This window comes from Anolis sagrei, chromosome 1 (genome assembly GCF_037176765.1).
Source record: "Anolis sagrei isolate rAnoSag1 chromosome 1, rAnoSag1.mat, whole genome shotgun sequence".
Taxonomy (NCBI): domain Eukaryota; kingdom Metazoa; phylum Chordata; class Lepidosauria; order Squamata; family Dactyloidae; genus Anolis; species Anolis sagrei.
The window spans coordinates 306,483,451-306,547,671 of NC_090021.1; the positions used below are offsets into that span (position 1 = coordinate 306,483,451).

The 64,221-nt window shown below is 43.8% G+C and overlaps 1 protein-coding gene across 1 annotated transcript; it reads right to left on the reverse strand.

Moving 5' to 3' along the window:
• Nucleotides 1–49,920: 49,920 nt before the first annotated feature.
• Nucleotides 49,921–56,854, reverse strand: IRF2BPL (interferon regulatory factor 2 binding protein like). Its single transcript, XM_060758010.2, has one exon. The coding sequence runs from the start codon at nt 56,239–56,241 to the stop codon at nt 54,040–54,042; it is 2,202 nt and encodes a 733-aa protein (XP_060613993.2). The 5' UTR covers nt 56,242–56,854; the 3' UTR covers nt 49,921–54,039.
• Between the last annotated feature and the right edge of the window lie 7,367 nt (nt 56,855–64,221).

Consider the following 64,221-nt stretch of genomic DNA (forward strand, 5'->3'; position numbering starts at 1 on the left):
ATATGTTGTACACTGCCGTGAGTCGCCCTAGGGCTGAGAACGGCGGTCAACAAATGCAGCAAATAAAATAAATAAATAAATAAATAAATCTCCCCTAAATCACTGTCAATTCATCCCAAATCCCTCCAGTTTTTTCTGTTGGTCATGGGGGTTCCGTGTGGGAAATTTAGCCCAATTTTATCATTGGTAGGGTTCAGGATTCTCTTTGATTGTAGGTGAACTATAAATCCCAGCAACTCCCAAATAAGAAAAACAACCCCAACCCCACCAGTATTCAAATTTGGGTGTATCGGGTATTTGTGTCAAATTTGGTACATCCTGAATATCAGATATTTACATTATGATTCATAACAGTAGCAAAATCACAGTTGCAAAGTAGCAACTAAAATAAATTTATGGTTGGGGGTCACCACAACATGGGGAACTGTATTAAGAGGTCATGGCATTAGGAAGGTTGAGAACACTGGTTTAACCCATGACACCACCACAATCATAGCACTATAATTGTGCGAAGGGTCCCCAAATATTTACTTTGTAATGTATTGTTAGTTATCTCCCCCTCCACACAAAAAATCCTCAGGAGGTCAGCTCTCCAGTGACCAAGGCCACAGAGATTTTGCTTCTTATCCCAATCTCTTCTGAGAATTGCCCAGGTCAAATATTGCTCTTTGCTTCTTCTTATTTATTTTTTTTTTGAAGCGAAACTGCCAGGCCCATTTTCCTCTCCCGCAGGCAATATCTGCATTTATGTGAAGCCAGGAATCTTGAGCTGCAGGTGTGAAAGGGGGTAAGCTCAGGACTAAAGGGGTGGAGGCTCAGAAATCACACCTGTCCCAATGAGTCAGTTATCATTAAAGCTAAGGCTTTTGAAGGCTTCCGACACCTGAGAGAAAAACAACAAAAGGCTTTCCGCTGGTGGTAAGCAGAGACCGCAGGAGGAAAAGAAGAATAATCATCAAGGAGGATCTCAAGTACCTAGTTTCCTGTAGATGTTGACTATGTCAAATGTGTCTGTCCAAGATCTCCCCCGACTCAAATATGTTCTGGTCATCCTGATGATGCCACCTTCCAAAAGACGTGACATGACTATGGAAGTCATTAAAAGAGATTCGATGCCAGCAATTTACTGATGATACAGCCTATACAGCATGGGCAAACTTGGGCCCTCTGGGTGTTTTGGACTTCCATTCCCACAATTCCTAACAGCTAGTAGGCTGGTGGGAATTGGAGTCCAAAACACCTGAAGGGCCATATATACTTGGCCTATACACTGTGGAAAGATCAACACACACTTTATTCGGCCCGGATCCAGACAGACCTTTATCCCAGAAGTATCTGCATTAAAAAAGTGGATGTTTCTGGGAGGCTGGCCACACCCACCCCAGAAACCATGTGCTTTCTGTGTTGGGTGTCCAGACCTTCTCCCAAGACTAGCCTGAAAGAACACGTGGAGGCCCTACTCCCCTCCCCACTAGCCCCCAGACTCCTTAGAAAATGAATAAAAACTTATGTGCCCTCCATTAGAAGCCTCAGCCAGCTCTCTCGGCGTGTAGAAGTCTGGGGGCTTGGGGGGAGGGGGTGGGTATTCCCACAATTTAACGGCTATTGCGTCCAGTAAACCGTGGGAATACTGTCTGCAGTCCAGACCTGGAAATAGTGGATTTATCCCACATCTTCCAAGAATAAACCCACTATCAAATTAATTAACTACAAACCAAGGTTTTCCTGATTTTGTAGCAAATTAATTTGGGACTGTCCAGAACATTTTCTGGACAGCCCCTCCTTTCTTGCGGGAGTTCCCACAATAAGGTTCCTGTTTGGATGGGCCCTCACACAAGTGTCCGTGGACATAACAGTCGTTCTGTTAAAAATTGTACTATTCATATTTTAAATATTTCATTATTATTTTTTCTTTCCATTTTTTAAAAAGATAGTGCTGAATAATAGATAATAGATATTCACTCCATATAGCCATGGCTTTTACAACTGAATGATCCGCAGCAATTAGCAGCTGATTGCATTCATCGGCATGCTGTGAAAAGCGATCACTGTAAATTTTTTCAGCTCAAGCTAATCTGGTGGAATTAATACTTTCCTGATCAGCTGGCAAACTTGAGTGAAGCTGGGTAAGAAATTAGAATGAATCATTATTTCATTTATTATTTAATTAAACGATGATATCTCACCTTTCTCCCTGTTGAAGCAATGGATAGTAAAAAGGATTTTTTGAAAAATTAAATGAATGATCATATTAAAACATTAATTTAAAATTGTATTTAAAGGGCAGTTAAAGTCTAATAATGATGAAAAATGAAATACAAATACACACACTACAATTGAAAGTCTTTCTGTGAAGGCTTGAGCAAGACAGAAAAGTGCTCACCTGCCAATGGAAAGAGAACAAATGAGGATCAGCACCTGTATTTGTCCAGGGAAGAGAAGGCTGTTGTCTCTTTGCATTCTTCAAAACATGCCAGAATTCAACAAGAGAAGCTTTTCCCAACAATGTTTTTTCAGTAAAGTTACCATATTACCCAGTTGTCGTTGTCGAGGTTTTATACAGATTCTAGGCATGTAATTTAACGGCATCTAATTATAATCGTATAATCACCAGTTTTATCCACAGGTACAACTGCATTTTATAATTTTAACAATTTTATTATTATGTGATGTTATGTGTGCTTATTGTGGTTGCTGCTATAATTTTATATTGTTATTGTTTTTATGCTTATGTATTGCTTATTTTATCTGCAGCACTCTGGAGTGCTTTGGTGAGCCGCCCTGTTGTTGTTATTATTATTATTATTATTATTATTATTATTCTGACACAAAAACACAGTATGACATAGCAAACAAGATATATATGCTGGATTTCATGTCACAAAATCACAAGTCGAACACTTCCCAAGTGTTTAGGATTGTGTAATGTATTTTTGAATGATGCGTGCAGATCCAATGAGGTGGCCTTTTGCACTTGACAGATCGTGATTTTGTCAATGTTATTATTATTATTATTATTATTATTATTATTATTATTATTAACTATCCCAAATTTCCAGTCTTTCTTGCTTCCTTTTTTCTTTCTTTTTTCTTTTTTCTTTTTCTAAGTTTTCATTTCTTCTAGAAGCTGAAATATTAGGTGAAATATTCAGTTGAAATTCAACTAGTTTGGTAAGAAATGATCCTACTACTTCCTTTGAGTTTTCAAGCCAATGTATAAAGCCATTGACATTTTTAGATTAATACATTGATTTCTGAGCAGCAAATATGCCCTGGCCTAGTGCAGACAATCCCACCAGTATTCAAATTTGGACGTATTGGATATTTGTGCCAAATTTGGTCCAGTGAATGAAAATATATCCTGCATATTGGATATTTACATTACAATTCATAAAAGTAGCAAAATTACAGTTATGAAGTAGCAATGAAAATAATTTTGTGGTTGGGGATCACCACAACATGAGAAACTGTATTAAGGAGTCGCGGCATTAGGAAGGTTGAGAAACACTGTGTTAAGGGAATGTATCCTAAGAGGCACAGAAAACACCTTGGTGAGAAGATAAGTGTTGCCAATGGGCCCTAGCTTGAGCATCTCTACCTTACATACGAGGGTTGAATGAAAAGTAATGCCTCCACCTTCGTAACTCCTCAACAGATGGCAGTACTGGTATGTGGCAGGTACTGGCTTGTTCAGTAGTCTCTCCTCTACAGTTCCATTTTGGTGGGAAGTTTTAGCATTGAATGGTTGTGTTGTTAAAGTGCAAAGTATGGAACTCTACGCAGATGGTCGGTCAATGCGACTTAAGCAACGTGCAGTCATTGAATTCTTGACAGCAGAAGGTGTCACCCCAAAGGAGATTCATCAGAGAATGCAAGCTGTTTATGGTGATTGTGTTGATGTTAGTACTGTGCGTCGTTGGGCGATGTCGAGGCTGGAACATCTGACTTGCATGACAAACAAAGAATTCATAGCAACCACCGAGTTTCACAAGCAAAAGGTTGACAGATTGCTTCAGGATGATCGTTGTATCACTCAGAGAGAAATTTCAAGCACAATTGGCATTTCACAAGAACGTGCAGTTCACATTATTGCTTTGCTTGGTTATCAGAAGATCTGTGCACAATGGGTACCCAGGATGCTGACGCCAGAAATGAAAGCGCACAGACTTGAAACTTCAGAGACTGAGTCTCACCACTATACAACATCCTCAATACAGCCCAGATTTAGCACCATCTGACTTTCATCTGTTCCTGATAATGAAAGAAGATCTGTGGGGACATCATTATGCTTCTGATGAAGATGTTGAGAGAACTGTGAGACGCTGGTTGTGGAAACAGAGTGTTGACTTCTTCCATGACAGCTTCAGAAAACTTGTTTGTTGGCAGAAATGTATCCAATTATCTGGTGATTATGTGGGAAAGTGAATAGTGGTAATTAAAGAGCACATTCTAAGGATTATTTCTGTTTGATTTATTAAAATATTCCTATCCAAACCCAAGTAATGAAGGTGGAGGCATTACGTTTCATTCAACCCTCGTATAACGATATGCCCACTTTCTGTTTCCTATTTATGAAGCAATATGGAAATAGATAATTCTGAGGTGGAAGAAATGAGGTGGGCTGTATGCTTAATGAGGCTACCTGGATGGGGATGCTGGTGCTAGGATGTGTCAAGAAAGCAGATGAATACGGCCAGGAAAAGAATAGCAGGTCGGCTTTGTTCTTCCCAGGAACACTGCTGCATCACCGTGATTCTGTTTTGCTAGGAAGGGGTTAACCGCAATGCCCTTGCTGAGCACCACATCTCCTTGCATTCCTGAGTAAATAGTGTTTTGCAGAAGGCTGGTTACCTATGGCAACAGCTATGGGGAATACTGCAGGCAAAATTTCTGAATCACAGGCTTTACAGCCCATATGTTTGTTCTGCAAAGAAAACACTTCCACCTCCCCACCTCTGATGCAAGAGGCTGTTTGCTTTGCTTTTCTTTTTTTCTTTTTTGACCTCAGAAGTCATCAAGAGTTGCAAGCAAGAGTTTTTAAAGCAGAAACATTAAAGAAGGGTGGGGGCATAGAAATTACAGTCGAACAGCTGAATCTACCCATACTATGCCTTTGTGAACAATATGGACATTGTATGCACAAATCAGCTAAATGACGGAAAAACTGCGATCTGTGCCTTAGCCTCAAACACCCACAATGACTACTGAATTCTGGGAACTTTAGTTCCAAAAGCCAGCTTTTGCAGTACTGCCAATGTAGTAATAATAATAATAATAATAATAGTAATAATAATTTGAAACATATACAAACTATATATAAAACCCTATATGGTTCTGGCCCAGCATACCTGTCCGAAGGTATCTCCTTCTACGTCGCACCTTGGAGTTTAAGATCTTCTGGAGAGGCCCTGTTCTCGGCCCCGCCTCTGTCGCAAACGCGCTTGGCGGGGACAGGGCCATCTCGGTGGTGGCCCCCCACCTGTGGAACTTGCTCCCCAGCGAAATTAGGTCAACTACATCCCTCTTTTCCTTTAGGAAGAAGTTAAAAATGTGAATGTGGGACCAGGCCTTCGGGTAATCTTGCTGACAATGACAGTGACAATGATGACAATCGCTATGGAAATGGACTATGTACATGCTTGATGGATTCTCTAACTACAGAATTCGGCTCAGATAAGGCCACCAGGCTGTTATTGAAACAGAAACAGATTTTAATTAATGTGATCTAATGTTTTAATTGAATGTAATTATTGGATTTTCTTATATATTTTATTATGTGTACATTGGAGGCATTAAATTGTTGCCAGCTGGAAGTCACCCTGAGTTGTCCCCCCCCCCCCGGGTGGGGGGGTTGGGTTGAGAAGGGTGGGGTACAAATATCTGAAATAAAAATAAATAAGGTCACTATGCTGGCTGTTGTATTGGGTCACATGTCGGACACTTCCCAAGTGTCTAGGACTGTGTGATGTATTGGCATATAATGCGTGCAGATCCCAGTAGGGTGGCCTTTTGCAGCTGGCAGATGGTAATTTTGTCAGCGCCGATTGTGTTTAAGTGCAGGCCAAAGTCTTTAGGCACTGCACCCAGTGTGCTGATCACCACTCGGACCACCTTGACTGGCTTCTGCCAGAATTTTGCTGTTTGATCTTTAAATCCTTGTATCATGTCAGCTTTTCCAGTTCTTTCTCTTTAATACTGCTGCTGCTGATGATGATGATGATGATGATTATTATTATTATTATTATTATTATTATATCTTTTCTGCCTCTCCTTGTGGCTCAAGGTAGATTACATATTAATTAAAATGCATAAACATTGTAAAAATACCAGAAATATTAAAATGCATTTCTAGAACATATACATACTAAAACATATTTCTATAAAATACATATTAAAATACACAAAATAGAGATTTAAAAAAGGACACGAGTTTAAAATTCATGCTTGTCACGAAATTATTCTGAAGATGCATCATAAGCAAAGCTATGAATTATTGCCAGGCTCTGGAAGCGCGGGCCATCTATCTACATAAAAAGGTGTTATAAACATCCTGCATTCTGCGTTGCCATGAATTGTATTATACAGCATTGAGATTCTCATAGCTCTCTGTCTTTCAGTTCAGTGAAGCTTTCATCGGCAAAGCCCTTGATGGGTCAGGCGACAAGTGTGTGGGCGGATGAATACAGAGCATACAGATGTACACAGCAAAGTTCTCTTCTTCAGAAAAGGAAGCTGCTTACTTTCAATTTAAATCCAATTTAGTGAAATAGTCTATTTCTCCAAACAGATTTTAAGATATATTGTTGAAGGCTTTCATGGCCAGAATCACGGGGTTGTGTTGAGTTTTCCAGGCTGTATGGCCATGTTCCAAAAGCATTATCTCCTGACATTTCACCCACATCTATGGCAGGCATCTTCAGAGGTTGAGGGGTCTATTGGAAACTAGGCAAATGAGGTTTATATATCTGTGGAAAGTCCAGGGTGGGAGAAAGAACTCTTGTCTACTTGAGGTAAGCGTGAATATTGGCCACCTTGATTAGCATTTAATGGCCTTGCAGCTTCAAAGCCTGGCTGGTTGCTGCCTGGGGGAATCCTTTATTGGAAGGTGTTAGCTGGTTTTTAGAGGGTTTTTAAAAAAAAAATACTGGTAGCCAGATTTTGTTCATTTTCATAGTTCCCTCCTTTCTGTTGAATTTGTGCACATGCTGCTGGACTTCAATGGCTTCTCTGTGTTGTCTGACATGGTAGTTGTTAGAGTGGCCCAGCATTTCTGTGTTCTCAAATAATATGCCGTGTCTAGGTTGGTTCATCAGGTGCTTTGCTATGGCTCAGGTTGAAATACTCTGCAGTGATATGAGCAAAAGAATAAACTACATTTGAGAAGGCTACACAGTCCTTTATTGGATTTACTATGTTCTCTCCTGGAAATGAGTGCCTACACCTTTAAATTTTCCAAGGTACAAGGCAATAGTGCATTCATTGTATTCCCTCTCCTGCCTATTCACTGTCAAAAAGATAAGAATTTTTCTGGCCACAGCAAATAGGGAAAACCAGATAACAAAAAAAAAACATTTTTAAAAAGGGCATGTTGGAGAACTAGAAGAAGGGAGGCAAGGAATAGGGTCAGAGGTAATACTGTAACATATTTTCTTCTGGTCTCAAGACAAAAATATAACCGGACATGGATAAATCTCTTCCCTGTGAGAGAAAGAAATTAATACTGGAGTGATCACGATTTTGATACAGAATGCATTATGAAAAGGTCGATTACTTCTAGGCGTCAGTTCAAATTCATATAGAAAGCGAAACATAATTTATGGTAAAAGCAAGGGCAAACTGCATTGGCCATAAGCAAGATTCCAAAAATCCATATTGTGTGGTAAGACCTTTATTACCCCAACCAGAAAGGTACAAAATTTATGGTGATCTCTAAGGAAAGACATTTAACCTTACATCCTGCATTTGAATGAATAGTACTTTGTGCTATCCAGCAACCTTACACATCTCAACGCTTGGAGTAAATGCTTCCCTAGCAGGATAAGGAGTAAGGTATTCCTCGACAAATTCATTAATTTTATCTACTCGGATTCACTGTCCAGGTTATAAGAAAACTGTATTTGTTGAAATAGTGGGAATGTAACCTGTAAGTAAATATATAAAATGGTGGCAAAGAGCTGCTCTGTAATACGGTTTTCAGAAGCCCTTTGAAAGATGCCATTGTTCACGGCTGCAGATAGAAAGATATATGGTAGGAAAAAGAAACCAAGCACAGAAAAGACTAAAATGCAGCATTTAGTATTATGGCATAGATATATGCATATAAAAAAACCTGACCAGTTTTTTCTCAGCATACTTCTTCAGAGCTGCTATGGAAATTATGCATTGAATTATTTTCTTTATTAGCCTCCTTTGCAGACTGAAAAAGAGCTTGAAAGTATTGATCAGACTATGACAGATTTGTGATTTTTTTTAATTCTCCTGGAACTGCAAATGGAGGTTAATGGGTTAGAATATAGTTCCACAAATTACCTTATATGCCAAAAAGAAGCTGATCCCTTGGCAGAGAAGGGAACAGACTGGCAGGATGCAGAGTTCGTCAGCCTAAAATCAAAATGGGAAAAAAGTCTCCATATTTTAAAGGGTCGTCATTGAGCTAACATTTACACCCTCATTATACAATTAAGTCCAAAGTTTAATGTTATTTGAGTGTATAGTGCTTCTAAGATAGCACTTCCCATATCCATTTCTTAAATCAGTACTTCTTAATGGTGCTGGAGGATGTATTGTCTAAGGCTTTCATGACCGGAATCACTGGGTTGTTGTGAGTTTTCTGGGCTATATGGCCGTGTTCCAGAAGCATTCTCTCCTGACATTTCACCTGCATCTATGGCAGGCATCCTCAGAGGTTGTGAGGTTCACAACCTCTGAGGATGCCCTGCCATAGTTGTAGGCAAAACGTCAGGAGCGAATCCTTCTGGAACATGGCCATACAACCTGAAAAACTCACAACAACCCGGTGCTGGAGGAGGTTCTATAGATACCATGGAAGGTCTTAAAAATCTTAAATGTGTGCAAGATAAAATTATTACTATTATTATTATTATTAATATACTTTATTTATATTCCGCTCTATCTCCCCAAGGGGACTCAGGGTGGATTACAAAACACATATACGGCAATCATTCATAGAGTCATAGAGGAGAGGCAGGTGCACGCACTTTCTCTCAACAGCACCAGCAACACACCACAAAGCTTACCAAGGCATTTTAAGCAGGCCCAGGAAAGGAAGAGTGGTGACCTGGAGCTCAGTGGAGCTATCCTCCATGGACTACCTTAAAAATCCCCTCTGTTTTCTCTACTGCCTTTCTGCAATCTCCTTTCTGCTTGCCCATTTTGCTTCCTTAAAGCTGTTACTACTTTCTACTTTGGAAGAGAGGTAAACTTCTCTTTTTGTTTGGTATGATTACTATTATTAATTATTATTATTACCTTTTAGAAGGAGAGGAAGAGAAGGAGAAAAAGAAGCTAAAAGAGTGATTCTCCAACCCCCAAATGTGTACAAGCACCCCAGCCACTATCCCTCAGGGGATCCCCAACTTTCAGTCAGTCCCACTAAATAAAAAGAATCAGGAAAATAAAGGAAAATCAAAAATATTCAACTGTGATGCCAAATAGGGGAGGAGGAGCCAAGATCAGCTCCCTCTGGCTTTTGTGTTTGATGGGTTTTTGTACCGGGAGGGCCCTTACCTTTTTGAGCACCTATAATAAAACAGATAAGCCAAATGGCCAAAGGGACTGGTTACAAATGGATCTGTTCTCATGTCTATCGCAGACCAATAATAACAATGGGGGGGAGGACAGGACACTTTGCATACCACTTAGTTAGACTTTCTCAGTCTGGAGAAACAATGTGGTGGCAGCAAAACAAGTGCTGACATTTTATAGACATGGTGAGGGACATTCTTTTCAGGATGATTATGGGATTTTTGCCCAGAGACTGCCCCAGGGCTTTAAAGCAGGGATGGGGGAAAGCAGCCTTCCAAATGTTGCTCATCCTGTACCACAAGATCTACTAGATAGAATGAATGGTAGTTGGAACCTGCTAATGTTTGTAGGTTCACATGTTTTCTAGCCCAGCTAAGTCAATCCAAGGCTGAGGTCCAACATGACCACCAATAGAGTGCAAAACTCTGCCTGCATACTGGCACCTTGATTTCCTTTTCCTCAGCTGCACAACAACATGGTAGTGCACCCCCCATAGACCGCCAGTGGCTGAGAGGGCATTATAACAGTCTAATTCCACTTTAATTGCTATGGCTACAGTCTATAGAATCCTAGGATTTATACTTTGATGAGGTACTAGAGAAAATTTAATATATTCCTCCCTAAATTGCCATTTCTATGATTTCATAGGATGCTACCATGGCAGTTAAAATAGAATTGTAGTACTGTACTATAATAATGTAGGATGAAAGCATCCTAGTATTCTGTTTTTGTTCTGTTTTTGTTTCAGAAACTGTAATGAAGTTGCCCTTGAACAGTCTGAGAGAGGCGCTTGGCTTATCTGATGCAACTTGATGATCCATGAAATAGCCAGAAAGCTGAACATTTTGTCTGCTAGAGTGGTCTATAGACCGATAAAGTGGTCTAGAAGCTTTAAAAGGAGTGTGGGTGATGGGAACGAATCCTGATTGATTCGATTCGATTTATAACCTGCCTTTTCCTCTAAACTGGGACTGGAGGTGGCACAAAAGATTAACTTTCAGAAGGTGCAAGTAAAAGCACACAAAAATGCAATATCAAAACATAATTGAACAAGTATGTATAGTATACCACTCATACCCTCAGGACCAGGACCCACAGTTTCCCCTACCCACTTTCAACAAAATATGCCCTCTCGAGGAATTTTCTAGCTCTTCCAGGTGATTCTATGGTATGCTTCCACAGAGTCACCAAAGAGGCCCCTTCTACACTGCTGCCATATAAGACAGATTATCAAATTATATAATCCACATAATTTGCTTTGAACTGGATTATATGAGTCTACACAGCAATACAATCCGGTTCAAAGCAAATAATCTGGATTTTATATGGCAGTGTAGAAGGGAGGCTGAGTCATGTTGGAGAACCAAACAAGTTCCTAGACAGGATAAATCTCCAGGACTTTTTCTAGGTCCTCCAGAGCAATGGTCTTCACTATTATCCACAGTTTCCTGTTAACTGTGGAAAGTTCATTAATGTATATCCTAATATTGAAGCACACTTGTATTAAAAGCTGTTAAAAGCAAAGCAAAAAAGGAAAAAACACACCTATCTATTGAAATCCCCTTTTTCAGCAACCCACCAGTTGCCCAAGGCCAGCTGGAATAAAATAATAAAAAATAATATACTTTATTTATATTCTACCCTTTCTCCCCGAGGGGACGCAAGGTAGATTACAGTACACATATAGGGCAAACGTTCAGTGTTCTTATACAGTTAAAAAAGACAAACAGTGTATTAACAGAAGTGGAATCATAGAATCAAAGAGTTGGAAGAGACCTCATGGGCCATCCAGTCCAACCCTCTGCCAAGAAGCAGGAACATTGCATTCAAATCACCCCTGACAGCCTCTGTTTAAGGGCTTCCAAAGAAGGTAAAAGCTTCCCATCTTTTTCCATCTCCAACATCTGGAGGATTTGCTCAACTCTGACCTCGGGAGGTGTTGTTGCTCCATCTTCCACACCAAGGAGCTTTTGTTGTCCTTAGACACTCTCCTGATCAAATCACTGGCATGTCCACATGGGCGTCTCTTTTAAAAATTACCTCCCTGCCAAAGCAGTACCTATTTATCTACTCACATTGCTGTTTTCGAACTGCTAGGAGGGCAGAAGCTGGGCTGACGGTTGGGAGCTCACCCCAACCTGGGCTTGAACTGTCGACCTTTCGATCAGCAAGATTTTCCGCTGACTGTAGACCAGGGGTCCTCAAGCTAAGGCCCAAGGGCCAGATGTGACCCTCCAAGGTCATTTACCTAGCCCTCGCTCAGAGTCAACCTAAGTCTGAAATGACTTGAAAGCACACGATGACAACAACAATCCTATCTCATCAGTCAAAAGCAAGCCCACACTTCCCATTGAAATACTAATAAATTTATATTCGTTAAAATTGTTCTTCATTTTAATTATTGTACTGTTTTTAAGTATTTTTACACTACAAATAAGATATATGCAATGTGCATAGGAATTCATTCATGCTTTTTTCAAATTATAATCCAGCCTTCCAACAGTTTGAAGAACTGTGACCTGGCCCTCTGTTTAAAAAGTGTACCCCTGCTGTACACAATGACTATTGTCTACTGATAGACGAATAATAAGAAGGGACTCGGTTTACCCCCTCCTCGAAGGGAGTTTTACAGTCTGGGAGCAACAGTTAGTATGTTCCAAATCCTGCTAGATGCTGTTCCCACTTGACAACGTACTGTGATAACCAACAGGTTACAACTGTGATCCACAATATTCTGCCATAATTCTTCCCTGTCATCCTCATTCATCCAAGCTTTTTTGCCCCATGCACCCTATACAGCCATAGGAAAGAGCATTATTTCCTCCATGCGCCTGTCTATTATCTCATCCATCTATCTAACTGTTTGGCCCATTTCCATAGTATGTGAAATTCCATGACAAAAACTCTGGAGTAGATTTGTCTATACATGGCCATGCCTCTCACGAACCCTGGGCATCATTCATGACATCATGTTGAATTTGCTGAAATGCTAGGAGATACCCTGCGGAAAATGTGCTAATAGAAACCTTGAGCTCTTAATTTGTTCCTTTTCAGTGAGACAGCTGCTTTGTTCGCCTGCATTTTTGATCCTGCAAGAATGTAAAGTTGCCGGAAGCCAGGTGGAAAGAGGAGGAAAAGCCATACAGATTTCCTGGTTGGGGCCTAAGAGAGGCAGGGGAGTAATGCAGGTTTCATCCAGCCATGTAGGTTGGCCTCTCCTTTCCCACCATTTCCTGCAAACAAGGCTTAGGGGGAAGAGAATTTGCCAAGACACATAACATTTTCCCATTAGCAGAGCAAGCGGGGAGAAATAATGGGCTGGGGGCTGGGGGGGGGAGGGGGTAGTAATCAGAGATCTGCTTAGTCTTCAGAGAAAGGAAAACGCTTGGGCGCCTGCTCTGCCATAAATTGCATCTGGTGGTTGGGGCTACGGCAAGTTATTAAAGTGACTGCATTAAAGTCATAATTCAGCAGGTCGGCAGTGAACAGACTCTGCAGTCTCTCCTCCATCATCCCTCCCAAACACATTCTCTGAGAGGACTAAACCCCAGTGGCCTGATTCAGCTCTTACTACAGCACTTAATGACATTTTTCCTCCCCCTCCCCAGCTCAGACTCAAAGGGGTTGGCGAGGGAGGAGGGAAGAGCGAGCCGGTCTTCTAGAAGTGACATCATCTGCGTTCTCTCACAAAGGGATGGAGGGATACTGCTGTTGTTGCCTCTGCTTCTCCTTCCCATTCAGATCCAACCTGGAAGGAATTGCCTTCTATTCCATTTTAGTTTTTCTTCCTTTCCAAGGCAAGAAGCCACTGGCACACCATTCTCTACAACAGTAGTTCTCAACCTGTGGATCCCCAGATGTTTTGACCTTCAACTTGGCCATGGTAGTTCACGCTCTTGTTACATCCTGAATAGACTACTGCAACACACTCTATGTGGGGCTGCCTTTGAGGACTGCCCAGAAGCTTCAACCAGTCAATCAGTCCATAGCCAGGTTGTTCACCAGAGCGGTGTATAGGGAGCATACAACTCCTCTGTTAGGCCAGCTTCACTGGCTGCCGATGTGCTACCGAGCACAATTCAAAGTGCTGGTCTTAACCTTTAAAGCCCTAAACAGTTCTGGCCCAGACTACCTGTCTGAACATATCTCCTCTTTAAAAGCATCACGAAGTTTAAGATCATCTGGAGAGGCCCTGCTCTCGATCCCACCGCCGTCACAAATGCGATTGCTGGGTATGAGGGACAGGGCCTTCTCAGCAGTGGCCCCCCGTCTGTGGAATTCCCTCCCCAGGGATATCAAATTGGCCACCTCCCTCCTGTCCTTTAGAAGGAAACTCAAGACTTGGTTGTGGGACAAAGCATTTGATCATTGAATAGCGTCAAGTGAGAAGAAGATATAAGCAATTTGAAGTGACAATGAACTGACCCAGACTTTGTTTTTAACGGGTGTGTTTTGAACAACTGTTATTTAATGTTTGTTTTAATGAATTTGTGTAATGTTTTAATGATTGTGATGGCACTGAATGGTGCTTGCTGTGAGCCCCCCCTCGGGGTGAGAAGGGTGGGGTACAAGTGTATGAAATAAATAAATAAATAAATAAATAAATAAATAAATAAACTCCCAGAAATCCTAACAACTGAGAAACTGGCTGGTATTTCTGGGAGTTGTATGCCAAAACACCTAGGGACCCACAGGTTGAGAACCATTGCTACAACAGTGGTGCCCATGATTTGGTCTCCAAGTGTTTGGGCCTTCAACTCCCAAAAACCCCAACCAGCTTGATTAACTGTCAGGAATTATGGAAAGGAAGGTCCAAGACTTCTGAAGGACTACATTTGGTGACCATTGCTTTCTGATCCATTCTTGGCCCTCCATTTGGTAATTGGCCAAACTGAAGCTGAAAAACAGGGAAAGAGGAAGATTTCCTTCAAGATGGATGGACTTGAATGAAGAAGCCACAGGCCTGGATCTGCAAGACTTGATGAAAGGGTGACTTGGAGGCCTTTAATTTATGGGGTCACCATAAGTCAAGGTGAACTTGACAGCAGCTAAAAACAACAAAAGTTGGAAAGTTAGCAGGGGCATGATATGTTGACAAGTGGCTCAAGTGAGCATCTTCTTGCATTATGTGATTCTAAGAAGAGATGTGTGTCAAATTATTTTTACTTTTAGAAGTTCATGGTGTTATCAGATGCCTATGGGTCTCCTTCTCCTTTTCTTATGTCTGAAATCCACCCTCAAAGTTGTGGTGAATCCTAGCAGGATCTTTTTCAAGGATGGGGAAAGTATGACCCTCCAGATACAATTTGACAACACCGAGGGACACGTGTTTCTCACTCATTAACTATTTGGTTTCAACCAAGGTTTGTGGCTTATAAAGTAGCTGCATTTTCCTCCACTTCAATTTTACTGTTAGGTGTGTATGCACATGTTTGTGCATGTGTCTTTTAAAAATATTATTATTTATTATGTGAAGAGGCATTACATATTCAATCAAAGGATCAAAAACAGGAACCAAATCTAGGCTGAGACTCTTCCATATGAAGATGCCAGACAGGCAAGTGATCCAAGGTATTCAATAGGTGTGTACAAAACATAAGCAGCTGCAGTAGAGGATGTCAGATTCTTGGCCTATGTAGGCCAATACTGAGTGACAGTGGCTTGCCAGAGTTTTCCAGCCTATCATTTTCACAGGTATGTTTAGTATTGTTGGAAACTGAACTTGGATCTTCTACATGCAACATATGTGCTCTTACCTTTGTTTAATAATTTCATGCATGAAATGTTTGTGTGCTCTGAACCATCAGAATGCAAAGATGTGACTATCCCAGCCATCCACATGGGCACCTTTGGCTTTTGGAGGATTCCAGATTTTGGAATTCCTGACCAGGGAGGCTTTATCTGTATAATCATGGCAGTTGAAGAGGAATTATAGTGTAATGCATGTGCCAGAACTTTGAATGATAAGTAGCACTGCACTTATCTTTCAAAGTAGCACTACACTTTCTAATTTGCTTCTTGCATTGTTGGTTCCCACTGAAATGCACAGAGAGCCTTATGAGATTCTGTAAGTTACAGAATCTTCAAGATGGATTCCAGAAACCAAAACCCAAGGCAGTGAACACGCCAAAGCAACAATGACAAAGGAATCCTCACTGTTAGGAGAAAATGCAAATCATACACCTTTAATGCAGCAATATATCTATATAGTAGACTTTTAAAGGGGGAAAACCCCTAGAAACAGGTCCCTGCTTGAGCAATTTATGATGCAAACTGACGAGACAGAGAAAGGGAAGGGAGAGGATGTAAGAACTAAGAATATGTGCTCAGGCAAGAACAATGATGCCTTTTAAAACCACAATATTATATTGAGGACCACAACTAATCCAAATTCATGGTGCTCATTCCCAGTAATGTGTTCAGAATGCATCCTAAAACCCATATCCATTTAGGCACCTTTTAAAACAAAATTCAAGAATGAATAATATAAATTCTGGCCTTCACAAAACAGTCTTCAAGTTTTTGCAGGAAAAGATTACAGAGTTTGATGTTTGAGGCAGATAAATGTGCAGCATCATACATCAAACAGTAGGTGAATATCACTACTTTATTAATAGATCCTTTTCTTCACTCTCCTCTTTCTTTCCAGTGTATTGTTGCAACAGAGCTGATTAAATGTTCGATGAACAGGAGGTGTATGAATATTGTGGAAAGCTGAATGTTTTCTAAGACCATTTTATTGCAAATCCCATTTTCTTATTGTTTTTGGTTTGTACTCAGCCTCTTCATTTTCTTTGTTTTCTATTGAACATTGTAGAGGTATCAAGGATAGGAGAGAGAGAGATTCTATTTACAGTGCCTCACAAGATTCCCATAAATTACTACACATTTCCCTTGCAGTATAAAAATCACTTTCTCCCTTGTGCTCTGAGAACCAACAAAGTGTTTTGCTATCTGCTGGGGTTTATTTCTTGCTAATAATTGAATGCGGACCCTGATGTCACAAAAGAAAGAAATTCACTTCACCGTGTCTGAAATCTGAAAAAAATAATATCCAATGCAGATTACCTCTAAAGTACCTTCCCACTCAGGATGTATCTACACTGCAGAATGAATGCAGTTGAACACCACCTTACCTGCCATGGCTTGATGCTATGGTTTAGTGAGGCACCAGCATACTTTGGCAAAGGAGTCTCAAGACCTTGTGAAACTACAACTCCCAGGATTCAATAGCACTGAGCCATGGCAGTTATAGTGAAGTCAAACTACATTAATTCTATAGTGTAGACCTCTACATTGTGTGTGTGGCTTTGAACGCTAGCTGAACTGGTTTGTAAGGGAGAATATATTTTATGAATAAGGAATATAAGGGGGCATCTTCACTATAGAATTAATGCAGTTTGGCACCACTTTAACTGCCGTGGCTCATTGGTATAGAACCATTGGAACTGTAGTTTTATAAAGTCATTATTTATCTATTTATTTACTACATTTCTAGGCTGCCTTTTTCAACCCGGAGGCAATTCAAGGTGGCTTACTTATTCGCCTTTTCTACCAAAGAATGTGGGTGGCTCACCAAACAAAAAATCCCAGAATTAGATAGGATTTTCAATCTAGACTAATCTGGTTTAGCAGAAGCTCACCAGGCATGGACATCCCTATCCACAGTCCTAGCTAAAATAATATATTATGGTTACCTTCAAAGGGCCATTTGCAAATGTAACTATATTGCCCTGGCATTGGAAACTTCATGGGCCACATAAACTGCCATGGCAGGCTGGAATTGGCTGAGGACCCTTCGCGTTAAAGGGAGCAGAGATATGCTACTTTTTGTATCTCTCTGTCTTTTAATGGCTATATCTGATATGTGTTTGCCAAAATCACAACATAAAGACAACAATTTAAAATGAAGGCTTTGCCTATGTCATATCACGCAGACTACTCCAACGTGAAGCCTATTCTAAAATATAACAATGGGAAGTATGATTTGTTATAGATTACAGTACATTAGTGTACACAAAACTCATGCTGTGATAAAGGTGTTCATCTTTTAGATGTCATAGAGCTCTTTGCTGTTCTTACCTGGAAATACTTTCTATTCTGTTAAGGACTGTATTGCAGGAAACAGCCCTTCCATGGCATTTGTGTCATTAATCCAGGAACTCTATTGGGATGGTCACCTTTCTTACCGTGCTTCTGTTGTCCCACTACTGCGATGTTTCACTACTTGGTGAGTCCCATGGTCAGATTTCCTGTTGGGATGGGAACTCCATCCTTCTGCAGTTCTGTATCTGCATTTTTTCCAATTAGCTTTTATAAAAATACATAATGTGTTCTCATTTTTTGTTGGAAGAAGGAGCAGGAAATAGGGTGAGAATTGGACAATCACACATCTCTGATGTTAGTTTTTTGCTGGAATGCTGGCACAGAAGTGCCTGCAGATGATCACAGTTATATCCCAGGACTATGCATGATCATGGGCTATTGATGGGTTCTTCCCATTAATAGTCGAAGATGGAATCATCATGGGAAAGTGGCAGTGGGTATTGGACAACATTGAACAATAATTTTATTTATCTATTTACCATATTTATACCCCGCCTTTCTCAACCCTGTAAGGGACTCAAGGTGGCTTACATATATAGGCAGCCAAAAACACACATAAGAACATATACATTAAAATAATCATTAAAGACATATAAAACCTTAAAACTGCTTATTTAAAATCACACAATCCAATATTGTAGTCTGCGGTTGTTCCAATTTGTCATTGCACTATTCCATAATATTTCTTATTGCACTGAATGCTTGATCACTCATCCACATCTTTTCCTAAAGGTTGGGGGTGGGGGCTAATCTAATGTTGCTAGGGAGGGAGTTGTACAGCCAAGGAGCCACCACTGAGAAGGCTTTGTCTCTCATTCCCGCCAACCGCACCTGCAAAGGAGGCAGGACTGAAAGCAGGGCTTCCCCAGAAGATCTTAACCTCCTAGCTGGCTCATAAAGGGAGATACATTCGGACAGGTAAACTGAGCCAGAACTGTTTAGGGCTTTATAGGCTAAAGCCAGCACTTTGAATAGTGCTCGGTAGCAGACTGGCAGCCAGTGGAGCTGATGCAACAGGAGGGATGCCCTCTCTCTGTATGTCATTCCAGTGAGCAGCCTGGCTGCCTCCTGCTGGACTACTTGATGCTTCCAAACAGTCTTCAAAGGCAACCCCACGTATAGCATGTTACAGTGGTCCATTCAGGATGTAACAACAGCATGGGCCACCTTCTATGCAAGTTTGCCAACTCTGTGAAATAAAGGCCCAAATGGTACTTACTTTGAGTAGAGGTGTACTGTCATGTTCTATGGAAATGACAAGATCAAATAATTACAAAAAAATAGGGTTGTCTTCCTCCTCTTCCGGGACCAAACAAGCTTGCAATATAGCTGGCTGTTAATTTAAAAAGTGGCTGGGGTGCACAATGCTTGCAGAGACCCTTTTCTCAGTGAATCATAGCTTCTTAGCCATGGTAGTCCACACTCTGATTACATCCCGTATAGATTACTGCAACATGCCTTACATGGGATTGCCTTTGAAGACTGTTTGGAAGTTCTAAGTGGTCCAATGCGCATCAGCCAGTTTGCTCACTGGAGCGGAGTACAGGGAGCATACAACCCCTGTTACATCCCGTATAGATTACTGCAACATGATTTACATGGGATTGCCTTTGAAGACTGTTTGGAAGTTCTAAGTGGTCCAATGCGCATCAGCCAGTTTTCTCACTGGAGCGGAGTACAGGGAGCATACAACCCCTGTTACATTAGCTCCACTGGCTGCCAGTCTGCTACCTAGCACAATTCAAATTGCTGGCTTTAGCTTATAAAGCCCTAAATGGTTTCAGCCCAACTTACCTGTCCAGATGTATCTACCCCAATAAACTGCCTCGGAGGTTAAGATCTTCTGGGGAGGCCCTGCTCTCGATCCCACATTTTCGAAAGTGCAACTGGTGGGGACAAGAGACAGGGCCTTCTTAGTGGTGGCTCCTTGGCTGTAGAACTCCCTCTCTAGCAACATTAGATCAGCCCCCTCCCTCCTAGCCTTCAGAAGGAAAGTAAAATCTGGCTCTGGGACCAGGCCTCAATAATAAAATATTATATATGGAATATGTGCAATGACTATGGAACGGCCTCAGGCTGTAATTTTTGGATGGTGTGATTTTAATATTGAATGTAATTTTTAAATTTTTAATATATATTAATTTTAATTCAATGGATTTTAAGCTTAATATTGTATGTGTTTAAGGCATGGAATAATTGCCATATGTAAGCGGCCTTGAGTCCCCCTTGGGGTGGAGAAAGGTGGGGTATAAATAGGGTACAATAAATAAATAAATAATCAATAAATCCTGCCTCCTGTTGTGCCACAGGAAGAACTATTTTCTCTCCCCTTTTCAACAGCGGAAGTAGAAGATCAGTGCTGTCACAGCGACGTTGAATTTTGGCTCAGCTGCACAGGCTTTCTGTGTATGTGTGTGTGTTTTCCAGGCAGCCTGATATTCTAGGCATATCCCTCTGGCAATAAAATGAGCATCGCATCCCCGGCTGTGACAGCAGAAGGAATCTAGAGCAGCTAAAAATACCACCCTGCTTTCCTCAGAAGCTTCGCACGCATCAGCCTTTTGCTCATGACCTCCGTGGCCCCTCTCCCCTGTGCTTACTTCAGGCACCAATGGCAGCTTGCGAACAACTTCGTCTTGGAGACAAGTGTGTGAAGGCACAGGATGTGTCTCCGTGGCACAGAGGTGGGTGATGAAACACACCCAGGTCGACATGCAAAATATCTGTATTTTTCCCACGAAATCCTCATCTGTATTTTTGCATCTGGATCTGATTTCCATACTTGACATCGGACCATTGGTATTTCTCTGTTTTTGATCATCAATCCACAACAGCATGAAACATTGGACAGCACTGAAAGCTACCTTCCACTGGGAGCAGCCCTGGCCTTGAAGGAGTTTGGGAAAACTCTCCTGTGGGGAAACCTACACTGTAGAATGAATACAACACTTTACCTGCCATGGCTCAATGCTATGGAATCCTGGGATTTCTGGTTTAGTTAAGCACTTTGGAAGAGAAGATGAACAGGTTTGTAACAGTACAATGCCCCACAGTACAATGATCCCACAGCATTCAGCCATAATGGTTAAAGTGGCATCAAACTGCAGTAATTCTACAGTGTAGATGCATCCCTTATCTGCTATCTTTTTGATTTCTCATAATACCCCAAAACACGATTAGATCATAGCATTGTATAAAATGAAAAGCATGCCTAGATCTACCCACCTGACATTCTCTGAGTGTTGTTGCAGAAAGAAAGGGAAAGAGCAGGCATTTAAATACTGCCATTTAAGAAAGAATGCATCACTGAAAGAGAGAGGGCAGAAGAGAGCACAGAGCAGCATAGCTTTTGTATGTCCCAATGTATACATTTAGATGCACATTCAACAATAATTACCTTAAATTAAATGAAAAGAAGGGTCTCTTCTATGTATTGTGGGGAAGACTGTGACCATGTAATATATCTAATTCAGCGTTTCTCAACCTGGATGTTGGAACCCCTGGGGGTTATGAGGGGGTGTCAGAGGGGTCACCAAAGACTACCAGAAAACACAGTATTTTCTGTTGGTCATGGGGGTTCTGTGTAGGAATTTTGGCCCAATACTATCATTGGTGGGGTTCAGAATGCTCTTTGATTGTAGATGAACTATAAATCCCAGAAACTACAACTCCCAAATGGCAAGGTCTATTTTCCCCAAACTCCACTAGTGTCCACATTTGGGCATATTGAGAATTTATGCAAAGTTTGGTCCAGATTCATCATTGCTTGTGTTCACAGTGCTCTCTGGATGTAGGTGAACTATAACTCTAGAACTCATGGTCAATGCCCACCAAACCCTTCCAGTATTTTCTGTTGGTCACGAGAGTTTGTGCCAAGACAGCAAAATTACAGTGATGAAATAGCAACAAAAATAATGTTATGATTGGGGGTCACCACAACATAAGGAACCATATTAAGGGGTCATGGCATTAGAAAGGTTGAGAACCACTGATCTAATTGCTCAGACTGCTGTCTAGTCGGTTATTATGAATGGTCAGTCTCAAGAACTCTGCTTTCTCATCACTTCTTGCATTGGATTAGATGCCTCTTCAAGTAAAGAAAGCCTCCAAGGAAAAAACTGACCAGTCCATGGAAAAATAGCCATGTTGTAGCTGAAGAATTCTCATACCTTCTCACTTTCCAGATTTAGCAGAAACAGTCCCTGCTTTTAATCAGTCCCTGTTTCTCTCTCCTACTCCCATTCCTACCCCTTACTTTCCCCTGTGTCCTCAACCTGCTCATATCTCCTTTTAATTGTGCTGGTTTGCCTGTGAAAGGTTCAGCACTGGAGTATGTATCATCATTAATACATGGAATAACGTAATTTCTAAAGAATCCTCCAGAAAACACTTTTACATTACATTTAAAACTGTTTGATAATAATGTAATAGCATATTTAATCTTTTAGGCACCTGACAGTTAACATGTGATGGTATTGATATCTGACAGCATTTGATAGATAAAGCAAAATATTAATGAGCAGCTGATATATGACAAGTTCATATTTAAAACTTGCCAAATTGCATACCGATCAATAAATGGCAGCAAATATAAATTATTCAGATTTGGAATTTGGGGCATTCAAAGAAATCCCATTCAAAAAGCAGTCTCAAAGGTTACATCAAAAGCTTTTCATTCAAAAATAGATTTCAGGGATGAAACAGGAGTTCTGAACATGGGCAAATTTTCATTTTGTTTCTCCTTAGGTGCAGGAAAGGAAGGAAATGGTCAGCCCCTTTTGCCCTGGCTTCAGCTTGGGCATGTCAGGAAAAAAGACAGGTGGTCTTTTGGTTGCTATTTGGGGGTCCAACCATTCCTCCTTTGGCTCTGCTGCACAGCAAAACACCCCAAAGGTCTTTGCTATTAACATGCACTCTAAATCTCCAGGATGCTGCAGCTGTGATTGGATTATTTATGGCTCCCCTCTTACATTACCATCTCGAAAACATCACACAAAAGAAGGACGTAATGAAATCTCCACCTCTCCAGCCGGCTCCCTCTAATCTGAAATGGCATTTCCAGGAGCTATTTTCATCGAACCAAGCCGTCTAAGAAACAAAGGCATGCCTTTCCTTCCCCCTCAGACATCACTCACAATGAGATTCTCTCCGTGCCTCTCAAATACAGCCTCTCTGCGGTATCCTTCCATATTATGCACACCATCATATTCATTCAGCCGATTTCATTCTTTCTTTGCTGATGGCTCATACATAACTCCCCGTTCTTTGTCCTAACATTTCCTCTCTGTTACCTAGATATTAATTCTGAAATCATTCCATTTTCAGCATCTGGATAAAACAGTCCTTCAAAGACAAATGTTAACTGTCTTGTTCATATACACATTGCGGCACAGTTCTTTTAAAGCAGCATCCTCCCTTCCTTTCCGTTTCTTTCTGGATTATTAAGCACCCAAGATTTAATCATTCCTATACTCTCTCTTTTTTGTCTTTTTTTTTTTGCTCAATTAAAAATGTTTCAGCACTCATTGCCAAATTCATTTCTTACTGAGATTTTCTTGGCTCCTTTCCATCCGAAAATATGTTTATCGTCATCTTATTGGATCTTCCAGAAATCTCTGCTGCTGTCTGAATGACTGAAGGCATGTTGGATGCTTCAGAGTGTAAGAAAAGAAAAGAAAACTTGTGTGAACATGTGTACATATGTTTAGAACTACAAGCAGGAAATCAGATTGAGAGCATCCAAAGCTGCAGAATCTATTACAAAATCACGATGCATATATATATGTGTGTGTGTGTTCTATATTGTACGAGGGGTGTTCATTAAAGGTTTTTCCTGACCCACTTCCTGTGGACTGAGAGCAATGAAAATCTGCATAGGTGCCACCTAGGGACACACACTTCTCTCATCTTTTTAAGCAACTGTAAAGTGTTCTTGCCACATATCAAGGGAACCACTGACCACATAGGGAGGCTGATGAGGAAACACAACCTACAAGCTATCTACAGACCCACTAAGAATATCTTAAAAATGCTGTGTTCAGCAAAGGACACGAGGGATGGATCCTCTCATCTATGCAGCAGTCTATCATATACCATGCAGCTGTGGACAAGTCTACATAGGGACCACTAAACACAGCATTGCCCAAGCACAAATCAAAGAACATGAAAGGCACTGCAGACTACTTCAACCAGAAAAGTCAGCCATAGCAGAGCACCTGATGAACCAACCTGGACACAGCATATTATTTGAAAACACAGAAATGCTGGACCACTCAAACAACTATGATGTCAGACTACATAGAGAAGCCATCGAAATCCACAAGCATGTGGACAATTTCAACAGAAAGGGGGAAACCATGAAAATGAACAAAATCTGGCTATCAGTATTTTACAAATCTAAAATCTTAACAGTAAATAAAGAACAACACTCTAAAACAGGGGAACTCCAGACAAGAAACAATCAGATAAAGCTAATCATCTCCCACAAAGGATTCCCCCAGGCAGTAAGAAGTCAGACCTTGAAAAGTCTAGGCCATTGAATGCTAATCAAGGTGACCAATTGAAACATTCACACCTAGCTCCAAAAGACAAGAATTCTTTCTCCCACCCTGGACATTCCACAGATATATAAAACCCCATTTTGCTAGTTTCCAAGAGACCTCACAACCTCTGAGGATGCCTGCCATAGATGCAGGTGAAATGTCTGCAGCAGAAAATGAAGGAGAGAATGCTTCTGGAACATGGCCATATAGCCCTAAAAACTTACAACAACCCTGTAAACACCTTGCTTTCAGAAGTCAACAGGTTGCTCCATAAGCCACTTTAGAAATCAGAATCTCATCATCTGAAAAATGCTTACCCTTCAAAAATAACTTCCATTGTTGGAAAGAGGTGGAAGTCTGATGGTGCAAGGTCAGGTGAATAAGGGGGATGCAGTTGAATTTCAAAGCCACAGGAGCATGCTTCCATTTGGGCAACATGTGAGTTGTGAACTGGTGCATTGTCTTGCAGAAGGCGGACACCTTTGGTGAGCATGCCACATCTTTTGGTTTTGCTGGCCTCCCGCAATTTTTGCAGTAGTGAAGCTTAGTATGCCCCTATAATCATGGTACCTTTTGCTAGGAAATCCATCAAATCTACTCCCTGCTGGTCCCAAAATACTGTGAGCATGACCCTGCCTGCCGAGAGTTGGGCACATGCCTTCTTTGGCGGTGGTGAGTCATGATGCTTCCATTGCATCAACTGCACTTTAGTCTCAGGATCATAGTGATGGACACAGTTTTCATCCTGTGTGATAAGTCTGTTGAAAAAGTCCTCCTGATTTCCATGGCACATCTTCAATAGAGCCTGAGAGCATTCAACTTGTTCCTGCTTCTGAATAGGTGTGAGCAGCTGGGGGACCCAGCTACCGGATACCTTATACATGTGGAGATAGTCTTGAATGATTTTTTCCATGGACCCCACACTAATCTTGATATTTTGGGTTAGGTGGCGAATGGTTATGTGGAGATTTTCCAAAATGGTGACCTCCACTTGCTGGATGGTGTGTTCATCAATAGAGTGGGGTTGTCCTGGAATTGGAGCTGTTTGCACCGAAGTCCGACCACATTTGAATTGACAATGCCAGTTCTTGACTACATCATATGATGGGGAATCATCACCATAAATCTCTTTCATCTCATTGAACGTCTCCTTTGGTGTGCAGCCTTTCAAGTAAAGGAACCCGATAACCTCTCTGTATTCCACTGGGTCCATGATCAAACCTCACACCACATCAGAACCTGTAAAATCAAGACCATTATCAGTTCTGAGTTGTAAATTGGCATGTAACCTATAGAGACTTATATCATTGCACATGTGCAGTTTCAGCATCCTGTGATAAATAGAAGTCGGTCAGGGGAAAACTTTAATGAACACCCCTCGTATATCGTATCTTATGTTCACATCCTGCCTTTCCCCTATAGTAGCATAGTTTGATACTTTTCCCCAATCCATTTTATCCTCTCCATTACCTGTCAATCTAACCATGGCGGTGCTCTGCAGATTAGTTTGGCAGGTAAGACTGAATCTAGAATCCATCTTCCATGAATAGAAAGGCTCTGCTTATACAATGCACTTCTGTTTGATTTTCCGCTCCCTTCTTTCCCTGCAAACAAAGCTTATGCATCAGGCTTCTCCTACCCTCTTTGTAGCATTGAATGAAATTGCTTTTGAATCCTTTGCCAACTTTCGTACCTCATATTGTTTTAGCAGTTTTGTTTTTCTTTGCAGTATAAGCCAGTTCTGACTCTAGTTTGGGGGGAAAGCGAGGCAGAAATAAAATAAACATTCAATTTATTGACTGAGCGAAGATTTAAACCTAGATCTCCCCAGTCCAAATCTGGCAGTCTGACCCTTGTGCCCCACTGGTTCTATCACAGGTGTGAACAAACTTTGGACCTCCAGGTGGTTTGGACTTCAACTCCCACAATTCCTAACAGCCTCAGGCCCCTTCCTTTCCCCCCTCAGCCGCTTAAGCTATTAGGAATTGTGGGAGTTGAAGTATATATATATAATCACCCATTATTTTAAGACACAACCCTGTTTTTAGAGACGATTATATGGGAGGGAGGTATGTCTTAGAACTGAGGAAATACAATAGTTAATATAGACTTTGTTTGCTCTCAATTAGCACTCCAATACTTGTTTTCTCAGTGGTTCAGTGGGTTAAATCATTGAGCTGCTGAACTTGCTGACTGAAGGTTGACAGTTCAAATCCGGGGAGCAGGGTGAGCTCCCACTGTTAGCCCCAGCTTCTGCCAACCCAGCAATTCGAAAACATGCAAATGTGAGTAGATTAATTGGTACTGCTCCGGCGGGAAGGTAACAACGCATCATGCAGTCATGCCAGCCACATGACCCTGGAGGTGTCTATGGACAACGCTGGCAATTTGGCTTCGAAACGCAAATGAGCACCCACCCCCAGAGTCAGACACAACTAGACTTAATGTCAGGGGAAAACCTTTACCTTACTTCCTTTACACACCTTTGTTATACAAGCAAAACTTAGTGCCTTATTAAGGAATTCCAAATCTTCCTGTCAATAATTTGGACACTTATTTAATCTGTACCAATTCTCCTCTTCAATAAAGAGACATTAAAAAAAAAATACAGACCAACAGGCAATTTCAGGCCAGAATACCCATTCACCTTGCTATTCCTGTCACCAACACTATATTACATTCCCCTTTAAAATCTTCTCTGTTTCCAATATCTGTGCCCTTCCAGAGTAACACACTAGTTTGGGACGAAGCATTACATGGGAGCAATCATTTTTGCCATCACAAACCTCAGAAAGAACAAAAACCTAAACTGACAGGCAGCAGCCCTTTGCAAGTGGAAATCTTTCCTTGAACATTTTTTTTTGAAAGACAGAAAAGAAATAAACACAAAAAAGGAGCAGAAGAGGAAATTTAATAGAGGATACAAACTCATTATTAGCCCCAAATCCAATTTTCCCTGCTTTGGAGCCTACTACTACTACAACTGCACATGTTTTAGTGGATTATTTCAAAGCAGGAATACAAAATTCCAGGCTATAAATGCCCTTCCATTCCTTACACGATGGCACAAGACTGCACTCTATATTCCATTCAGTGGGAATGGAGGCAATCGGGAAATAATTATTTTCTTGACAACTGGGCTAGTTGTGGCACATACAAAAATAAAGAGAGCCCCAGAATTGTCAATCAGATGACCTTTCTGTAAGGAAAACCTTGATTTTTTTTCAGTGGGGGAAAATGCATGACTAAAAAATGTTCCATACGTCTGAGTCAGGGAAGAGAAGTCAATGAAAACACTGTCAGCCATGAATAGGCACAAAGGTTGACATGTTTTCCCTTCTCTTTGACACATGTTCTCATTAGCATGTTTCTAGTATGTATGGAGGGCCAAGAGGGCATCACTTTAAACAAAGCCTTCTTTATTCTAAAGCAAATTGGATTGAGAGAAGGAGATTTCCTAGAAACCCAAAATAAGGTGTTTGTAACCAAAAGACACCGTTCAAAAAGGAGGGGGACCTAAACTTGTGAAATGAATGTATACCTTCCAGCCAGTTTTACAAGCCCCGTGTTTGAATAAACTTTATCCCAGCAACTACTAATTAGCCTTACTAATGTTCTTAGCATTTGGAATAACTACGAGTGGCAAGCCAATTGTATAAACAGCGTTGGAGTAATGTTATGTTTTGCGATTTTGCACCGGTTGTGTGCTACCTTCTGTTCTAAACACTTGAACCTGCATCCTCTGTGAGTCATAGGCAAGGATTGCTAAATTGCTAAAATCCCTTTTAATTCACACAGCATCTTAGGCTACAGTCAAGCAAAATATGTTGCTTGGCCCAAGAGCAGTCAAGAGGCACCTATGGGGAATTTGACACTTTGCCCTTTAAATAAATAAACAAATCAATTAGGAAACAATTCTGAGTGTGTGTGCATGTACACACCCAGACACATACACAGAGTTCCATTGTATTTCCATTTATTTTAAAGCGAAATGGTTTTTTTTGGTCACATCCACCATCTTATGAAATACTATAGTATGTGTCGTACTCACCTTATGATATGTAAGAAATGTAGTGAAGTGCTGTATCCTTTTCTATTTTTGTTAAGCTCAAGTTACCTGGTACAGGGTCATGGTGGCGCAACAGGTTAAACTGTTGAGCTGTTGAACTTGCTGACCTTAAAGTTGGCAGTTTGAATCCGTAAGACGGGGTGAGCTCCCGCTGTCAGCTCCAGGTCCTGCCAACCTAGCAGTTCGAAATAATGCAAATGTGAGTAGATTAATAGGTACCGTCTTGGAAAGAAGGTAAAACAGTGCCCCATGAAGCCATGCTATCTATGTGACCAAGAGATGTCTACGGACAATGCAGGCTCCTTGGCTTGGAAATGGAGATGAGCACCTCCCCCAGAGCCAGAAATGAGCACTGCCTCCAGAGCCGGAGATGAAAGAGGAAGCCTTTGCCTTTGTCTGTGTATTTGTGTTTCACCGTGTTTCAAAGGCATTGAATGTTTGCCTGTGTCTGTATATATGCTGGAATCTGTTCTGAGTCCCCTTGGGAAGATAGGGTGGAATATAAATAAAGGGTTGTTGTTGTTGTTCTTCTTCTTCCTATTATTATTATTATTATTATTATTATTATTATTATTATTATTACATGAGGGCTAGATAATGTGTGGACCTCTAGGTGTTGATGGTCTCTGTCCAATCCAAGGTCCAAACAGCACCTGGAATTTGTTCACACTGACAAAAGGAGTGAAAGATCAAGTTTGTGTGTGTGTATGTGTGTGTGTGTGTGTGTGTGTGTAAAGCCAAATGTAGTGTCTTAAGTGTTGAATTCTACACTGCCATGTAAAATCCAGGTTATCTGTTTTGAACTGGATTATATGGCAGTGTAAACTCATCTAATCCAGTTCAAAGCAGATAATGTGGATTATCTGCTTGGATAATCTGGGTTATTTGACAGTGTAGAAGGGTGCTATGAGTTCTGGAAATCAGGATTTAAGACTCTACTCAGCCATGGGAATGCTCCCAGTGACTTTGGGCAAGTCATACCTCTTTGGCGAGCCCCAGTCCTGCTGCACACAGTTCAACAGTTCTGAGACTTCCACATCTCAGGAGACAAAAAGGTTCACCCTTTAGTAGTCATAAAGGTTTATTAGTATGACTGAAATTGCTTGGAATGGCATGTTGCTGCTGTGTTGCGGTATATCTTCAAATTGTTTCCCATTTATAGCAATCGCAAGGCAAACATACCATGGGGCTTCCTTGGCAAGATTTGTTCAGAAGAAGTTTGCCATTGTCTTCCTCTGAGATTGAGAGAGCGCGACTTGCCCATGATCCCCCAATGCTGAGTGAAGATTTGAATCCTGGTCTCCAGAGTCACAACGGAGTGCTCAAACCCCTCTGCTCGCTGTTTCTCAGTGGCCTTAGGCATTTGCATTTTTCACATTATTTTCAGTATGGAAACCCATGTTAGGCTGAAGGAAGTCAATTGTAAAGAGTTTTCATCAACTGCTTTGAAATTTTGTTTTAAAAATGACAAGCCTCACAAAATGTCTCTGTGGTCTTCAATAATTATTTTAAAAAACTAACCCTTCAAACAGAAAAACATTTTAAAATCACATGGGAAATCAAAATGGAAAATATCTAGAAGACTGTAGGTCTCCACATGACAAGGTTTTAGGATCAGGCCTCACACAGGCACAGTTAACAAGCACAAAAAACAGTACCTACTTGGTGGCTACTCCAAGGTTGTGGGGCTCTCTTCCTTGGGGAACTAAGTTAGCCTCCTCTTGTTATTTCATGAGGAGGCAGAGTTTTCAGCTGAAGGAGACTTTCTCATTCTCGGTGCTGAGAAAAGGGTAATAAAGGATGCCATACTTTTCTTTCAACTGATTTCTTTTCACGGCTTTAATCTCACCATCTGTTGAATTACATTCTAATAGTAAAATATATTGTGATTTTAGTTATTTTGGGAGGTTTTTTAATCCTGTTAGGGGGCATCTTATGTCCCAACATTGGAGAAAAGTGGACAATGAAACAACATATCCTTAAAATCATAAACACCCAGACACACATTGTAGCAAATATTGAAAAATTTTGGAGTGATTGATACTTATCAGTAAATTTTCAAAAAATAATTTAGGAAGCTATTGAAAACTATGAGAAAATTCTGACATGTCATTTATCAGTCAATTGAAGGAGGTTTAAACAAGTACTCACCATAATTCATCATAATTCATCCTTGCTCCCTTCATAACGGCAAAGAATAACATTTACCCCGACGGGTTTATAAATGTCCAGAATAACAGCTTTGTGATACAAACATGTCTGACATTTGCTGTAACATATAGGCTAAAAATTGCCTGTTGTCAGCCTGCAGTCTTCCTGTCTGCACGCCAGGGACTTATTGGCACATAAAGCTGCTTTATACTGAGCAGACAGGTTCATCTAACTCGGCCTTCACCAACTGGATGCCCTTTGGACATGTTGAAATACAGTTCCCATAATCCCCAGGCACTCATTTGAGAATGTCTGATATAGCCCTTTTGCTGTATTTCAGAGATATGCTTTTTCCCAAATCGCTAATTTGAAAACATTTCAAACCAAGTTGTAAGGGATGGAATCAGAAACATCCTGACCATAAAGCTTTGCACAATACCGTTAACTGGAGCATCCCTTGTCCATAGGGTAGCAAATCCACTCCAAATGTTGGATAACTTTAAAAGATCTATCCATGGTGCTGAAAGGGCTTAACACTTTGGACAACATCTTTATTTATTTATTTTATTTCCGGCATTTCAATCCCATCCTTTTCAACCCCTGGAGGGGGACACAGGATGGCTTACACTCAGCAGCAGTTTGATGCCGCAACATATAATAAATACAACAACATAACAACAATTAAAAACAATAGATAAAGTATTAATTAAAACAGTTTAAGAACATTATTATCAGCCATATAACCATTCCAGTCCAGTTCCATATCCAAAGTGTTGTTATGCCTGCTGTCCAAAAGCCTGGTCCCAGAACCATGATTTCAATTTCTTCCTGAAAGACAGGAGGGATGGAGTCGACCTGATCTTGCTGGGAAGCGAGTTCCACAGGCGGAGGAGGGCCATCATCGAGAAGGCTCTTTCTCTCTTCCCTGCCAAACATATTTGCGAGGCTGACGGAACAGAGCAGGGCCTCCCTGGATGATCTTAAACTGCGAGGCAGGACATAGAGGGAGATACATTCAGACAAGTAAGCTGGGCCGGAACATCTTTAAAGGCTAGATTAACAACCATCACTGTTGTACAGATCCACAAGCTGTTATAGTTCCTCCCTAAAAAAAATGGAAGAAATGTTGGAGGGAAGCAGAGATGTGGCAGAGGCTGGAGGCATATGTCAGCCTTGAAAGTTTTAGTTACAGATGAGTATTACAGGCAGTCCTCGAGTTACAAACATCAAACTTACAAATGACTTACAGGGTTGTTGCAGGTTTTTCGGGCTATATGGCCATGTTCTAGAAGCATTCTCTCCTGACATTTTGCCTGTATCTATGGCAGGCATCCTCAGAAATTGTGAAGTCTGTGACTTACATGACTTACAGTTACAAACAAGGGTGAAACAACAGGAAGTGAGAGAAATTGACTCCTAGGGAAGGAAATTCACCCCTGAAAGAGTTATAATGGGGAAATGGTATCTCCACTATAGTTTTCTCACCAATCCTTGTTTCCACAACAAGCCAGAATTTTCAAAATCCAATTATCACAGGGACAGAGAGTGATGGTGAAATCTTCTGAACAGACATCAAAACAAACACTGCAGGGATGTTAACCCTTCCCTATGCTATCCAAAGCTCACTCCCTCTCCCCCCCCCCCCACCCTCTATATATATGGTTGGAGTTTCACTTTAAAATGTACCGTTCTGACTTACATACAAATTCAACTTTAGAACAAACTTACAGAACCTATCTTGTTCATAACTTGGGATTGCCTGTATATTGCCCTCCAGAGTCATTACCATCTCAAAAACATTCCTTGGCATTGCAGTCTGACAGGGGATAGGGAAAAGGCAGAACTGCAACTGGTTCGACAGCAGTACATGGAGTCCTCATGGACAACAACAATGTCATGTGGCAGCTTAAAAAGCCAAAAAGGTATTTTAGTCTGCATAAATAGGAGTATAGGGAAGTCATGCTACCCCTCTATTCTGCCTTGGTCAGAACACACCTGGAATATTGTGTCCAATTCTGGGCACCACAGTTGAAGAGAGATGTTGACAAGCTGGAATGTGTCCAGAGGAGGGCAACTAAAATGATCAAGGGCCTGGAGAACAAGCCTTATGAGGAGCGGCTTAAAAAGCTCGGCATGTTTAGCCTACAGAAGAGGAAGCTGAGAAGAGACATGATAGCCATGTAGAAATATGTGAGGGGAAGTCATAGGGAGGAGGGAGCAACCTTGCTTTTTGCTGCCATGGAGACTAGGATGCGAAACAATGGCTTCAAACTACAAGAAAAGAAATTCCACCTGAACGTTAGGAAGAACTTCCTAACAGTGAGAGTTGTTCAGCAGTGGAACTCTCTGCCCTGGAGTGTGGTGGAGGCTCTTTCTTTGGGGGCTTTTAAGCAGAGACTGGATGGCCATCTATTGGGGTGCTTTGAATGCAATTCAATGTTTTGAATGTGGTTTTCCTGCTTCTTAACAGGGGTTTGAGTTGGGAGTATAGTAACTGCTTTGGGAGATGGTGACTGGGCATTTGGACACATGGCCAGTTCAGTGGAGTTGATGGTGTAGGAGCAAAAAGGAAGAAGCTGGAGGGGAAAAACCAATAGATAACAACAGGGTAAGAGAGTTGCCTTCCTGCTCTGATTACTCAGTGCTTCTCAGTAAACCACTGAGCGATTTTGCTGAATCAGTCTGTTGGGTGGGTACCTGAACCCAGCTAACTATCATGTGGAGACCTCAGCATATAGGTCTGACTGTGTGATGTCACAATGCAACCTGGTTTTCCCTGGTACAATTAAGTGTGTGAGAAGCTGCTCTAAACAATTCTAGCCTGCCCGATCTGCTCTATCCATCATTTAGTCACTGTTCAACAAGGTGCCATTTATAAGTGATTCATTCATTCTCTGAGTTTTTTTTTTACATAATAGCAGTTTACCAGCTGATTGTGGAGTCTGAAAGTCTGCATTGCTATGAGCTCAGCAAATAGCATAGAAGCTGTCCAGTTCAGGACCTTATATCCAGGACCTTATATCTAACTCAGTGACCAAATGGAGAGACAAAGGAAGAGAGATCTGGGAAACAAGGATCAGTAGTTCATGCTTTCTGGCCAGGACTATCCAAAAACCTACTACTGCTGGTACTGTATAGAGAATAATAATAATAATAATAATAATAATAATAATAATACAACTTTATTTTTATACCCCGCCAACCACCTCCCCAAGGGGACCCAGGGCGGCTTACAAGGGACAAGCCCAAAAATTACAAATAGAACACAACCAATTAAAAACATCAGATAAAATATAAAAACAATGACAATTGTAAACAATATCAAAACAATATGAATAAGAAAGAACATAGCTGAGGTTCAGGCCCCATGAGTGCAATACATCCTGAAGGGAGAGCAAGGAAAGTGCAACAATCAAGTAGACAGGGCTGGGAATAGTGTCATCAAAAGTGTTGAGGTGGGCGATATGAGGGCCGAACGTAAAGTGCTGAAGTTAAAATAGGGACAGGGAAAATTATTGGTGGACTGCTTAATCGAAAGCACACCAGAACATCCAGGTTTTTAGTTGTCTCCAAAAAGAGGACAAAGTAGGAGCCTGTCTGATCTCTCTAGGGAGGGAGTTCCAGAGCCAAGGGGCCACCGCCGAGAAGGCCCTCTCCCTTGACCCTACCAACCATGTTTGAGACAGCGGAGGGAGAGAGAGCAATGCCTCCCCGGGTGATCTCAAGGTATGCACTGGTTCATAGGGGAAGATGCCATCGCAGAGATACGCAGGTCCCAAAATGTTTAGGGCTTTATAGGTAATAACCTGCACCTTGAATTGGGACCAGAAATTTTTTGGAAGCCAGTGGAGCTGTTTAAAGAGGGTGGTAGACCGCTCCCTTTAACCAGCTCCTATAAGAAGCCTGGCCGCAGATCTTTGGACCAACTGTAGTTTCTGGGCCATCTTCAAGGGCAACCCCACATAGAGCATGTTGCAGTAATGAAACCTAGAGGTGACTAGGGCATGGACCACCATGGCCAAATCAGATTTCACAAGGTATGGGCGCAGCTGGCGCACAAGCTTTAACTGTGCAAGTGGCCCACATGAACCCACACGCAGTTTGGTGTTGTTTTTGTCTGGCTTCAAGTCATTTCTGATTTATGGAGACCCTAAGGCCGACAGGGAGCTCTGGCGTGGGCTGGTCCATGAACGACTGAACGAATGAACAACAACAACAAGGCCACTCTATCCTAGGGTTTTCCTGGTAAGATTCAAACCTGAACTCCAGAGCCATAATCCAATGCTCAAACCCTTACACCATGTTGGCTCCCCCATGCTAAAATACATTGCATCCTAAGGCAGCCAAGTTCTTTTGGAACACAGAAGACCCCACAAGCACATTTCCCAGTTACTGGCAGCAAAAATGAAACAATTTGTTTTTAGTTGTTTGAAGTCCTTGTTGTTTTCCACTACAAGAATGGTGTCATTTGCACATTTTAAATTATTGGTGTTTCTTTCTCCAGTTTTCACACCTCCTTCCTCTTGTTTAATCTCACTTACTATATCTTCTGCATATAAATTAAACGGATAGGGTGATAACGCAGCTTCCTTTGACCACCTTAGCATCTGAAAATAATTCTGTTTCTCAAAATTTTGTTCTGACAGTGACTTCTTGTCCAGACTATAATGTAATATGGATTGCTCTTATGGGGTGCTGTGAGTTTTTTGGGTTGTATGGCCATGTTCCAGAAGCATTCTCTCCTGACGTTTCAACCATATCTATGGCTGGCATCCTTAGAGGTTGTGAGGTCTGCTGGAAACTAAGCAAGTGAGGTTTATATATCTGTGGAATGAGAGAAAGAACTCTTATCTGTTGGAGGCAAGTGTGAATGTTGCAATTGGCCACCTTGATTAGCACTTAATGGCCTTGCAGCTTCAAAGCTTGGCTGGTTGCTGCCTGGGGGGATCCTTTGTTCGGAGGTGCTAGCTGGCTCTGATTGATACTTGTCTGGAATTCCCCTGGTTTTTTTAGTGCTGCACTCTTCATTACACAGTCAAAGGCTGTATTCTAGAAAATAGAGGCTGATCTCTTTTGAAGGTCTTTAGTGTGCTCCACTGGCCAACATATGTTTGCAATACTATTTCTAGTGCCTCTTCCATTTCAGTATCCAGCTTGAATGTCTGACATTTCTTGCTGCATATATAGTAAAAATCTTTGTTGTAAAATCCTGAGCATCACTTAGCTTCCATTGGAGATTAGTGGAATGTGCTAATGATCCCTGGTGTTGCCTTTATTTGGGATCAGAATGTATACAGTATTTAGTGTTTCCAGTTTGTGGGACATTATTTTGTTTTCCATTTTATCTGGTTTATTTTTGTTAGAATTTGAATGCATTCAGACTCTATACGTTCTGCCTTGAAGGGTGTCTGTCATTCTTTCCTCTCTTGTCTATAATTCTTCAAAGTATTGCTCCTACTGACTTATCTTTTTGTCCTGATCATGTAAGGTATTCCCCCAGTGATCATATATTATCTCTGCTTTTGGTTTACATTTCTCTTTAGAGTTATTGTGAGAGGATTCTTGCTTTATCTTTTTTGTTGTCTTCTTCTGTTGCCTTTCACTGGTTATTGCAGAATTCTCTTTTTTCCTACATTCAAGTTACTGAACAATTGCACTCAGAATTCTGACCCTGTTTGTGTCATATTTTCCTTTTCTTCTTCTCTGTCCTTAACTATTTAAAGAACTTCATTGGTCAGTGAGGCTTTTCTGACTTTTTAGCCACAGATAGAGTCATAATGCCCTTGGTTTTGTCCAGAGTCCTCCATCAATTAGGCCTAATATCATTTATTTATTGTATTTATATTCCATCCTTCTCACCCTAAAGGGGACTCAGAACAGATCACAAAACATATATATGGCAAACATTCAATGCCATTATACAATGACAAGACAGATAACTGTATATAGATAGAGGTATATATAGGCTTTCCCATCTTTGGCATCCTGAAGGCTGTGCTCGGTTCAGGACATTTTGGGGGGGGGGGGTCCTGTCGCTCCATCTTCCCTGCTGAAGAGTTTTGTTCATAAACTTCCTCCTTTTGATTGACTCACCTATATTTTTCTGACATTTCCTTATGGGTCCCTGGATGCTGCCCCGCTTTTAAAGTGGTGCCTATTTATCTACTCATGTTTGTTTTCAATCTGCTAGGTGGGCAGAAGTTCGGCTGAAAGACCAGGCGCTCACCCTGACCCGGGCTTCGCACTGTCAGTATTTTGATTGACAAGATTTACTGCAGCTGGCAGTTAAAGCCCGACCCTTTCTTTAATAGTGCTTTAGTGAGAGTGAAGTTTTAGGTGCTTTTACTGTATATTACAGGGAAAACCAGCTGTTTCCTAATGCATCTAAAACACAGACATGTGCTTTTCATCTTAAGAATAGACAAGCATCTCGAGCTCTGAGGATTACCTGGGAAGGAATCCCACTGAAGCATTGCAGCACACACAAATACCTGGGAACTACCCTGAATCTTGCTCTGACCTGCAAGAAGCACTGATTGAATATCAAGCAAAAAGTGGGTGCTAGAAACAGTATCATACAAAAGCTGACTATCACAACCAGATACAAAGACATTTGTCCTTGCACTTTGCTACTCTTGTGGTGAGTATGCATGCCCAGTATGGAATACTTCTCACCATGCTAAAACAGTGAATGTGGCTCTTAATGAGACATGTTACATTGTCACAGGATTTCTATGTCCTACACCACTGGAGAAATTATACTGTTTAGCGGTATGGCTCCACGTGACATCCGCCAAGAAGTAGCAGCCAATAATGAAAGAATCAAGGCAGTGACATCTCCAGCCCATCTGCTGTTCAGATATCAGCTAGCACGCCAACACCTTAGATCAAGAAATAGTTTTCTAACATCTACAGATATACTCGCAGGAACACCTCAGGAAGTGAGAGTCCAAAAGTGGCAGGCTAAAACCCGGAACCCCAACCCATGGCTGATACCAGATGAAAGACTCCCTCCTGGGCACACAGAAAACTGGGCTACTTGGAAACTGCTGAACAGACTGTGCTCTGGCACCACGAGATGCAGAGCCAATCTTAAGAAATGGGCCCACAAAGTGGAGTTCGCGACATGCAAGTGCGGAGAAGAGCAGACCACAGACCACTTATTACAATGCAGCCTGATCCCTGCCACATGCACAATGGAGGACTTTCTTATAGCAACACCCGAGGCATTCTAAGTGGCCAGCTACTGGTCAAAGGGCATTTAGAATAATGCCAAGCTTTTTTAACCTTTGCGTTTTTTAAATACAGTACAGCTGTACCCTCGGTTTGCTTCTGATATAATAAAAAGTGAGACTCAAGTGTGCTTAATTTTTAATAAATTGCTATTTTTGTGGCATGAAATGCAGATGAGGGTTATTTTTAATTGCAACCACATGTTCTAGTAGACATGTCTCTTTTATTCCATTTACAAAAAGAGGAAACCTAAATCATATGCTTAGAATCACTTATGAAAACATCTTAAATCCTTTCTATTTACTAAGGCTGTCAGTTTTTCCTCCAGCTCCTGTCACTTTCCTGCTCGTAGCCATTTGATCTACTTAAAATACAAGGTGATATTTATCTCCATGACATAAATAACTTCATCAGCTGATTGCTGTACATCAAACATCTATTAAACGCCAGACATCTTTTTCTCCAGCCAGTTGGAGCTCCATGTCCTTATCTCTGAAGTTCATTCCTAGGAAACCTGGTAATGTCTAAATTAGCGGGGTTGAAATGTCTCTGAAATTCAAAGAGGCTAAAGCACAGGAATTCTTTGCAACTCCTTCATTCTGTCTGAATAACATGCTTACCTCTAGGACCTACTTATTTAGGTCACTGATGGTTTTAAAATGAGCTAAGATGGAATCTGTCACCTGTCTCAGGCAGTATTCTTCATGTTTCTACAAGCGTTTCTTCTTAACACCACACATTTTCTATCTGTTTTTGTTTTATTTTACAAAAAAAATACAAAAAACTCAGGGTCTGGTTGTCATTTTTCCAACATGCTAAAGAAATACAATGATAAAAAGGTAGAGTGTTTATGTGTTTCTTATGCCCTCCTCTCTTCTCCGATTCATTGCCTTGACTCTGACAGGTATCCATGCAACTCTAGTTTGAGACATCTCCCTGACACATCTGCCCCAAGAATTGCTCTTTTTCCCCCTTGATATTTCCTGACACTAATCCCTCCCCCGCCAGTTGTTTCAAATCAGTACCAGTTTCAAGGTTTTCAACAACAAAAAAAGAATTAGCAATAGAAATCAAGATGCCTCTGATTATTAGCATGCAAGTCAGAAACCAACATATTTGACATTAGCATTTATGGTATTATTTATAATATTATTTTATTTAATATTATTATTTTATTTTATATGCCACCTTTTTTCCCAGGTATGTGCTCACAAATTCTCAGATTGCTCTGAGACAATAGTGTCCATCTACTCTGACTTGCAACAAACTCTATATGCAGACATCTGCTTATCAAAGGGTGTCTCTATGCCAGTGATTCCCAAGAACTAAAATACGGTCCGCAGCCTCACCATTACTTCATTATTGCATCTAGAATGACTGGTCTCGCGAAACCCTGTTATAGTGCCAAGGCAACAAGGATGTCGGGAGGGGAGAGGCTGACATCCACAAAAGGCACAACAACAAGCCTCCTGACCTCTGCTTCTCCTTCTCCCTCCCTGATAGACCATATCAGCTGTAGATTATTAAATATGGTTTTCTGTGGATGAGCAGATGGCGACTCTTGGACGGCATATGTTTTGAATCAGAAACTAGAGCTGATGTGGTCGATCTAATGCAATTTTCTGAATCAGCACCCCAAATAACCAAACGAAATCTAAAGTTAGCAAAAAACTGACTTGTAACCATTGGTACTAATGTTGAAGAGTGGTTCCTGGTCAAAGTGGTCCTTGTTCTTGTACCAAAAGGTTGGTAACAACTGCTCTGTGCTGTAGAGTTAATGCAGTTTGATACTATTCTAAATGCCCCAGTTCAATGCTATGGAATCATGAGAGTTGAAGTTTTATGGGGACATTAGCCTTCTCTGCCATAATGTACTGTTGCCTCCCCAATCTGCAAATTTCTGTATTCCACAACATTGATCCATTGCAGTTAAAGTGGTATCAAACTGCATTAATTCTGCAGTGTAGATCCAGTCAGAAATAACAATAAGTTCCATCCTTTATCAAGAGATGGGGGATTTGAATAATTTCTCTGAGATTCTTCTCCTCTTATCACTTCAGCCTCTAAATCTAACAGTGGTTCGTGTGGCCCTCTAGCTGTTGTTAGCCTACAATCCCCAACAGTCAGGTGCAACTCAGCCAGGGATAAGGGATGTTGGAAGTTGCAGTACAGTACAACATCAGGGGGGGGCACTTATTACCCCCATCTCTTCAATGTATAGACCAGGCATGGGCAAACTTCAGCTCTCCAGGTGTTTTGGACTTCAACCCCAACAATTCCTAACAGCCTCAGTCCCCTTCCTTTTCCCCCCTCAGCCACTGTGGGAATTGAAGTCCAAAATGCCTGCAGGGCTGAAGTTTGCCCATGCCTGATATAGACAAATCATATTTTAGAGCAGTTAAACTGGGATAACACCACTATAGGAGGTGTCACTTTCCTGTTCATAGTCACTTTCCTGCTCATAGCCATTACCTATGGGGTAATGTTTCCTCCTGTTTTGTCTCCCAACTATAAATATAATGGAAGAAACCAAACAAGAGATGAAGATGCAGAATGGAATGAAATATTTATACATATACTGTGTGATGTAAGAAACGTAGACATTTTTCCCAAGCAAGAGGCAGCCATCTAAGCTAATACTATCCTTATACTTTTAGCAATGGGGTCCACCATTTTATCTTCACCATGAAGTCTCTGGAACTCAAAAATGTCTACAACTGCAAAGGACCATAATAAAGGGATTGCTCGCTTATGGAGTTTGTATAGATCTTTATCTATAACATCCATGTTTTGTCTCTGGTCATATCCAATGATGGAATACTGACCTCAAGAGGAAAAAAAGAATTTTCATACCTGATATTACTAAATCCTGGGAATTTTAGGAGCATGTTTTTATCATCTAAACCAGCAGGTGCTCCCCTAAGCAAAAGGAAAAATGGAAAGAAAAAAAATATTTAGGGCAATTTTAGGACAGATGGATGGATCATAGCCAATTTTCCTTAGCGTAGGAAGCTGGGCGTGCCTTAGAACTACTTCCATCAATTTGGTACCTTCCCCATATGCTGGATTCTATCTACTATCAGCCCCAACCACACTTCCCCAAATAATTTGAGCAGACAAAACTATATATATGGTGGAAAGAAGAAACATTCTCAGAATGTGCAGTAAAAAAAATATTCTAAGAAAAATTCCAGTCATCTAGCCATTTCTCCAAGGCAAAGAAACTAAGCCTTATGGCAATGATGACTTTCTGTATACCTAGAGTATATTACTTTCCTTCTGGAATCAACATTTAAAGCAAATAAAGGTCTGTAATAGCAAATGACTCAATCTGTTCCACAGATATATAATTAAGACTATCCATCCGGTGGTGAAATCTGTGATATCCCCATTTCAGAACCAAAGACAACTGAAGGAGAAAGTTATGGAAGATGCTGTTATCAAGACAAGGACAAGGAAACAAGAATGCCATTTTGATGGGTACCATACTCATTCCTTGGTTATTTGGACAACGTCCCAGTCTTGTAATTCTGTAGAAATTCCATTTGTTCAATGAATGAGGTGGAAGAATGAGTACTCCATTACTAGCAAAGCATGGAAAATGTGTTGATGAGAAATCCTACTAAGCAACTAGGTTTCGACACCTGCCCCCTGGATATTTTTAGGAAAAAAATATGTTATATATTTCAAAATGACAGAGCTTTTGGTTTTAATCGATAATACAGAGCCATGGCAGTCGAAGCGGTGTCATACTGCACTAATTCTATGGTGTAGCGATGCCCCCTTTGTCACTCATTTGCTACACAGGTCTCCTACTGTGTGTTCTAAACACACAGGAGGAAACCCTGCAACAAAAATACTGCTGGTGAGGCAATCTTAAGGCTGGATCTACACTGCAGTTTGTGTAGACCCAAATAATGCAGTTCCAAATAATGCCGTGTGTGGGACTACGCTTAAGAAGCCCAGTTGTGGCTCTGGCCTTCTATGTTGCTAAAGAAAAGAGAGAGGGAGAAAGAAAGAGATGGAAATAGAGGGAAGAAAGAGAGAAGGGGGAGGAAAAGGGAAAGGGAGGGAGGGGAGGGGAAAAGAGGGAAGGTGGGAAGGAGAGGGAAAGAAAGAAGGGAGGGAGAAAAGAGGGGAAAGGGAGGAGGAGGAGGAGGAGGAGGAAGAGAAAGAGACAAGGAAACAAGAAAGGGTGAGAGAAAGGGAAGGGGGGAGAGAAGGGGGAAGAGGGAAGGAAAGATGAAAGGAAGAAGAAAGCGGGAGGGGAGAGAGAGAAGGAAAAGGGAGGGGAGAGAGGAAGAGATAAAGAGAAGGAAAAGGTGGAAATAGATGGAAAGAGAGAAGGGAGGGAGGAGAGGAGAAAGAGGAGGCAGGGAGAGAAAGGGGAAAAGGGGACAGGGTGAGAGAAAAGAAAGGAAAAAGAGAATGGGAAAAGGGAGGGAAGGATGGAAGAAAGGAGAAAGAGGGAGAGGAGAGAAGGAAAAGGGGAGAGGGAGACAAGAGGAGATAGAGGGAGGAGCTGAAAGGGAAGGAGAGGTAAAGAGAGGTGGAGAAAGGAGATGGAGGGAGGAGGGAGGGAGGAAGAGAAGGAAAGAAGGAAAGGGGGAGAGGGCAAGAGAGGGGGAGGAAAGGGGAGAGAGAAGGGGAAGAGAGAGGGAGGTAGGAATGGAAGGAAGGAGGGGGAGGGGAGGAGAGAAGGAAAAAGGGAGAGGGAGTGGGAAAAACAAAGGGGAAGAGGAAGGGAAGGAAGGAGAAAGGGGGAGAGGGAGAAAGGGAGAAGGGAAACGGAAGAGGGGAAGGGAAGAGAGATGTGGAAAGAGGGAGGGAAGGAATGAGAAAGAGGGAGAGGAGTGTGAGAAAGGGGGAAAGGGAGAGGGGAGAAGAAAAAGGAAGAGGGTGAGGGAGGGGGAAGGGAAGGGGAAAGAAGGAGAAAGAGGGAAGGAAGGAAAGAAGAAAGGAGAATGAGGGGGAGAAAAGGAAAAAGGAAGAGGGGGAGAAGGAAAAAAGAGGGAGAGGAAGGGAACAGGAGAGAATAGGGGAAAGAGGGAGGGAAGGAAGGAGATGGAGTGAGTGGAGGCGGAGAGGAGACGAGGGGGATGAGAGGAGGAGATAGAAAGAGGAAGAAGGTGGGAAGGAAGGAGAGGGAAAGAAGGGATGGAGGAGATGTGAGAGAGGAGGAGTGAGAGACGAAAAGGGGGAGCAGGTGAGAAGTGAAGGGGATACAGAAGGGGAAGAGCGAGGGAAGGAAGGAGAAGGAGGGCGAGGAAAAGGAGAGAGAGAGAAGGGGGAAAAAAGAGGGGGAGAGAGAAAAGAGATCGAGAGAGGGAAAAGGTGGGAGGGAAGGAGAGGGAAAGAGAGAAGGGAGGGAGAAGAGAGGAAGGAGGGGAGGGCAAGAGAGGGAAGGGCAGGGTGAGGGAGAGAAAGCGCAGGAAAAGGAGAGGGCGAGAGAGAAGGTGAGGGAGGGGCAGAAGAAAGGATGGGGAGAGGGAGAGAGAAGGAAAGAGAGGGAAGAGAGCGAAGAAGAGAGGGGAGGGGAGGAGGGCGGGGCTCCCATGCTGCACTGCGGCAGCTCCGCGCTGCTCCTGCCCCTCCCCTCCCTTCCCCTCTGAGTCAGGCGCTGGAGCTGGCGAGGCGGGGGAGGGCGGCAGCCCGGAAGGGAGGGAGGGAGGTTGACACGAGTTGAAGCCGAGGTGAAGCCGCCTTCGCTCAGCCCCCCCCCCCTCCCTCTTCTCTCTCCTTTTCAAGAACACGCACTCCTTCGCCGCCGCCCCCCTCCCCCAGAAAAAAAAGAATCCCGGTGGGCTTCCTCCACGAAGGGTCTTTCGGAGCCAGTGTTAATCCCGAAAGCTTTTAGCCTCCGTTAGTAAGGACGAGAAGTATCGACACTTTGGAACGGATGCGGTTTGACATCACGTAAAGTCCCATAGAATCCTGAGATTTGTAGTTTTGCAAAGCCTTGAGCCACTTCTGCTGATTCCTCATCAAGCTACACGTCCCTGGATTCCATCGCATGGAGTCCTGGCAGTTAAAGTGGAGTCGAAGTGCATTTATTTCACGGTGTAGATGGCTTCTTGGAGGTTTCCCTAAGTTAACATGAACTCACACTGGGGGGGGGGGGGGCACTTAAAACCCGGTTTCTGATTCCTACAGAATTCTGTGGTTTGTAATTCAGTGAGGATGTTAAAGGCTCCACCCTGAACTATAAACCCCAGAATTCTGCAGGAGGCAGAAACTGGATTTTAAGTAGGGAGGGGGTTTCCTCTAGTGTGATGAAACCAACTACAACCAAGACCGGGGTGTCTTGGCTGCAGTTAAACATTAAAAAAAAAAAACCAAGATGATGGCAACCAGACCTGATTGATAACTAGCAAATAGAGGGAGAAAACATGGAGGCCATGACAGACTTTGTATTTCTAGGTATAAAGATGAGGGCAGATGCAGACTGCGGCCAGGAAATCAAGAGACTCTTACTTCTTGGGAGGAGAGCAATGACCAATCTCCACAAAATAGTGATGAGTAGAGACATCGCAGTGGCAACGAAGTCCCCGTAGTAACTTACGGATGTGAGAGCTGGACCATAGGGAAGACTGAGCGAAGGAAGAGAGATGCTTTTGAACTGTGGTGCTGGAGGAAAGCTCTGAGAGTGCCTTGGACTGCGAGAAGATCCAACCAGTCCAAACTTCAGGAAATTAAGCCCGACTGCTCATTGGAGAAAAGGATAGTAGAGGCCAAAATGAAGTATTTTGGCCACATCATGAGAAGACAGGAAAGCTTAGAGAAGACAATGATGCTGGGGGAAATGGAAGGAAAAAGGAAGAGGGGCCAATCTAGGGCAATATGGAAGGATGGTATCTTTGAAGTGACTGGCTTGACCCTGAAGGAGCTGGGGGTGGTGACAGCCAGGCCTGTAGCGAGGGGGAAGGGTGTTAGCGGTTCAACCCCCCTCCCCCACATGTTTCAGATTTTTTGAAAAACCTGGTTTACTCATGAATTTTAACTGGTTAACCAAATCCCCATGCTAAGTCTATGAGATGCAAAATATTAAGAGTCCCTCCAGAACTGCAAGCACTATCTCAGGCAAATATTGACAATTTATTCACACTGTTTGAGACCCGCCTACCTGCATGACCTCTGTGTACAAACCCACACGATCTCTTCTCTTCATTCATCTGGGGAGGCCCTACTCATGATCCCACCTGCATCGCAAGTGCGATTGGCGGGGACGAGGGATAGGGCTTTCTCGGTGGTGGCCCCTTGACTCTGGAACTCTCTCCCTAAGGACATCAGGCAAGCCCATTGCTGGCAACTTTTAGGAGGAGCTTGAAAACGTGGTTGTTCCAGTGTGCCTTCCCAGAATAAGGAAACTCCAAGCATTATGTCCCCAAATGCACTTTATCAGAGGGCCAGGATATCTGCATGCCCATACCCCTCCAAACACCTACCCTTTTCACCAGGTCATGCCCAGCACTTTTTAATTTTAATTATTACATTTGGCCCTGCCACATATTTTAATTGCGTCATGGTGTGTTGTTAATGTTATTGCCTTGTTTTTGAGTTATTTTGCTGTATTGTTTTTGTTGTTTTTACTGTTGTATTTGGGCTTGGCCTCTTGTAAGCCGCACCGAGTCCTCCGGGAGATGGTAGCGGGGGTACAAATAAAGGTTTATTATTATTATTATTATTATTATTATTACTACTATCATTGTGGGGTGTGTGTGTTGAATGTTCTCATTAAGGAGGCCAGACTTGGTGGAGGTGGTTGACAGGGGCGGAGCTGCAGACTATTGAAGGCTGCTCTGCCCTCTGCTGTGCTCGTTGCTTCAGCGTGAGCTAGGAGGCAGGTTTCAGCCCCCCCCCCCCCCCCCCCCCGCGAAAATTTCAACCCCTCCCGAAAAATTTTTCTGGCTACGGCCCTGGTGACAGCCAACAGGGAGCTCTGGCATGGGCTGGTCCATGAGATCAGGAAGAGTCGGAAGCGACTGAACGAATGAAGAACAACAAACAGTGTGATGAGGCCCTGAATAACACAAGACTCGGGGAATCTCGGTTGGCTGCGTGACAAGCAGCACCTGCTGAAACGCCCTCTTGGACACCAACGTGGAAGTTTCCAACCTGGAACCCTGGCTTTCCCTCCTTCGCCTCAGTCTCCCCATTCCCGCCCCGCGGCGACCAAACAGGCGGCAGCCCGGCTTCCTAAAAGGGAGAGCATGACAGCGGGGGAATTCTGCTCGGGCTCACAGCCGCGCAGGCGCATGACGCGCTCCCATTCCGAAGGGAGGGGGGAGAGAGCGAGCGAGGAAGGTCACGTGACTGTCTAGTCCGCAGCCTCACGGCATTCCAGGGCTGCTTCTCATGGCGAGGAGCTACAATTTTGCAAAGCAGCGACCTCCTTCTCCCTCTCCCATTAAAGAAGGCGGGGGGAAGGAGGTGAGGTAGAGAATTTTCTTCCTGCATGTGTGTGCTATACAAGCAGATGATGATGATGATGATGATGATGACAATCCAACGCGCCGCCCGCTGCTTGTCCAAAGGTCGTCAAGGGGCATCGCCCGCTCAGCCCAGCGGACGCGCATGCGCACTGCCGCTCTCCTCGGTAGTGCGCTGGAAAGCCCCGCATTGAGCAAGAGAGGAGCCCCTCCCACCCCGCCGGAAAGCGACCCAGCCTGGCTGTTCATGCACCAGGGCCACCGTCTCTCCATAGCAGCAGGCAGGCATGTAGCCGGGGGGAGGGGGGGGCTTGAGGGGCTTCAGCTCCCCCCCCCCCTGAAATTCTGATGGTGGTCCGCGAGAAGGCCTTACTGGTGCATTACTTAAACTGTTATGTTTATTCATATCATGATCTGATCACCATACTCAATATATCCCATATGCATGGGGGTATTGGGGTAATGATACAAAAGGTTTGCTAGGCTAGACCCTCTTTCACTCAGACTCAGCCCCACCTCGAAACTCAGCCCCCCCTCCCCGAAAAAAACTCACCCCCCCCCCCGAATCGAAATCCTGGCTACAGGCATTCTCAAACTGCGGCCCTCCAGCTATTTGCGCCTTCAACTCCCAGAATTCCTGATAACTGAACAAGCTCGTTACGGCTTCTGGGAGTTGGAGGCCCAAACAGCTGGAGGGCTGCAGTTTGAGGATGCCTGCTCCACAGACTATACATACACTTCCCAATGGCTTCTTCACATTGGCTACACCAGGCATGGGCAAACTTGGGCCCTCCGGGCGTTTTGGACTCTGACTCCCACCATTCCTAACAGCCTCAGGCCCCTTCCTTTTCAGGAAAGGTCCTGAGGCTGTTAGGAATGGTGGGAGTTGAAGTCCAAAACACAGCGAGGGCCCAAATTTGCCCAGGCCTGGAAAGCTCACACTTTAAAGCAGCAGTGTCCATTATTAGGGGGAGAGGAGGTACTATTGAGCGAAGTTAATTTTTCCAGACTGCCTTGTTGTTTTGTTTTGTATTTTCCTTGTCAGGAGCAACTTGAAAAACTGCAAGTCGCTTCTGGTTTGAGAGAATTGGCAGTCTGCAAGGATGTTGCCCAGGGGACGCCCAGGTGTTTTACCATCGTGTGGGAGGCTTCTCTCATGTCTGCACAAGGGAAGCTGGAGCTGACAGACGGGAGCTCATCCTGCTCCCTGGATTCAAATCGCTGACCTTTTGGTCAGCAGTCCTGCTGGCACAAGGGTTTAACCCATTGCCCCAATCAGGGGCTCCTGCCTTGTTGGTAATCACTGGCCTACTCATGTATAGTCTAGGAGTTGTGTAATTTGATAGAAGTTGCATGCTGTAATTGGAGAGCTGGAAACCCCAAGGGGGAAGCTGTGCTGTTTTCTAGATTTAACTTTTGTTGTATTCAGCAGAACAGTGACGCTCCAGTCCCGGATGTAAAGCAACCGGATGTGTCACTTCAGCAGGGAGAGAGGGCTGCCTGTGTGTGCACAATTACAAACATATTATGTATTGTCGAAAGCTTTCAGGGGAGGAATCACTGGGTTGTTGTGAGTTTTCCAGGCTGTATGGCCATGTTCCAGAAGCATTCTCTCCAGACATATTGCCCACATCTATGGCAGGCATCCTCAGAGGTTGTGAGGTCTGTTGGAAACTAGGACAATGGGGTTTATATATCTGTGGAATGCCCAGGGTGGAAGAAATACTCTGGGCTGTTTGAGACAAGTATGAATATTTCAGTTGGCCACCTTGATTAGCATTTAGTGGCCTAGCAGTTTCAAGGTCTGGCTTCTTACTGCCTGGGGGAATCCTTTGTTGGGAGCTGATTAGCTGGCCCTAATTGCTGAAACAATCTGGAATGTGGCGATACAGCCCTGAAAGCACACAACAACCCAAAAATATTATGTGGCGGAAGAGAAAAAATGGCCCACAAACGCGGAGGGGAATTTTGTCAACCAAGTATGGTACATGAAAGGCATGACAATAGATCTCAAGAAATGGCAAGTTTCCCTTTAATCTGGATAGACTGCTTGGAGAAGTACCACAGCCTCTGCATCTGGCAGCCTTCTCTATTTAAAGAGCCTGGAATTTCAAAAGAAAGATGTGGCTATTGGGGTTTATGGGATTTGAACAGCCCCAGGACTGTATTTCCATGCATGACAGTGCTTTGTTTCATATTTTGCCTTAGCCAGAATTGTTAAGACCACACCTCCCTTAATCCATCACATCTCTCTCCCCCCCTCTCCTAAAATTAGCCCATCCCTCTTTACTGCAGATCTCTCGGTGTGTTTTTCCAGCTAAGGAATTTCTGCCCCCTTTTAAAATATCGCCCTGACATGCACCTTCTCCCTTGCTTGTGGGCAAAACAAAACATTACTCGTTTGCTTTAGAACAGAGGAAGAAAGACAGAACTTACTTTTTAAATGGTTGTCACTCCCCACCCCACAGAAAAAGAATGAACCTTTAAACAGGAAATAAAGGAATCCAGGACTTGACACACACCCCTACTTCTCCCCCACCCCCAAAAGAAGAGAGATTATGGCTTGTCAGATGTAGACGCCTTTTAAAAAGCCACTGCAGCAGGATCAAAGCAAGCTGGCTCCTATACCCAGACTAGCAGCTTAATGGGTCAGAGTAAAAGGAAAGGTCACATAGCTACAGGAAACCTCCACAAAACAAATGCCTTCTAGCTATGGTTAACTTTAATTAACTACAGTATTAGGATTCACTGCAAGCTTGTTTTTCACACATGCCCACTGTCTCTTGATAGTTTCCTTGTCAACAGAAGTCAAACTAGGAGGGGGAATGCAGGCAAGCTGGAGTATCCCTGCAAAATGGTTTAAGGAAGCGGGAATTTGCACACTAAACAAAGATCTTCGGTGGGCATTTGAATGTGTGTTTAAGTGTCTTCAAGTTGCCTGCCCATTCCACATATTTCATTGGGTTTTCTTAAGCAAGGAATACTCAAAAGTAGTTTTGCCACTTCCATCCTAGTATTCCTTGAGGCTTTTCATTCAAGCAATACAAGTCCTTTTAAGTACATAGATCCACGGGAGGTTCGGAGGAAAACAGTCACTCCTTCTAGTGACATTCTGATGACCGGTCACCATATTTATATAATTCCTTTTGTGGGCTGTTGTGTGTTTTCCGGGCCATGTTCTAGAAGCATTCTCTCCTAATGTTTTGCCTGCATCTATTGCAGGCATTCTCAGAGTTTGTGAGTTTTGTTGAAAACTAGGAAAAATTATATTTAAACCAATTTCTCCTAGTTTCCAACAGACCTCACAACCTCTGAGGATGCCAGCCACAGATGCAGGTGAAACATCAGGAGGGAATGCTTCTGGAACATGGCCATACAGCCTAGAAAACACACAACAACCCAGTGATTCCTTTTGTGTTTTTTTTTTTTAAAAATCCACAACTCAATCTCATATATGTTTACATGGTCGTAAGTTACATGCATTCGGTGGGATTCAGTGCTAAGTATGTTTTGTGTGGAGCTACTATTCATTGGGTATGGGTTAAGATATATTTCCATCCCTAGACTTGTTTGCTCATGGAAATAAAAGCTTTCTCTTTAAAATAAACAGAGGAAAACTTGGGAATCTTATTTTGAACATTTATTCCAATCTGGAAAGACTTCAATGGGTTATGAGATCCATACGCATTAATATCATCCTTTTGGCAGAAGGTGTAAATATATAAAAAAGATTGTCATCATTTCGATAAGACAACATAATGGATGAGTTTCAAAACAAGCACAAAAACCCTACTATCAAGCAGCTTAGCTCTGAAAATCCAAGTACCCATGTATAGCCTTAAACTACAGAGCTTCACATTTATCAATACTGACAGGAAAAGAAACAAAAACTGTAGTTTCACAAATAGTAACAAAAAAATCAAAAGGCCAAAAGGGCTGTTTATCTTCTTTTAAAGTGCCTTTTCACCTCTGTTTTTCAATGGGCCCAAAATGTAAATGTTCCTGGCTGCTGCTGGTAACCTATGGCACAGTTGACTTAGGAACTACCTCCTCATTCATGCTGCAAAACATTGAAACATCAACAATGTGAGGTTTGTTGACTACCTTTACTCCAGTTTTCCTCACTCAAAAAAGGCAAAGTTCAGACTGGGTTTGTTTGCATTCTCCAGCCAGTTTGGAGGGCTATTTGTATTTACTCCAAATGTATTTAAGGGGATCAATCTGATCCCCTTAAAAGGCACCCCCCCCCCCCCCGCCTTCCTGTCTCATGAAAAGGCAAATGTCACTTTCAAAAACTTAATAAATGTGTATTTTCTCATTGTCAGAAAGAATGCAGTTTCATTTATGGTGGTTTTGAAATGTTTTCCAACCAAGCAGTGCGGGAGGGAGGAAACAACTCTCATATGCCTTTTCAAGCTGTCAAGTTATATCCAGCTAAAATGCCTGCGACATGAATTTGGCATGTTACCAATCAGTCCTATAGTAAAGTCTGTTTGTGTATTAGTAATGGATGCCTCCAGTGCCCAGGCAGCCTAATCTGTATGCAGGTTTACTCACATGGAAGACAGACTAAGGGTGCATCTTATATGATATCCTCAGCATTGAATGTTTGCAATTGTGTTTTATTTTGTTGTAAGCCGCCCTGAGCCCCCTGGGGAGATAGATTATTATTATTATTATTATTATTATTATTATTATTATTATTATTATCAACTGTAGACTAAATGCAGTTTGAGACCACTTTAACTGCTATGGCTCAATGTTATAGAACCATGGGGGTTGTAGTGTTGCAAGATAGTCTTCTCTCCTAATGTTTTGCTAAAGAGTGCCAATGCCTCACCAAACTACGGCTCCCATTATTTCACAGCATTGAGCCATGGCAGTTAAAAGTGCTATCAAAGTGCATGCACTCTACATTGCAGAACCAGCCTAAACTGAATGGGATTTCTGGGTTGTTGTGAGTTTTCCAGGTTATATGGCCATGTTCCAGAAGCATTCTCTCCTGATGTTTCACCTGCATCTATGGCAGGCATCCTCAGAGGTTGTGAGGTCTGTTGGAAACTAGGAAAATGGGGCTTATATATCTGAAAGGGATTTATTTCCAACCAAATCCTTCTGTGAAAAGGGATCCAAACAGACCTGCTAGTCCTCATCTATGTAGAAGTAAACCCCATAGAATAGTGATCCCAACTCAGCAAACACCGGACTTCAGCTGAACCCCAGTTCACACTATCTTGGAAGTATAGGTGGATCTGTACTGACAAATAATGCAGTTTGAGCTGCATTATATGGTCAGTGTGCATTGTAGACCCATATAAAGCAATTTGAACTGCACTGAACTGTACTATATGGGTCTTCTACACTGACCATACAATGCAGCCCAAACTGCATTATCTGCCAGTGTAGATCCAGCCTTAGTCATATGCGATTCAGTGAGAATTGTTTCAGAGCAAAGATGCCCAGGAATAAAGAAATTAGGATTCAATTTTCCTCTGTCTTTAATACCTCTTGTGTAAGGGGATCGACCTGCAGCTGGGGAGTAAAATGGGAAATGGAAGGCAGGAAGCGTGGCAGGAAAAAATGCTTAGTCAGCAACTCTTCCTGCAATATTTAAAAGGTGAAATGTAAGCAGGCACCATGCCAATGTCTAGATAGATTAGGCAGCATCATAATGCCCTTCTCTCTGCTTGTGTGTGTACAAATGGCACAATTAGAGGATGCAGTTTTGTGGCACAATTTAGAGGCATTTAAAAAAAATGGGGGGGGGGGGGTAGATAGATATTTAGTTTTCTCTGTTGTCCAAGCATTGGGCAAAGAAAAACTTACTCAGGAACTATTAATATCAATTGAATTTATTACAATGTACTAAGCTCCAAGGCACATTACAGTGTTCTGTTAACTACAGAAATGTATAAAGGACAAACAGAGCATGTTTTTTTTTATCTCCATGTACAGCAATGTTGCTCTAGTGTTCAAAAGCTTCCGTGCATCAATAATAAAGCAAAAACAAAACAAAAAAAACACATAAAGGTTTTTTTAAAAATGTTCAGATCAATAGGAAGAAACTGAAACATTTTTTCTCCTTACAAAGTCGCAACAAAATAAAAACACACTCTATTATCACCCCACCAAGTTTGCAAAAGATCAAAAAAAAGATTTTATTTGTTTGTTTGTAGTTTTTTAAAAAAGGAAAATTAAAATCGAAAGACAAATACTCCGGGGCTTGTAAAAATGTTAAGTTGCCATCGTTTTAGTAGCAAACTGTCTTAGGCATCAACACTGGCCTTGGCAAAAAGAAAAGGGGAGTTGTTTTTTTTGTTTTTTGTTTTGTGGTGTTTTTTTTTCAAGATTTTTTTTCAAAACGTTTTTCTTATTTTTTTTTCCTTTTTAGAGAAGTGCATCATATACATTTACAAAAATACACACCAGCAGCAGGGAAATCATCGTCGCTAAGGGCTATTTCACTGTGTACCTAGCCAACACACTGCCCAAGAAATGAGAAAGAAACAAGGTGGTAACCAAATATTATATTCAGTTTTAACAAAAAAAGAAAGGAGAGAGGGGAAAAACAACAACAGAGGGAGGGAGGGAAGGAAGAAAGGAAGGAAGGGGGAAAGAAAATAACAGAACAGTATCCTATTGTCGAAGGCTTCCATAGCCAAAACCACTGGCTTGTAGTGAGTGTTCCCGGGCTGTATAGCCATGTTCCAGAAGCATTCTCTCCTGACATTTTGTCTGCATCTATGGCAGGCATCCTCAGAGGTTGTGAGGCAAGTGAGGTTGATATATCTGTGGAGCGTCCATTCACACTTTACTCAAACAGACAAGAGAGTTCTTTCTCCCACCTTGGACATTTCACAGATACATAAACATTACTTGCTAAGTTTCCAGCAGACCTCACCACCTCTGAGGCTGCCTGCCATAGATGCAGGTGAAACATCAGGAGAGAATACTTCTGGAGCATGGCCCTACAATCTGGAAAACAACCCAGCAGTGATATCCCTCAAACCAATATAGAAACGTTGGATGAAAATAAGGTCTATACCAGGCCTGGGCAAACTTGGGCCCTTGTTGTGTTTTGGACTTCAACTCTCATCATTCCTAACAGCCTCAGGCGCATTTCTTTTCCCCCTCAGGCGCTTAAGCAGCTGAGAGGAAAAGGAAGGGGCCTGAGGCTGTCAGGAATGGTGGGAGTTGAAGTCCAAAACACAACAAGGGCCCAAGTTTCCCCATAACTGGTCTATACTGGGTTGTTATAGGTTTCTTGGGTTGTATGGCCATGTTCTATCATTCTCTCCTGACATTTCTCCTGCATCTGTGGCAAGCACAACCTTTGAGGATGCTTGCCACAGATGCAGGTGAAACATCAGGAGAGAATGCTTCTAGAACATGGCCACACAACCTGAAAAACCTACAAAAACCCAGTGATTCCGGTCATGAAAGCCTTGGACAACACACTGGTCTATACTGTTTGCAGAGGGAGGGAAGGGCAAGGGGAAGAAGAAAACAACATCTCTCTCTATCCTTCAAACCAAGAAGGGTTACATACCTTTTGTTTCAAAATATAGAAACGTACGACGAAAAGGTAAGGTCTATACATAAGCCTAAAACTGTTTGCAGAAAGGTCTTTTTCGTTTGAGTCTTGGATATTGTTATTATTATTATTCACAATAATACATCTTCGGGGAGGAAGAGGAAGGGGTTTGGGAGAGGGGAGGAAGGAAGGGAGGGGGCGCCACCACCTTCAGGGGTCCCTCTCCTTTTTGACTTTGACGTCTCCGGCCAGGATGGTGGCGATCTCGCCCTGCATGAAGGCCCAAGGCACGTTGGAGCCCACCAGGGGGCACTTCTCCCCGCTGGGGCAGTAGACCTCGCCGGTGGCGCCCTGGGCCTTGATGCTCTCCCGCGAGCAAGGGAAGCAGAACTTGTGGCCGGGCACCGAGGGGCACTGCACGAAGTGGGTGTCCTCCAAGCGTTCGTGGCAAATGGTGCAGCACAGGGGTCCGCTGTTGGCCATGGGCGAGTCGGGGATGTTGGGAGGGTGGTTGGGGTCCAGGCTGGGCGGAGGAGGGGGAGGGGGAGGCGGGGGAGGGGGCGCGGAAGACGGGGCCATGCTCAACTCCCCGTTGCGGGAGGCCAAGCGGCGTGGGCCGGGCGCGGAGGCGGGAGAGACCGGGCTGCTGCTGTTCCGGCGCGTGGACGAGGAAGAGGACGAGGACGAGGAAGAAGACGAAGAGGAAGTGGTGGAGTGGACCGAGCTGCCGTCCTTGGGAGAGTGCGCGTTGCCTAACGTGTCTGCGACGGACATAAGCGCTGCCATGGGCGACTGCCCGTTCTGTGGGGCCGACTCCGGCGGGGTGGTCCGGAGGGAGTGAGGGGGTGGCGGGGGAGGGGGAGGGAAGCCCCCCGTTGCCATGGTGAGCTTCAGGGCCTCGCTCTGGCTGGCCATCCACTGCTGGCGCTGCTGCTCCTCGCTCAGCTTGCCTTCCGAGGCCGAGTCCGAGGGCTCCGGGGAGGCCTTCCTCTTCCTCAAGCCGGTGGCTCCGCTCCCCGCTCCCGCCGAGCCTCCGGGCCCGCGACCCGACGGCGTCCCGGCCCCGCGCGGCATGCCCACCAAGGCGGAAGGCAGCATCGGGCAGGCGGCGTCGAGGAAGGGATGCGGGAGCATGTCGGCGCCCACGGGCTCCTTGAAGAAGCGCACCGCCTCCGGGAGCAGGTCCCCTAAGAGGCGCCAGTCGCCCGAGCCGTGCTTCTTCTCGTACTCGAGGTACTTGAAGCCGGAGGAGAGGCCCCGCCCGAAGTCCTTCATGCAGTCCTGGTACATCTGCTTGGCCACCCCGGAGGCGCTGGCGAAGACGGTGCCGGACCCGGCGGGGTACTCCACGAAGAGCTTGAGCTCGTAGTCCAGGCCGGGCTTGGCCACGGCGTCGAAGGCGAAGACGCGGCCCAGGAGCGCGTGGTCCTTCTTGAAGCGCACCTCGTAGGGCGTGCAGCCGGCCAGCGTCAGCAGCGTCTCCCGCACCAGCTTGGGCTTGCCCGGCCACTCCTCCGCCCGGCTCCGGAGGCTCTCGTTTAGCTCGGCCAGCGCCTCCGCGTTGCGCTGCTTCTCCTTCAGCTCCCGCTCCGCCTCCGCGCCGCCCGAGGAGGAGGACACCGAGCCCGGGCGCTTCCCGCAGGGATCCCCGGAGGAGGAGGAAGACGTGGAAGAGGTGGACGAAGAGGAGGAGGTGGACGAGGAGGAGGACGTCGGGGGGCCGCGAGGAGGGGGCAGCGCCACGCCGGACCCCGCCGGCCCGTTGAGCAGCGTCTGCGGGAGCAAGTTGGGCGGGACGTTGAGCTGGGCCCCGCCGCCGCCGCCACTTCCTTGAGGCAGGCCGCCCCCCAAGTGCGTCCCCCTCCGGGAAGACGACGACGCGGACGAAGACGAGGAGGAATTGGGGCTCTGGCGGTTCAGCTCCGGGGGCCCGTCGTCGGGGGCTTTGGGGAAGCCATTGGGCCCGCCCAGGCCGTTGGGGAGCCGCGCCGCGTGCGGAGGAGGCGGCGGAGGGTACTCGAACCGCCCGCGCGGAGGCTCGCTCAGCCCGTAGCGCTCCAGGCCCGAAGGCGCTTTCGAGGCGGAGGCGTCCACATGGTTCAGTTGTTGCTGTTGCACTGCCGCCGCCGCAGCCGCTGCCGCCGCCGCCACCGCCGCTTCCTTGGCGGAGAGAGGCAACGCTTTGACGCCGGCGCCGACGGGAGGGGAGCGCCCGTCCTGGAAGCAGCCGTGGGCCCGCTTGAGCTGCCGCGCCGTCTCGATGACGAACTCGATGCGGTCGGCGCCCTCGTAGTTGACGCACCCGCGGCAGACGGGCTCCGTGAAGTCCCAGATCATGGCCCACGGCATCCGCGGGAGGTCGCACAGGTAGCACGACTGGCGCCGCGAGGAGGAGACCGGCGCCGAAGACATGGCGGAAGAGGACGCGTCGCCTTCCCGCCTCGCTCTCGGGACTGCCCTCCTTGCCTCGCTTGCCTTCTCCGCTCCGGCTCCTTCCTCTTCTTCACGAGGGAGGCTGCCGACCCGCACTTCCTGCCTTCTTCCCTTCCGCGAGGGTTCGGGGCTGCGGGGGGGAAAGGGACCCACGCCGCGGCTGCTTGGCAACAACACAAGGGCGCCTCAGGGCGGCATCTTGTCTCCACCGCCACTTCCGCTTCTTTTCTAATGCTGCTGCTGCTGCTGCTCAGGCTCCTCGGCTTCACATCCTCGGAATTCGGATCGGGGGAAGCCGGAGTGTCACTCTCTGCGCGACGCTCTCTTTCGCCTTCTCTCTCTCTCTCTCTCTCTCTCTCTCTTGCGCGCGCGCGCCTCAGCCCCTCCCCCTCCTCCTTCTTCTTCTTCTTCTCCTCGCGCCCTCCGCTCGGATGCCCCCTTGGGCGGGGCTGCCTACGTCACCCCGTCGCTCTCTCTCTCTCTCTCTTTCTCTCTCTCTCTCTCTCCCCTCCTCCTCTTCCTTGTAAGCCTTTGCGATTCCCCTTTTGAGCGCCGGCTGACTGACTGACCGATCAGCTTCTGCTTTGCTCGCCCCTCCTTCTCTCCCCCTCCCTCCCCTCTCCTCCCCCCGCTGGCAGCCACTTCCTCTCTTGTGTGTCTGAGGACAGGGAGCCCACTTGTTGCGCGGGGATTGCGCATGCGCGGCAGCTTGCCCGTTTCCGACGTCTCCTCTCCCTCTCTTCTCCCCCCCTCCCTCCCCCGCCTTCTTCGGGTGTGTACAACAGCTGAGTGGCTGCTGGGAGGCGAGGGAGGCTCCCCTCCCTCCTTCCTCGCTCACTCACACACCGAGGGCTATGTTTGGAAAATCAAACATGAGATCTCTCCCTCCCTCCCTCCCTCCCTCCCCCCTTCCTCCTTCTCTCCCTCCCGCCTGGCTCTGTCTCCGCCATGGCAGGTTCCCCAAAGCCGAACCCAGCCAGGAAAGCAGGGGTAAAGTCTGCGGGGGGGGGGGGGGGGGAGTGGGGTGGAGAGAGAGAGAGATGTAGTTTTGATTTCCCACCTTTTCGCTTTCTGAAAGCCTCCTTTGGATCTCTGACAATTGCGTGGCCTCCTTTTCCTGCAGTGAAATGGATGGCAAATCAGAAAGACGGGGAGGGGGTAGACCTCTATAGAGATTTAATGCAGACTGATACCGCTTTAAACTGCCGCGGCTCAGGGCTATGTAGTTTACAAAGTCTTTGGCCTTCTCTGCCAAAGAATGCTGGTGCCTTGAGTGTGAAGAGGGGTGCCAATAGGGGGGCTACTACTTACTTAACGGTGCTCCATTCAGCCATGCTGGCCACATGACCTTGGAGGTGTCTACGGACAACGCTGGCTCTTCGGCTTAGAATTTGAGATGAGAACCATCACCCCCAGAGTTGCTAAGGTGCAGATCTTGATGACTTGAAGGTCGGTAGTTCAAATTCGCAGGACAGGGTGAGCTCCCATTGCTAGCCCTAACTTCTGCCAACATAGCAGTTCGAAAACATGTAAAATGTGAGCAGATCGGTATCTCTTCAGCAGGAACATAACGGCACGCCATGCAGTTATGCTGGCCACATGACCTTGGAGGTGTCTACGGACAACACCGGCTCTTCAGTTTAGAAATGGAGATGAGCACCACCACCCACAGAGTTGCTAAACTGCAGGTCTTGATGAGGTCGGTGGTTCAAATCCGCAGGACGGGGTGAGCTCCCATTGCTAGCCCCAGCTTCTGCCACTATAGTTTGAAAACATGCAGAATGTGATTAGATAGATACTGCATCAGTGGGAAGGTAACGGTGTTCCATGCATTCATGCTGGCCACATGACCTTGGAGGTGTCTATGGACAACGCCAGCTCTTCAGCTGAGAAATGGAGATGAGTACCAACCCCCAGAGTCAGACACAACTGGACTTAATGTCAGGGGAAACTTTTACAATTTCCTTTACTTAATTCAAATGTATCACCATTCTGTTTTCAGGCTGAGTATCCCATGGAAGATTGTAGGTCTTACAAAAAAAAAAAATACCAGCCATGAGTGCTACTCTATCCAGTTTCTCTTCCTCTCTTCTAACTCACCTTTTTTTAAAAAAATACTAAGTTTACAATATGACAATATATAGATTGCTGTGAAAATGACAGTCATCAGCCTACAATATTAAAGCTCATACGTTAAAAAGCGAAACAGCTTTGCCAAGAAGAGAAGGAAGTCAAGGTAGGTACTGTATATTAATTGCTTGTCAAGATTAATCCATTGTCCAGTGGTCCTGTGACTCATAAATGTTGTGTTTGTTGTTTACTTAGTCAATAAAGGGAAGCCATCTTTCAGCAAAAGGTGTGGCATTTAGGTGTCTTTTTTTTTAGTCTCAAAATATCATAGCTTCTCCATCCATGTTTCACCTGCTGCTATCAATTCCCTATCAAGATGTCACTTGTTTTTCAGTTTGGGGCAGTTTTTAGGCTAGGAGTAGCTACACAAGGAAAGTAGTTACTTACGGTGCAATATTTTTGTTCCCCAAGAATACAGAAAGTAAGAAAATGTGATTTCTTGTTTAATGATGTCTGAAATTGTGTTAGCTGCAAGAAGACAGAACTGGTTTATCTTTGTGCATTCTATCTATATGTGCAAGCAAATCCCTTTACAGCAGGCATGGACACACTTGGGCTCTCCAAGTGTTTTGGACTCCAACTCCCACTATTCCTCGCAGCCTCACACCCCTTCCTTTTCCCCCTCGACCACTTAAGCTTGCTTTACAGCCACAAAACTTCCAACAATTAGCATTTGTAGTTTTTACAATTCCTATAATATTCTGGGTTTACATCAGGCACAGGTAACTGGCTCTCCAGATGTTGTCTGCAAAGCTTCAGGCCCTTCCAAACAGTCATACATCACAGAATATCAAGGCCGAAAATCTCACATTATCTGTTTTGAACTGGGTTTAAAGTTATTAAAGCCATGCCATTCCACAGTGGAGCAACAATTTGAACATTGCTCTCTAGAGTGTGGTCTAACACTTAGCTGAACAATTCCTGAGGCCTTGGGCTCCACTCAGTGGGGTTTCCTTTAAGCTTGCTGGGCTGATGTCTTTCTCTCTAGCCTCCCTTTAAAAAACTTTGAGCGGGTCAGTCCCAAAGCTGGGATCCCCAGGCCAATCATGTCATAGCAAGGAAACTTTCAGAGCCATCCTAGTCAAAGTGGCAGTCCATGGTCTAGTGACTATTCATAAGTATGTCAGCCCCTGAAGAGTTTCCAAGAAAGGGATTGCAACCAACGGGCACAAATACCATATTTACTCTAGTCTAATGTGCCACCAAATCTAACACCCTAATTTCAGCAAGGCAATTTAGCCAAAAAAAAGGTGAGCATTAGATTAGAGTAAATTTGAGTAACCCACCCCCACCTCCTGGTGATATAGCTAGTATACTGCTGAGCTGCTGAACTTGCTAACCGAAAGGTTGGCAGATCGAATCCAAAGAGCAGGGTGAGCTCCCGCTGTTAGGCCCAGCTTCTGCCAACCTAGCAGTTTGAAAACATACGAATGTGAGTGGATCAATAGGTAACGCTTCTGCGAGAAGGTAACAGCACTCCATGCAGTCATGCTGGCCACATGACCTTGGAGGTGTCTACGGACAATGCTGGCTCTTTGGCTTAGAAATGAAGATGAGCACCACTCCCCAGAGTCAGACATGACTAGACTTAAGGGGAAACCTTTACTTGTGACTGGCATGTTGGGGAGTAAATAGCCACCAAAAAGCTTGGGAAGATGTATCTTAGAGCAGGTGATGCTATTAAGCTCAGGCCATCCCTCTGTAAAAGGACACAGAGAGTGGAGACATTCTAACTACCCTTTGAGAGTATTTAGGGCCATGAGAAACCGTGTAGAAGAGCATCCGGAAGCCTTTGCCCTACCTACTCCTGTGGGTTTGGTCTTATGATCTGCAGAAATCCTGCCTCAATTCTCAAGAGTGAGAGACTGGCCAATGGGATGCTTGAATGGAAGCCTTTCATTGAAAAGTCCCACCTAAATGGGTCAAGAGCATAATTGTGAGATCAGGAGTGCTGTGGAGAAGCGTCTGCTGCAGTTCATTGACTTGCCCTGTATCCTTACAGTATAAGGTAAAATGGAACAGCTAAAATAATGTGGGGTACATACAAATTTTGGGTTTTCTAATGAAACCATCAGTCCAATTGGAAAACCACTTTTAGGACAATGACTTTTTAAAAAAACCACCTAAATGCATGTCATGTTCAGTCAGGAAAAGTTGGAGGTCTATTTAAATAAAGTCTTTGCCTTCACTCAGCCCAGTTAAATGCAAAGCAAACTGGATACCTGCCAGCTGAGTGCAGGCAGTGAAATCAGAGCAAACTGGTTTCCACTCTGGTACCTCCTCTAAAAACCCATTTTGCCCTGATGGTGATCATGTGTTCTCTGACTGCATTTCAGTCTCCCTTCCTTTGAACTGCAGCATGTATTGATCCTTGGGGGAAGAGCTGGAAAAGAACCATGCTTTAATCATATCTGTTTTAGAAACACACCCCAGTGCCCATGTCCTCATTTGACTTTTGTTGTAGCTTTTCGATCTTGAGGCTTCTTCCAGCTTTGCTTTTCCCAGAGAGGGATTATTCTCTTTTGTGCCAGTCTTTTAGATGTCTCAGGCTACCTTCACACTCCACCCTGGTGTTAAGGCATCTATCTTCTGTTTCCAAATTATTATTATTATTATTATTATTATTATTATTATTATTATTACCTGCCTCTCCTTTTGGCTCAAGATGGGGTTTCCCCTTGACATTGAGTCTAGCTGAGTTAAACTCTGTGGGGTAGTGCTAATCTCCATTTCTAAGCCAAAGAGTCATGATTGTCCGTAGATGCCACCAAGGTCATGTGGTTAGCATGACTGCATGGGGCACTGTTACCTTCCCACCTGAGCAGTACCCATTGATATACTCACATTTGCATGTTTTTGAAATGCTAGGTTGGCAGAAGCTGGGGCTAACAACGGGAGTTCACCCAGTCCCATGGATTTGAACCACTGACATTCTGGTCAGCAAGTTCTGCAGCTTGGCGGTTTAACCTGCTGCACACCATGCCTCCTACAACACAGAAAAATTGTGAAAATACCACAAACGGATATCTACTTACAATAAAGCTTCTTAGCCTAGGATAAGTCAGAACATTAATGTTACTTTTTTGGCCTGTTATGTGCCTTCAAACCGTTTCTGATCTATGGTGACCCTGGTTTTTTGTTTTGTTTTGTTTTTTGCATGCTGCCATGGCTGCATCTTTGGATTTGCAATTTTGAGCAATGCATTTAGGGAACTTGGGGCCTCATCGCACTAGAGAAAAAATCTACTTAAAATCCAGTTTCTGCTTTCTGCAGAATTCTGGGGTTTGTAGTTTAGGGAGGAGCCTTTAACAGTTTCACTAAAGTACTGACCCCAGAATTCTGCCTGAGGCAGAAAAGGGATTTTAAGTAGATTTTTTCTTTAGTATGATGGATGTCTCTTCAAACTACAAACCCTAGGGTAGCATAGTATAGCTATAGCAGCTGAAATGAAATCAATGTGCTAGTATGTAAATAGTTGTGTGGTACACACTTTTGTGCCAGAAAGCTCACAGTGGTCCACAAAACCTTCTTCCCAACATGTTTGCCTTTAAGGCACCGGGAGGTTCTCTGCTGTTGTGGCAGATGAAGACAGAAGTTTGGTCACCATGAAGAGAACCAGAACTATGTTTCAGCATGACTGGGTCACACTTCCTTGTACCTGAAAAGAGCCTGATTGTTGTTCTTTTCACTCACTCACCATTTTCAACATCAGGATCATGCCGGGAAGATGTGTTGTGCAGGACTTTTTCTTTTCAAGGACATTTCAGTCCAAGAACCACCTACATCATGCTCTTGAATATTCAACTACTACTCTGGAATCTAGGGTTCAACCCTTATTCACTATGAAAACCTACTGGGTGACTGTGAGCAAGTCACACTCAGCCTCAGAGGAAGCCAAAACCCAGCACCCACCCCAACCCAGTAAAACTTGCCAAGAAAACCCCTCAATGGGTTTACTAAGAGTCACCCTTAATCAAAAACACCTGATACCAAACTATATTTCAATATGGGACCTTGGATCCCATATTTAGAAGTAGTGTGACCTACATAAAAATAAATACATGCATAGATTCTTGGACAGAATCATTGATATTCCAACCAAAACACCAACCAGTAATATTTGATAGACTGGGGAACTGGGAATGCTAACAGTAATGAGATATGCCCAAAGAGCTTCTCTCCAGGCGCTGAATTACTTACTAGGCTGAGGCTCCTCAATAGATAATTGGGATTATGAGGGCAGGAAAGACCTTCTGTCCTGGCACCTTTGCTCTAGAAAGACCCCCCTGGCAAGCACTCTGGAATGAGGGACTGCTGCCACAATGCCAGTAGGCCGCAAAGAAGGAGCAATGCCACCACCGCTAGTCTCTTGGCCAAAGAGGGAGGGAAAAGAATAGGGGATGGGCCAGACTTGCTCAGGCCAAGGCCAAAGGAACTGGAATTGCCTCTGCCCTCAGCATGCCCTCAAACCAGCTGCCAGCCTCTTCATGCCACTAGAGCGTGGCACCGCTGCCTGGGCAACCGTACCGGCTTCTAGGATTTGTACTTTGGTATGGGATATGTGTGTGTGTGTGTGTTTATTTAAACTCTCCTGTAAACTGGGAATTTAAATGGACATTGCCCCCACCTCCCTAAGAATTAGGCTTCCACAGTGAACTTTCCTTTTGGTCCCCCAAATATCCAGCACTGCAGTGAGGAGACATTTAAAGTCATCCACACCTGCAATTCCTACATTTGCATCCCCTTCATAATCTTACCTGTACCTTCTCTTTGAATGTCTAATATATCTATACCAGGCATCGGCAAACTTGGCCCTCCAGGTGTTTTGGACTCCCACAATACCTAACACCCTCAGTCCCCTTCCTTTCCCCCCACAGCTACTTAAGCAGAAAAGGAGATGAAAAAGAAGGGGCCTGAGACATTGGGAATTGTGGGATTGATGTCCAAAACATCTGGAGGGCCCAAGTTTGCCCATGCCTGATGTAGATATATTAGACATTAGACATATTTTGCTTCTCCTTTGTGGCCTCCTGGCATTGTGGCAGCAGTGACTCCTTCCAGGGTGCTTGCCAGGAGGTCTTTCTAAAGCAGTATTTCTCAACGTGGGGGTCAGGATCCCTGGGGGGCTCACGAGGGGGGTGTCAGAGGAGTCGCCAAAGACCATCAGAAAACACAGTTTCTGTTGGTCATGGGAGTTGTGTGTGGGAAGTTTGGCCCAACTCTATTGTTGGTGGGGTTCAGAATGCTCTTTGATTATAGGTGAACTATAAATCCCAGCAACTACAACTCCCAAATGTCAAGTCTATTTCCCCCAAACTCCACCAGTGTTCACTTTTGGGCATATTGAGTATTTGTGCAAATCCATTATTGTTCGAGTCTACACTGCTCTCTGGATGTAGGTGAACTACAACTCCAAAACTCAAGGTCAATGCCCACCAAACCCTTCCAGTATATTTGTGAGGGTCATGTGTGCCAAGTTTGGTTTAATTCCATCGCGGGTGGAATTCAGAATGCTCTTTTATTGTAGGTGAACTATAAATCCCAGAAACTACAACTCCCAAAAGACAACATCGAACCCCCACCCCACCAGTATTCAAATTTGAGCATATCAGGAATTTGGGCCAAATTTGGTCCAGTGAATGAAAATACATGCTGTATCTCAGATATTTACATTATGATTCATAGCAGTAGCAAAATTACAGTTATGAAGTAGCAATGAAAATAATATTATGGTTGGGGGTCACCACAACATGAGGAACTGGAATAAGGGGCCGCAGCATTGGGAAGGTCACAGGTTCAAATCTGGCTAACAGCATGAGCTCCCACTGT

What these genes read in the sequence shown, in the direction of transcription:
- IRF2BPL (XM_060758010.2), bottom strand. Translation starts at nt 56,241, where the DNA reads ATGTCTTCGGCGCCGGTCTCCTCCTCGCGGCGCCAGTCGTGCTACCTG.